The sequence below is a fragment of the Castor canadensis genome, chromosome 5 (assembly GCF_047511655.1).
Source record: "Castor canadensis chromosome 5, mCasCan1.hap1v2, whole genome shotgun sequence".
Taxonomy (NCBI): Eukaryota; Metazoa; Chordata; class Mammalia; order Rodentia; family Castoridae; genus Castor; species Castor canadensis.
The window spans coordinates 148,823,808-148,895,896 of NC_133390.1; the positions used below are offsets into that span (position 1 = coordinate 148,823,808).

At 36.8% G+C, this 72,089-nt stretch overlaps 1 protein-coding gene across 1 annotated transcript; it reads left to right on the forward strand.

Moving 5' to 3' along the window:
• Window positions 1–19,004: 19,004 nt before the first annotated feature.
• On the forward strand, window positions 19,005–51,820 carry Tmx4 (thioredoxin related transmembrane protein 4). Its single transcript, XM_020184550.2, has 8 exons — window positions 19,005–19,373; window positions 28,494–28,609; window positions 34,169–34,214; window positions 35,789–35,917; window positions 38,654–38,699; window positions 45,863–45,964; window positions 49,322–49,385; window positions 50,539–51,820. The coding sequence occupies exons 1-8, from the start codon at window positions 19,195–19,197 to the stop codon at window positions 50,904–50,906; spliced, it is 1,050 nt and encodes a 349-aa protein (XP_020040139.2). The 5' UTR covers window positions 19,005–19,194; the 3' UTR covers window positions 50,907–51,820.
• Window positions 51,821–72,089: the final 20,269 nt, after the last annotated feature.

Here is a 72,089-nt window from a genome sequence, read left to right on the forward strand (position 1 = left end):
TCCTGTATCTTAAAGACCCAAAAAATTCTACCCAAAAACTCCTATACACCATAAACCGCACCAACAACGAACAAACTGAGAAAGAATATATGGAAACAATTCCATTTACAATAGCCTCAAAAAAAATCAAATACCTAGGAGTAAAGTTAACAAAGAATGTGAACGACCTCTACAAGGAGAACTACAAACCTCTGAAGAAAGAGCTTGAGGAAGACTACAGAAGAGGGAAAGATCTCCTGTGCTCATGGAGTGATAGAATCAACATAGTAAAAATGGCTAGACTACCAAAAGTAATCTACATGTTTAATGCAATTTCTATCAAAATCCCAATGATATTCATCACAGAGATTGAAAAATCTACCCTAAAGTTCATTTGGAAACACAAGAGACCACAAATAGCCAAGGCAATATTCAGCAAAAAGAGCAATGCTGGAGGTATCACAATACTCAAATTCTAACTATATTACAAAGCAACAGCAATAAAAACAGCATGGTACTGGCACAAAAACAGATATGAAGACCAGTGGAACAGAATAGAGGACCCAGATATGAATCCACACAGCTATGCCCACCTTATTTTTGACAAAGGTGCCAAAAACATATGATGGAGAAAAGACAGCCTCTTCAACAAATGTTGTTGGGAAAGTGGTTATCTGCCTGCAGAAAACTGAAACTAGATCCATGTTTATCATCCTGTACTAGTATCAACTCAAAATGAATCAAGGACCTTAATATCAGACCAGAAACTCTGAAGCTAGTACAGAAAAGAGCAGGGAATACTCTGGAAGCAATAGGTATAAGCAAAGACTTCCTTAATAGAACCCCAGCAGCTCAGCAACTAAGAGAAAGGATGGACAAATGGGACTACATAAAATTTAAAATCTTCTGCACAACAAAAGAAATGGTCTCTAAACTGAAGAGACCACTCATAGAATGGGAGAAAATATTTGCCAGCCATACATCAGACAAAGGGCTGATAACTAGAATATACAGGGAGCTCAAAAAACTAAACTCCCCCAAAATCAATGAACCAATAAAGAAATGGACAACTAAACTAAACAGAACTTTTCCAAAAGAAGAAATTCAAACGGCAAAAAAAAAAAACACAGGAAAAAATGCTCACCATCTCTGGCCATAAAGGAAATGCAAATCAAAACCACACTAAGATTCCACCTCACACCTGTTAGAACAGCTATCATCAAAACCACCACCAAGAACAAATGTTGGCAAGGATGTGGGGAGAAAGGAACCCTCATACACTGCTGGTGGGAATGTAAACTAGTACAACCACTCTGGCATATGGAGGCTTTTTAGAAAAACTAAACATAGATCTGCCATATGATCCAGCAATCTCCCTCCTAGGAATATATGCAAAGGAATGCCACACAGGTTACTCCAAAGGCACCTGCACACTCATGCTTATTGCAGTGCTATTCACAATAGCCAAGTTATGGAAACAGCAAGATGCCCCACCACTGATGAATGGATTAACAAAATGTGGTATTTATACACAATGTAATTTTACTCAGCCATGAAAAAGAAAGAAATCTTATCATTTGCAAGTAAATGGATAGAACTGGAGAACATCATCTTAAGTGAAGTTAGCCCGGCTCAGAAAGCAAAAAATCACACGTTCTCCCTCATATGCAGACTTTAGATCTTAAAACAAATGCAGTAATATTAATAGACATGGGTCACATGCTAAAAGGAGGACATATACAGGAGGAATAGGGGAAGGTAAGAAACTCAAAACTTGAAAGTGTTTGATGTACCCACTGCAGAGGAGCTAATACAGTAACCTTAAAATGACAGAGGTCAATATGGAAGGTGATCAGGAACTAGTGAAAAGGTCAGGTAGAGATGAATCAATTCGGGTTGTTATACACTTTTGCATGGAAGCGATGCTAGGAATCTCTGTATAGCCGTCTTATCTCAACTAACAAAAATGCTTTGTCTTTCTTATTACTACTTATGTCTACTCTTCAACAAAATTGCAGAAGAGGGCAGAACAGGTTCTGTCTGGAAGTAAGGGGGATGGGGGGAAAGAAAGGGGGACGGGGTACACGGGGAAGAAATGGCCCAAACAATGTATGCACCTATGAATAAATGAATGCAGAGGAAAAATCTTTTAAAAACATACACATTTACTCCTGTATGGTTCTGTGGGCTGAGAACCACAGCCCACATGCTCATGCTCAGTTGACCCCAAGGTCCTCCACTGGAGTTCAGGGCACTTTTCCAAGCTTATTCAAGTTGTTGAACAAGTTGTTGAACAAGACTGTTATGGTTGAAGGTTGGAGGCACTCAGCTGCTAGAACTCCCTCCTCTCCATAGGCCATTGAAGGTGTGCCTTTTTGCTTCCTGAGGGCTAGCATGAGAATATGAGAATGTCTGTTCTTCAGGAAGAGCCAAGTTCTTCCTTAGTTTTTAAATGATTAGATCAGGCCCACCTGCTGTAATATATATATGTATGTATAGGTCTATATATATGTTTATATATATATGTGTGTGTTTACATATGTGTGTATATAAGAATTGAACTCAAAGTCTTGCACATACTAGGATGGCATCTACCATTGAGTTACACCCCCAGCCCATATGCTCCATTTTGATTAACTTGAAATCAACTAATTGGAGACCTTAATTATATGTACAAAATCCCCTCACCTTTGCCATGTAGTTTTACCTAATAATGGTGTGCTATGGCACCATATTCACAGGCCCTTATACTCAAGAGGTATAGAATAGGATAGAAAGTACAGGGGCCATCTTATAACTCAACCTACCACAGAAGTTCAGGCAATATTTTTTTTTTCCGTACTGGGGATCAAACACAGGGCCTCATGCATGATAGACGGACACTTAAACACTGAGCTCTACCTCACTTCCAATATTTTTTAATTAATAAGAGTTTAGCCAGCTAGATATGTACAAAATTTACATGTCTTTATTTGTATTTTTAAGTACTAGAAACAGAATTAGAAAAAATTAGAAGAGACTATAATATCATTTTAATGTTATTATATGGAATAATCAGTAATAGATATGACAAAAATATGATTTTATGAAGAAAATTATTAAAAAGTTAATGAAAGACATTAATTGAAGTATCTTTAAAGGAATGATATATATTGTTGATAGATTGGAAGACGGCACTATATTGTTAAAATGTCAGTTTTTGTAAATTGATTTAGATACACAGTGTAATCCTGAAAGATGTTTCAGCAGTTTTTGTTTTCTGAAGTTTTAAAAATTATGTGTTTGCTTTTTGATTTGTGTGGTACTGGAGTTTGAACTCAAGGTTGTATACTTACTAGACAGGTGCTTTACTCCTTGTGCCATGCGTCTGGCCCTGATTTGTTTTAGGATTAGCTAAAATAAAAGAATGTTAAATTTTATGTAAAAAAACAATATCCAAGAAATTCAAGAAAAAGATATAATATTCTCTATTTGATATCAAGATATGTCATAAAATACACTAATTAAAATAAGATGGTTTTAATACAGGGAAGAAAAATACTTCAATGAAACAAGCTAACAGAAATCAAATTACATGTACAAATACTCTATGAGGACAGGATAGTACAACACATCATTGTGGAAAATTAAGACAGTACATTAAACATTTCTGGAACAACTGGGAACCTGTTAAGAAAAAATTAAAGTTAATTGCTACTTCACACCATATAAAGCTTTTTGAGGCATGTAAAGACCTAAAATTTAAAGAAATCATATAGGAGAAATTCCTTTGTGACCTTACATTAGGAAACAAATTTCTAATAGAATGTTAATGACACTAACAAAACCAAAAATATAGGCAAATATATTAAAAACTTAAAAAAATTTACTAATAATGTAACCTGAAATTAGTAAAAAACAATCTACATGTAAATGGCAAAGTTCTGATTTTAAGAATATACAAAGAACTCTTACAAATCAAAAAGAAAATATTAGATAATCCGGTAGAAAAGATGAGCAAAAGATCTGTATTGGTTCTTTATTGAAGAGGAAAAATGGGCAAATAAACATTTTCAAAGGTTCTCCACTGACCACTCATTAGCAATCAGATAATCACATTAAAATGCTTATAAGATATCATTATAGATTCATGATGCTGATATATTTAAAGGTTTTACAAGAACAAATGTTATAACAAGGATTATCATACACTACTTACTGATGGGCGTATAAACTGGTACAACTATATTGGTGAGGTTGAAAATATACATATCCTGGGATATAGTCTTTCAGTCCTTTATATAGAGAATGTAGAGCACAAGGTATATATGTGCCCTGTGGTTCATGTACATGTCACAGCAGCACTGTTTCCAACAAGAAACCCTCTAAAACATCAATCTGTATTAAACTGGATACATAAATCATGCTTTTTACATACAGTCAATAGTATACAACAATTTAAATTCAGAGATCACAGCTATACTCACTGAAATACATAAACCATAAAGACATAATCCTGGATAAGAGAAGTAAAATGCTAAAGAGTATCTGAAAAAAGTATAACATTAATCTAAAAATTATATTCATATAAATTTCAAGACAGAAAGAACTCTTTTCCAATATCTAGTGACATATGACACAGTTCATAAACTATGAAGATAGGCAAGGAAACAGCTTCCACTTAAGTTGAGACAGATCACCTGGAGGAGGAATGCAGAACCTTGTGGCTGAGGAGGACCAGTTGAGGGGTTTCAATGGTGCTGGTGATGTTCCATTTCTTCACCCTTTATCCTGTGAGAGTTTTAATGGTCACTGGCTTATATAAGAGGAACTATTAATTGCCTTGAATTATTTCATAAAAACAATCTGCATGTGATTTATATGTATGGAAATGTTTGTGTATAGTACGAGGTTTCTTTTGACATTTTGGCTTTGTATTATAGGTTGTTATTCTGTCACTGTAGTTATTTAGTGGAATCATTGGCCTCCACCCACCACAAACCAGTAATGTACCACAACCCCAAGTTTTGACAACCACAAAGTCTCCAGAGTGGCAAATGTCCTATGAGGAGCAAGGCCCCACCCTCCATTGAAAAATCATTGATCCAGTAGTTTTGTAGTGAAAACCTCTACTAATACAAGAATGGGTGGTACCCTTGCACAATTACTAACAGAATTTTTACTTGAACTTGTCATCTTTGGACATAAGTAAAAAATAGTGGGACATTTGCATACCATCTCCCAGGAGTGTTTTCAATGTTGGCCATCTAAGTCCTGAGTTTGAGGCTACTTCTACTCCCTGGTCCTGTAGCCAGCAAGAATTTTAGAGGCTACTAGTTTAAGAAGAGGAATTTTAATTACCTTCAATGATTTGGTGAAAGGTTTCTATTTTGCATGGCATAAAATAATATTAATAGAGAAAGTGCTTCTATTTTCAAAATAACATCTTAAAACTAATATTTCTGGTACTTTAGTATGGGAAAAAAGTACGTTTTTAAGAATTAGCTAGAATTTTCATTTTTATTGCTTTCAAAAAAGACAAGCTGAAAACTTGACAATGCAGTGCAATTTTTTTTTTACATTACAGATGTTTTCAAGCACATGTTGCTTTTTATGTAAGAGCATTTGAAGAAAAAAATAATGTTGTTTCATTAGGATGCAGGCAGTGCTGTAAATCTGCTATACAACATAGGATAAAAACGTCGTTCAGTAGTGTAGGAAAGAGAATCATTACCACAGGCCAACCATCTGTACTAAATTGAGTAATTTAAAAACTCAGTGTGTGTGTGTGTGTGTGTGTGTGTGTGTGTGTGTGTGTGAAGCAACAGACAAATAGAAACTCAATACTGGTTACATTCATATACAAGAATTCCCTTAACAACTTATATGTTCCTTGGTTATATTTAAAATAATATGTTAAAAGAGAGAAATTTGGGCTGGGGATCGTAGCTCAGTGGCATCCACAGTGCTGCCCCACCTCCCAAAAAAAGTAGTGAAAAGTCTATGCCTGAAGATGCCCAGTCTTTTTAAAAGAAACAAATTTACTAAGTGCCTAAAAGCAAAGAATTGAATCAAGTGTGGCATTTTAAGTTCATGAATATGAAACATGCACACATATATTCATATATTTTATACAAGTGTTTTAGAGTTTTGAATCCATGCCATTAGTGCTTAGAATAACTACAGGGTAAGCATTCTGTTCAGTGGCAGAACACAATAGTATTCAGTTTGCAGTGTTTTTTCTGGAGGAAACTTGTACCAAACTGGAAGAAGCAATTGCTGAATTTTAGAAATTTTAGTCGCTAGTGTGTATTAAGTTGGTAGCTTGACATCAGACATGGTGAGAGTATTACATCATAGAAGTTGGCAAACTCAACAAATCAAGATTCCTCGGTTGCAGGGATGTAGGTTTTTAAATGTTTATCAGCACAAAATAGATGCTTAGGCTAAGAGGAGTTACATAAACTCTGTCCTACTATATTTGAAATTTTAAAGTATTGTGCATATGCTTTAGTAATTAGTTGTACAATTGACTTACGTGAAATGTGGACGTTTATTTTAGTAACATTTTCATTGTGTTTTTGTTTTCTCTTACAGAATTTATCTTAACTGTTTTCTCAGCTTCTACCAGGTGCATATAAATCAATGCCTAACAACTGTCCCCAAGTATTTTATTAGGTAAGGTGAAAGATTTAAAATTCTTGGCCTACATTGTCTCATACTTAATACTTATCTGTAGCTAATCTTAGATTTTAAAATTTTGTATGACGATGAAGAGAGAAAAGCTTGAAATAGGGACGATTATAAATTAAAACATAAAATTAAGTTCATTACATGGTAAACAGTTTTCTACTTTCATCAAAATGTAAACAAAATAAAGTTATAAAAATACACGATTTAAGGATGTTTGGTAAGATATGACTCAAATATGAAGAAGTATTTCCAAAAGTGAGATCTGTAAAGTAAAGTGAATTCTTGGTAGACACAGAACTGATAGTTTAGTTAAGGTATTTTATTGCCCAAGAGCAAGCAATAAACTCAATGAATGTCTTTGCTTCTTTCTAGTTTCTTCTCTTCAATAAAAATAAATCTTGACTAAACCTGTTAAGTGGACAAATACAGATTTTGCTTTCCCAACCTTCAAATGCCAAGAAGCAAGAACAGAGATTTGTTCAAAATAAACACGGTTGGGATTTTTTGTTTGATTTTGTTTTTAGGTTGAGAGTTAAACTTGAGGTTCTTAACATTTTCTTCTTACATTTTCTCACATGAAATTTTTTCTGCCTCTTCTTCGTCTATCATTTTTCTATACATCAAAGTAATTCTGAAAGTTCAATGTCTTCCATGGTGTATTCTCAGCCTTCCCATTCTGAAATGTTCTAGATCATTGAACACTTCAATCTGTGAACACCTTCATCTGGCCATTTCTCAGTAAACATATAGCATATCATGGGCTACGATTTTCCAAACATTGTTAACTATTATGATGTAATGTGCTAGCAATCAATGCCTTGTCTCATTAAGAACAGAGATTCGTACCATTGCTATCACACAGAACTTGGCACAGGTGTATGCATAATTCATGCTCTGTGAAATTTGTTGAATGAAGTGAAGATACCAGGCCAATATCAACGGCTTGGTGCTTATTGGATAGCACCAGACATTATAGGTAATTTTTACACATTAAAGGTGTTCTTTTTTTTACATACAGTTTTCTCTGTTCAAAGTATGCAACTGCTATTCAATAATATTTATGCCTCCATTTTTTCCAATTTTCACACATGCCAGACTCCTCAGCAGAATGTAATCAGAGAGTGCAATCTTAAAGTGAATGGAGGCAGGTAGTGGCAAGAGGGATATTGCTGTGAGGATTTCACAATACTGGGGTGTCTAGCCCTAATAACAAGTTGGTTAAACCCTAAAGGAAATCACGGGGAACCATCAAATACACTACTAGTAATTATAAAATGTACTTTCCTGATCAACAGTATGCATTAGTAGCCTTTCGTGTTCATTTTGTATTTCTTCTTCTGCAGGTGTTTATAATCCTCCTTATTTTTCTATTGAAAAATGTATTTATTTGTAGAACTGAAAAAAATTTTTCTGATAGTACCAGTGTTTGAACTCAGGACATTGGGCTTGCTAGACAAATGCTGTAGCATTTGAGTTACATGCCCAGTCCTTTTCTCCTTTAGTTTTTTTTGGATAGAGTCTTGATTTTGCCCAGGACCAGTTTCAAAACATGATCCTCCTGATGTCTGCCTTCCAAGCAGGTGGGATTACAGTGTGAGTCACAATACCTTGCTATAGAATTTCTTGAACTTCAGAGCTAAACTTTTGTATATTGAGTATACTTCACACCATTTCACACAGTTTTGTTTTGCTTAATTTTTTTCATTATGTGGCAGGTTTCCAGAGTCCTTTCTTTGCTTCAGTGTTTCATGTGTTACTGAGAAAAGCTTCTCTCATTATATACATATGAAGTTATTCTCCAAAAACTTTCCAAGAGCACTTTACTTTTGTCATTAGTGGTGGATTTAGAATTTTCAGAAGCAATAGTTTCTGGAAAAATTTTAATTAGCATGTCTGGATATTTTGTGGTATAGCATATATACATATTTTTCCTTGATGAAGAAAAAATTGTCTTATTACTACCATAATTACTGTTATTACTAATATAATTCCCCTACCCATTTGAAATATCATTTGTGGACATTATTCCATTCATTAGTAGTCAGTTCCCATGGAAGACCACTCATTTCTTCAGTTACCCAAATTCTTATGATTTATTCTGGCTAAAGGACTATCAGCTGAACTGGTATGTGTTACTTCTGAATCACGGAAGTAAAAAGCTTCTGGCAAACTTTTACATTTCTGTTTCCCTCCTATGATCATGGAAAAGGCCATATGTTGAAAGAGCAGAGTCACAAGATTAAAGCAGCGTGTGTTATATAGACCTCACCTGATGTACAGCTTCCCTATAATCTTTTGGATCCATGTTGGATTTTGCATTACAGAGGAATGAGCTTTCTGAGGTAAGCCTCTGAGATTTAACTGTTGTTTGCTATTGCAGCCTAAGTCCTCTTATCCAAACTAACACATTACCTTTAACATATATAAAACACACAAATGTTTGGGGGTCATTTATCTATTTTCTGTTTCTTGTGCGAATATCTCCTTGTTTTCCTATAACTTTATAATTGCTCTGGAATATTGAGAAACACTGGAACAATGCAAACATGGCTACCTTCCACAAAAAAGCCAGAGGAAAAACAACATCTATGGCTGGCTGCCCAGCCCCAATGACCTTCCCGCTAATGTTCAGCACCTTCCCTCATTCCCCCTTTGCAGTCCTTTTTCCTAATGCTCATCCCCCTCCAACTTTATAGGGGGCTTAAAAAACCCAGCCTGTAAGAAAGGCGTGCCCTTGCCCTTCTCAGAGTGTTGACTCTGATGGCCAAGGGTCTCTCTCAGGTCTCCTCTCCCTAATAAAGACCTGTGCATATAAAGGTTGCAGATTCTTTCTGGGTCTCTCTCTCTCTCTCTCCTGCTTCTACATTTTCCTTTCAATAATAGATTTTAATACCTATGAGTACAAGACCTACATCATTGCTCCTTTTCAAAATCTTATTGGCTAGTCTTAAGAATTTAGCTTTAAGATAAGTTTTTAGAACTCTATTAAAAAGACTTTGGTTGGATTGCATTAGCTTTATAAATTAACTTGGGAGAACTGACATCTGTGGCAAATAAAGTCCTCCAGTTTTTCTCTTATGTCTTGCATGTAACTAAAGTCTAAAAAAGAGTCTTTGTTTCTATTTGATGGAATCTTTATCTATATTACATCTTTAAATTAATTCCTTCTCAGCAATTGGGAGATGGAGGCAGAAGGATTGCAAGCTCAAGGCCCATTTGGGCTACATAGGGATATTTTGTCTCATCCTCCCCCCTTCCCCAAAATTTCTACTAGTTTATAGGAAGAGAATTGATTTATGCAACTGCTCTTTTACTTAGCTCACTTATTAGTTATAAAAAAATGGGTTGATTTTCTTTCATTAAGGCATGGCCCTGGGGTTATTTCTCAGAGACTTATCAAGTCTCCTTCTGGATTTGTTTCCAGTCACTCGTCTAGGTATATTTCATCTTATTTCCATACTTCATGGCTTCTTCTGCCATCTGTTCTAGGACGTAGTACTGTGTCCTGTTTAAATTGTCCCTTCTACCTCTTGTTCCTGTAAGGCATTTACCAAATCTGTTTGTGTTATTAAATTCCTGTACTATTATTACCTTATAGACTAATTTTACAGCATTGCCTAGCTTATTTAATATTCCCATACAAGTTTCACCATCCTCAAAAGGAAGACCAATGTATATTATTTTTACACCCTATCATTACAGTTTTTGATCATCTGAATTCAATCTCCTTATCATTCATTGATTACCTTCTTTAATATTAAATCCCAAGTTGCCAATTCATTAGTCTTTAACTGGTAACTATGTATTAAAAGTCTCCACCATTAGAATATAAGATTTTATCTGTCTTGAAAGTTGTTTTTCTTATATCTATTATTAGAGAGTTAAAAAGGGTTCAGAATACAAAAGATAGTTATCTGATCCTTGTGGATTTATTTATATTAGTCTATAAAATCTTTTGAGTCTTTTTTGAATAAATTTAACAAAAATTCTGTGAAGCCCTATGAGTGCTTAATTACCATATTGTAGAACCACTTGATTGCCCAGGGGCTTAAAAATCCTTCTCTCTAATGCCTTTTGCACAAACATTCATAGGACCTACTCATAAAAGGTGAAAGGGAAGAGGTAGTTGCCATTCTGTTCTTTGGAAATATCACCTGCTTTACCCCCAAATACTGACACTACTACTGAATAAGTCATCAAAAGAAGACAGTAGGTCAGTCAAAATCAACTAGATTATGCTTCAGTGAAAATTTTAAATTTTTTTAAATGATGGCCAAAAATTATTCTCCTTCTTCTTGTTAAGGGGTAAAGTCTAATTCCTCTCCCCTTTAATCTAGACTGCCATTTAGTACCTTGTTTGAGCACTAAAATGTGGTAGAGGTCACATTCTCAGACTTCTGAATTGAGGTTTTAAGAAACAGTGCAGCTTCTGCCTGTGTTGCTGTGAACTCCCACTGTAGAGAAAGTATGTGGGACAGCCTTGAATGTCCAAGCTAGTCACATGGAGAGACTGCGGGGTAAATGAAATGTCTGATCAGTGCACCAGCTATACTGCCGTCCTGAATCAGGGGCCAGACCAATTAACTCTAGCCTCAGCCTCCAAGCATCTGCCAACATATGATGGCACACAAGTAAAAAATATTTCTGAGCCCATCAACCCCAGAAGCATGAGACATGAGTTTTGGAGTTGGTTAGTTATGCAGCAGTAACTAACTTGAATAGGTTGTCATAATGAAAATTTATACCTTACCTATATGAAACCCATTGAGAATCCAGGGAGCCATCCAGGGATATTCTCCCTGAGGCAGCCTAGCAATTCAAACTACTCTGGTCTTAAAGACTCCCAGATCATGAGTTCCCTCTAAAATTTCCACAATACAAGGAACACCAGAACTTCTTACACCACTGATATAATGCTTCAACTCAGAAGTGATGCGTACATACTCCTGCTTGTAGTTTGTTAGCCAGAACTATTCATGCTGGTATGTCTAACTTCATAGGGCTGTAGGAGCCTATTCCTCCATTGGCTGGTAAAGACAGGAACCTGGATATACATCTACCACATTCTTTCTTTCTCTCTTGCTATGAGGTCACAGCCATAAAATCTAAGAAATTCCTTTTCCTACTAGGAAGCATTTATTTTTGTGTAACGATAGCTGCATAGTTCCATCTTTATAAACTACTGTGGATACTAAGGCTCTTCTAGTACTAGGTATGAATCTCTTTAAAACTGTAAATCTATGTTTTAAACATGAAAATGACATGTTTAATAAATTACCCCCAAATCTTGGGGCCCTAAAACAAATAACATTAATAGGCTCACAGTTTCTATAGAGGACACAGCTAAGCTTTACCCTTTGGCTCTGGATCCCTTATCAGTCTTAGTCATCTCAAGAACATTGGGGAAGGATCCACTTCTAGGTCACTCATATGGTTTTTCCTGAGGTTCAGTTCTTGGTAGGCTGATGGACTAAGGCCTACCATCCTTGCAAGATGCTGGCCCAAGGCTTTCCTTAGTTCCTTGTCACTTGGAGTTCTCTGACCAGAGTCTCAGAATAAGCAAGCAAGAGGGAGAGTTCCAGCAAGATGTACATCCCAGGTTTTTGTGATTTTCTATGGAAGAGGTAGCCCATGATCTTAGTTATATCCTATTAGTTAGAAGTGAGTTACTGGGCTCAGTCCACATTCCAGTGGAGAGAATCACACAAGTGCCTGAACACTAGGATCTTTAGGGCCATATCAGAAAGTACCTACTCTAAGTATTTCTATAAAAAAACAAAGACATATATAGTCTTTAACATGAAGAGTTCCTAGTAGGAGTTAGAGAATTGAGAAGAGATGGGGATAACTAACTGAAATTGTGTTAATGATGAAAATTGTGTGGAAGAGTTATACAGGGCTATTAGAGCTGAGAAGATTTTTCGATCTCTTTAATGAATGTCATTGGAATTTTGATGGAATTGCATTAAACATGTAGATTATTTTTGGGAGTATCGACATTTTTACTATGTTGATTCTACCAATCCATGAACATGGGAGATCTCTCCACTTTCTATAGTCTTCCTCAATCTCTTTCTTCAGAAGTGTATAGTTTTCCTTGTAGAGGTCTTTCACATCTTTTGTTAGGTTTACAACTAGGTATTTGATTTTTTTTGAGGCTATTGTAAATGGCATTGTTTTCATGTATTCTTTTTCAGTTTGTTCATTATTAGTGTATAGAAATGCTAATGATTTTTCTATGTTGATTTTATATCCTGCTACCTTGCTATAGCTATTGATGATGTCTAGAAGCTTCTGAGTAGAGTTTTTTGGGTCTTTAAGGTATAGGATCATGTCATCTGCAAATAGGGATATTTTGACAGTTTGTTTCCCTATTTGTATTCCTTTTATTCCTTCTTCTTGCCTAATTGCTCTGGCTAGGAATTCCAGTACTATGTTGAATAGGAGTGGAGATAGTGGGCATCCTTGTCTGGTTCCTGATTTTAGAGGGAATGGTTTCAGTTTTTCTCCATTAAGTATAATGCTGGCTGTAGGTTTGTCATATATAGCTTTTATAATGTTGAGGTACTTTTCTTCTATTCCTACTTTTCTAAGAGCTTTTATCATGAAATGGTGTTGGATCTTATCAAAGGCTTTTTCTGCATCTATTGAGATGATCAAGTGGTTTTTGTCTTTGCTTCTGTTTAATGTGGTTTATTACGTTTATTGATTTTCGTATGTTGAACCACCCCTGCATCCCTGGGATGAAGCCTACTTGGTCGTGGTGAATAATCTTTTTGATGTGTTGTTGAATTCGGTTTGCCATTATTTTGTTGAGGATTTTTACGTCAGTGTTCATTAAGGAGATTGGCCTATAGTTCTCCTTTTTGGAGGTGTCTTTGCCTGGTTTTGGGATAACTGTAATACTGGCTTCATAAAATGTGTTTGGCAGTTTTCCTTCCCTTTCTATTTCGTGGAACAGTTTAAGGAGGGTTGGTATCAGTTCTTCTTTAAAGGTCTGATAGAATTCAGCAGAGAATCCATCAGGTCCTGAACTTTTCTTTTTGGGGAGACTCTTGATTGCTGCTTCAATTTCATTTTGTGTTATAGGTCTATTCAGGTGATTAGTTTCCTCTTGGTTCAGTTTTGGATGATCATATGTATCTAGAAATCTGTCCATTTCATTAAAATTTTCAAATTTATTTGAATAAAGGTTCTCAAAGTAGTCTCTGATGATTTCCTGGACTTCCATGGTGTTTGTTGTTATCTCCCCTTTTGCATTCCTGATTCTATTAATTTGGGTTTTTTCTCTCCTTATTTTAGTCAGGTTTGCCAGGGGTCTATTGAACTTGTTTATTTTTTCAAAGAACCAACTTTTTGTTTCATTAATTCTTTGTATGGGTTTTTTGGTTTCTATTTCATTGATTTCAGCTCTTATTTTTATTATTTATCTCCTTCTATTTGTTTTGGGATTTGCTTGTTCTTGTTTTTCTAGGAGTTTGAAATGTATCATTAGGTCATTGATTTGAGATCTTTCAGTCTTTTTAACATATGCACTCATGGCTATAAACTTTCCTCTCAGGACTGCCTTAGCTGTGTCCCATAGGTTCTGGTAGGTTGTGTTTTCATTTTCATTGACTTCCAGGAACTTTTTAATTTCCTCTTTTATTGCATCAATGATGCATTGTTCATTAAGTAATGAGTTATTTAGTTTCCAGCTGTTTGCATGTTTTTTGTCTTTACTTTTATTGTTGAGTTCTGCTTTTACTGCATTGTGATCAGATGGTATGCATGGTATAATTTCTATTTTCTTATATTTGCTGAGACTTGCTTTGTGCCCTAGGATATGATCTATTTTGGAGAAGGTTCCATGGGCTGCTGAGAAGAATGTATATTGTGTAGAAGTTGGATGAAATGTTCTGTAGACATCTACTAGGTCCATTTGATCTATTGCATATTTTAGATCTTGGATTTCTTTATTGATTTTTTGTCTAGATGACGTATCTATTGATGATAATGGGGTGTTAAAGTCTCCCACAACCACTGTGTTGGCGTTTATATATGCTTTTAGGTCTTTCAGGGTATGTTTGATGAAATTGGGTGCATTGACATTAGGTGCATACAGGTTGATGATTATTATTTCCTTTTGGTCTATTTCCCCTTTTATTAGTATGGAATGTCCTTCTTTATCTCATTTGATCAATGTAGGTTTGAAGTCTACTTTGTCAGAGATAAGTATTGCTACTCCTGCCTGTTTTCGGGGGCCATTGGCTTGGAAAAATCTACCGTGACATTTATATGGAAACACAAGAGGCCACAAATAGCCAAGGTAATACTCAGTCAAAAGAACAATGCTGGAGGTATCACAATACCTGACTTCAAACTATATTACAAAGCAATAACAATAAAAACAGCATGGTACTGGCATAAAAACAGACATGAAGACCAGTGGAACAGAATAGAGGACCCAGATATGAAGCCACACAACTATAAGCAACTTATCTTTGACAAAGGAGCTAAAAATATACGATGGAGAAATAGCAGCCTCTTCAACAAAAACTGCTGGGAAAACTGGTTAGCAGTCTGCAAAAAACTGAAACTAGATCCATGTATATCACCCTATACCAAGATTAACTCAAAATGGATCAAGGATCTTAATATCAGACCCCAAACTCTAAAGTTGATACAGGAAAGAGTAGGAAATACTCTGGAGTTAGTAGGTATAGGTAAGAACTTTCTCAATGAAACCCCAGCAGCAGAGCAACTAAGAGACAGCATAGATAAATGGGACTTCATAAAGCTAAAAAGCTTCTGTTCATCAAAAGAAATGGTCTCTAAACTGAAGAGAACACCCACAGAGTAGGAGAAAATATTTGCCAGCTATACATCAGACAAAGGACTGATAACCAGAATATATTGGGAACTTAAAAAACTAAATTCTCCCAAAACTAATGAACCAATAAAGAAATGGGCAAGTGAACTAAACAGAACTTTCTCAAAAGAAGAAATTCAAATGGCCAAAAAACACATGAAAAAATGCTCACCATCTCTAGCCATAAATGAAATGCAAATTAAAGCCACACTAAGATTCCACCTCACCCTTGTTAGAATAGCCATCCTTAGCAATACCACGAACAACAGGTGTTAGAGAGGATGCGGGGAAAAAGGAACCCTCTTACACTGTTGGTGGGAATGTAAACTAGTACAACCACTGTGGAAAAAAATTTGGAGGCTACTTAAAAATCTAGACATTGATCTACCATTTGATCCAGCAATACCACTCTTGGGGATATACCCAAAAGACTGTGACACAGGTTACTCCAGAGGCACCTGCACACCCATGTTTATTGCAGCACTATTCACAATAGCCAAGTTATGGAAACAGCTAAGATGCCCCACCACTGATGAATGGATTAAGAAAATGTGGTATCTATACACAATCGAATTTTATGCAGCTATGAAGAAGAACGAAATGTTATCATTCGCTGGTAAATGGATGGAATTGGAGAACATCATTCTGAGTGAGGTTAGCCTGGCCCAAAAGACCAAAAATCGTATGTTCTCCCTCATATGTGGACATTAGATCAAGGGCAAACACAACAATGGGATTGGACTTTGAGCACATGATAAAAGCGAGAGCACACAAGGGAGGGGTGAGGATAGGTAAGACACCTAAAAAATTAGCTAGCATTTGTTGCCCTTAATGCAGAGAAACTAAAGCAGATACCTTAAAAGCAACAGAGGCCAATAGGAAAAGAGGACCAGGAACTAGAGAAAAGGTGAGATCAAAAAGAATTAACCTAGAAGTTAACACACATGCACAGGAAATCAATGTGAGTCAACTCCCTGTATAGCTATCCTTATCTCAACCAGCAAAAACCCTTGTTCCTTCCTATTATTGTTTATACTCTCTCTACAACAAAATTAGAAATAAGGGCAAAATAGTTTCTGCTGGGTATTGAGGGGGTGGGGGGAGGGGGAGGGAGCAGAGTGGGTGGTAAGGGAGGGGGTGGGGGCAGGGGGGAAAAATAACCCAAGCCTTGTATGCACATATAATAAAAAAAAAAGATCTGAGAAGAGAAAGCAGTTTATTCTGCATGGGATCAAAGATGCAATGTAATCTATGTGATAGAAGCTGAAAAATGAGAGCATTCTAAGCTGAATGCAGGGTAAGGAAGCTTAAAAGCACACAGAGTTTTTGGGGAAATGGGGATCAGCTTTGTGTTAATGGAGCACTGGGGCTTGTGGAAATGGTGAAATGTAAGGGGGATAAAAATGAAGCTGGATTGGGAAGGACATTGTGTATCATGTTAACTAAATTTGACTTCAGGGAAAATAGAAAGCCTTAGAAGCATTATAAAATATTGTTGCCTCTAAATAACAGTATCTTTTTCTGAGTCATACCATGAACTCAGGATTATAGTTCTATCATCTGCATAACCACCATTTGGAGCAGGTACTATTCTTACCTGTATTTAAGCAGAAGCTTGGTGTACAGTAGCTTTATCCCCAAATCACATCTTGGTCTGACAGCATCTATCTGGTCTTCTGGACTGAGCCTACTGGTGGCAAAACCCCTCCCACACATTATTTTTTTCTTTTCTTTTTTGGCAGTACTGGTGTGTGAATTCAGGGCCTCGTGCTTTCTAGGCAGGCGCTTTACCACTTGAGCCACTCCACAAGCCCTGGTTTTGTGTGTGTGTGTTGGGTAGTTTCAAGATAGGGTCTCCCCAGTTATTTGCCCCAGGGCTGGTTTTGAACTGTGATGTTCCTCATCTCTGCCTTCTGAGTAGCTAGGATTACAGGCCTGAGCCACCAGTGCCCAAGCTCCTCCCACACATTCTTGCTGAATTGCTTCTTACCAACTCTCCCTTGTTCTTCATACCAAAGACAAGAAAAGCAATCCTTGAACACATAATTTGAGTTAGAGAGTGTAAGAGCTTCAGCAATGATTTTCTTTTGTGCCTCAGGTTCATTCTCACTTTTTTCTCATTTTAAAATTTCCAACAAACACAAAAGTATTTAATAGCAAAATGAATTTGGCTTTAATACTTAATGCCCTGTATCACTCTTGTTTTGAGGATTTTCCTGCCACTTCCCACATTTTACTTCTGGAGTGCTTTAATAAAACCAAATTCTAAACATCGCATTACATCACCACATATTTTACTATCTAAAAACAACTTTAAAATATAGTTATAACATCTTTATTGCACTCAGCAGATTAACAAAAATTAATATTTCAATCTGCTTTACATTTTTAACAATCACATATCCTATTCAAAAAAGCTAAACTTTTTGAAAAGAATGATAGATTTCCTATTTATGCATCCCTTCTTTTTGTAAGTACAGAAAGATATTTTCAATTGTGCTAATGCACACACATTAACAGGGAATCTTAGTAATATTCATTACAGACACTTTCCTAATTCACAATGATTTATAAACTCTTGAGTGTTATATTTTTTATGAGCTGGGCCCACAAGGTTTTATCTACATTAATACCTAATTCAGGCAAGATCTTCTTGGTGTACAAAATTAATCTTTCCTGTAGCACTGAGTGAAGATTGGTGAGCTACTGAGTTGTACAGCTTGCTTTATTCCAAGCCCAAGACAAAATCCACTTTTCGAGGATACATTAACCACTCTACTGGGTTTCACAATTAGCTCACCTGGTAAATGCTTATGAAGCACATGTTGAAAAAGCTCATCCACCAACCGCGGTCAGTTTTACACTGAGGGTGAGGTGCACTCAAGATGCAGATTTATCTAATGTCTATCTGTCAAGAGATTTGGAAATCACTTGAGGCTATTCTCATTTTACATCTGACAAAACTGTAGCTGAGAAAAACGTGAAAGCCACGGTATTGCAACTGGTGATATTGAGGGACTCACTTTATCTGAGCACCTACGTTTTCAGTTTCTATGAGATTGAAAATATTTTTGTAAAAGTGCAGGTGCACAGTTTAGTTTCATTATCCACAATTAGGTAGTGATGCTTCAGTGAACACACCCAGGGAGCACTTAAATTTTCTTGCAGCGAGAAGCTCAGCGTTCTCCCTCTGTTTTTCATTTAACCCTCAATTCACACTGCAGCCCACTGCCATTGTTATTACCATCATGGAGGAGAGCATGGTTTTTTAAAGTTGCTGGCCATGTTTCTCTTTGGAGAACTCCCACGCGCCAATCCTCCTTTTCAGGGACCTGAATGCCAGCGGTACAGGCTCTCACTTAGACAACCTTAGGTCATCTGTTTATTTTCAGCATCCCGGTCAGGAAGAAAGGGCGGCCGTTGCCATGGTGACTGACACCCGAGGCAACCGCGAGGCGACAAGGGGGCGTGGCCTCGGCGGGCAAAAGCGGATAAGAGGCGGTGCCGGCCGCCGGCGTCGCGAGCTAGGCGCGGGAGCGCGGCCGCTGAGGCGGAGGCGGGGCAGCTCGCCATCTCTTCCGACCACCTGCCTCCAAAAGTCCTGTCACCCAGGCAGACAAGCCAGGCCGTGCTGCGGCCTCGCCGCGCCTCTATCCCCACCCTCTCGCGAGGAATCCAGCTTGGCGTCTAACATGGCGGGTGGGCCTTGCTGCGGCCCGCTGCTGACGGCACTCCTGGCCGCCTGGCTCATGGCGGCGGCGGCGACCGAGGGCCAGGAACAGGCCGCGCTGCCGGCGGAGCAGAGCCGGGTGCAGCCCATGACCGCCTCCAACTGGACGCTGGTGATGGAGGGCGAGTGGATGCTGAAATTGTGAGTGTGCCCGCCCCGCACGCCACAGCGCCCGCGAAAGCGCCACCTCCCGAGCCCAAGCGGGCCACTTTCGGCCCTGTTCCGCCTCGCTTGGGCTAGAAAAGGCCCCGGAGCCGACCTGAGGCGCCGAGCTGGATCCTCGGACTGCGCGTGCGCGGACGCTTTTTTTTTTTCTTTTCTCCTCCCCCTCCCCCCTTCAATCCCCCCCACCCCCACCCGCCAGCGGTAACAACAGTGGGAAGGAAGCAACTTTCGCTTAGCTCACCCCTGGCTATAGAGGAAAGTGTTTTAAGGATGGAGTCGGGATATTACGAAGGGAAGGAGGAGGGAGGAAAAATCGTCAAGAAGTCCATGTGCTCCTAGACTTAGGCAAGTACAGGAGAAAGCAGTCATTCCGTTACATGTACACTATGAATAGGAAGCTTATTAGGAGGTAAGGCAGGGTTAGTGTTGAAGAATCATTGCAGAACAGCAAAGCGGGACGAGTTTCTACAAAATAGCTTTCTTCCTATGAAGAAAGACTTTGGGATGGCATTGTGAAAATAAAGCATAAGCATGGAGCCTACGTTTTAAAACAAGTTTGCAAATAAATGCTGATAGTTATCATTTTTAGTTAGGGCTTTGAGGGCGATAGTATAATGACGTAAAGAAAAGGTCGTTAACAAATCGCCCCTTTTGAACAATAGAAGTTAGGTAAGTGGTGGAGAGTGCCTTTGCTTGAAGATGGGAAACTTTTGAGATGAGAGGTAGGGATTTGTTGCTTATAGCTTATAATTTACTTAATTGTAATGAAGCAGTCATTCGAAAGAAGTCTTCAAGTTGACTGGGGACGGTTGTCTGAATAGGCTTGAGAGCCCATATCCTGGACTTGTAGGGAAAATGATAGTGTCTGGAGAAATCAATGAGATTGTATCTCTGAAACCTGTGGTTTCAGGCAATAGAGATAAATTATCACTACTATTTGATAATTAGTTTTACATAAAGGAAATAGATCAAATTTTGAGTCTTTCAATTTAGATTCCATGCCTGTGGCATGAAAACCTCAGTGTGAGATCAGGACCAAAAAAAAGAAAAAAGTTATGTCACCAAATTTCATTGCTCAAAGAGCAGAATGCACTTTATTCCTGAAATACGGACATACTTTGTTTTAAAAAGAAGGGGATATTTAGACCTCAAAATAAAATGCTCTGTCATAATAAATAGTGAAGCTATTAAAGAAAGCTACAGACATGAACAACTCATTAAAATAAGCAACTTAGCTACTTTGGATGGACGTGAGGAGGTTATATTTCACATAAGAAAGAAACTTTTAAAGTAAGTGGATCTTTATGTTATGACTGCTGTGTTTGTAATAATTGTAAGAACTTTAGAGAAACTACATTTTGTTAGCTAATACTACAAGAAGTTCTTTTTTTCAGTAGGTCCTTACATAGCAGTTTTTCTAGAGGTCAGTTTTTTTAGAAAGAACTGAGTTCATGCATGTATGTGATGATAGTCAAAGCAGAAGGGCCTTTTTATATTTAATGACATTAATCCTTTATAGTTCCTTCTGGAATTTTTTTTAAGTAAAAGAACTATAAACACTAAAGCTGTGATAAATATAAGCCCTAGTAAACTTCTAAATTAGTGACTGCCAACAATCCTTATGTTTGGCTGTGTCAGTGGTTAAATTTTACCTTTTTATAAGTGTTCTACCCTAGATGATTATAGTTAAGTGCTATGAATTTGCTCTGTGTCTAGTTTTACAACCTATACTTGGGCTGTGATGCACGAAGAGTCATAACCTGGAAGTAGGCTGTGTGAACACTTGAGATCATTTTAGTTGTTCTTCTTCTAGTACCCTTCTGAATACATGAGTAGGAAATAAGACTGGAAAAGAAAGGACTTAAGCCATTATATCCAACTTCCTTCTGGATACCAGAATTTAACTCAGAAGTGCTCCATATGAAGAAATATTACCATTATTTTTAATCTATTTCTGTATTATTAGATCATATTCCCTCTTGTCCCTTTAAAAAATACAAGTCATTATATTCTTAGTACCACAGTAGGCCTATTATAAATTTCTAAGAATTTATTCAGACACCAGATTTTTTTTTCCTGATGTATGTACCAGAGAAACCAAAAATGTGTTTATATTACCTCCCATGTCAATACTTTGTTCGGATGAACTGTTCTTACAATTGAGATTATTAGGAGTTTGCAGATGATGTATTTCACTTCTCTAAAGATATAAGGTAGGACACTTCTGATAGCATTAAAAAATCAGCATCAGTTTGAATAACAGTCCTTTATTTGATCATCTGCTTATGTACTTGCTGACTTTCTTCTGGGAGTCTGTTCTTTTATATATCATGTCATACAAAGCCATGTAGTGCAATTCATGGCTATATTGGAATTGATAATTTATTATTAAGGGCCTAGCAGTGTTTGGCTGCTCTGAGGCATGTAAAGCTCCTGTTACATAATTTAATTTGTTATATATTCTTTGTCTTTCAAGTACTGAATTTTTGAGGTCCTGGCAAGTGAATTTCCAGTTTACCATTTCGGGTTATAATACATATATATATGGAAATATCACAATGGAACTCCCTGTATTGACAACTTAAGCAAAACTGCCTTTTTTTTTTTAAATGGAGAACAGGAAGCTAAAACAGATCCTATCTGGGGGTTGGTACCAGTGGGAGGGAGATGATATAAGGAAAGGGAGTGGGGGGGGGCGAATGTAGTAGAAATATTATGTACTCAAGTATGAAAATGGAAAAATGAGATCTGTTGAAACTATTCCAGGAATGGGGGGAGGATAAAGAATGATGGAAGGGGTGAATTCAACTATGATACAGTGTAAGAACTTTTGTGTCACAATGTACCCCCAGGACAGCAATAATATGATAATAAGAAAATAAATAAATAAATAAATTGCCTTAGGAAAAAAAGCATTTTGTTTAGGTCAGCCCAGGCAAAAAAGTTAGTAAGACCCCATCTCAACCAGGCATAAGTAGGCATAGGTAGGAGGATCGAGGTCCTAATTCTGTCCAGGCAAAAACAGAAAGGGCTAGGGATATGGCTTAAGTGATACAGTGCCTGCCTAGCGAGCAAGAATCCTTGAGTTCAAACCCCAGTAGTGCAAAAAAAAAAAAAAAAGTTTGTGTTAAAGAGAAATATCAGTTAAAATACATTTTAGTAGTTTACTATTTCTATTCTGAAACCTTTTACAAATCTGGAATATTACATTGCTGCTTAGATTTTCTTAAATACTAAGGGTTTATGCTCAGTTTTTCTCTTGTATACTTTCATATATTGTTTTATAGTGTTTACCTCTATCACTCACTGTAGTTGTCTCTGTAATTGTCTTTCTGTGCTTTTAAAAAATATCTGGGCTTGGTAAATGGATGGAACTGGAGAACATCATCCTGAGCGAGGTTAGCCAGGTCCAGAAGACCAAAAATCGTATGTTCTCCCTCATATGCAGACTTTAGGTCAAGGGCAAACACAACAAGGGGATTGGACTTTGATCACATGATGAAGCGGGAGCACACAAGGAAGGTGTGAGGGTAGGCAAAAAAACAAGATAGTATTTGATGTCCTTAATGCAAAGGAACTAATGCAGAAACTTTAAAGTGACAGAGGCCAATAGGAGAAGGGGACCAGGAACTAGAGAAAAGGTTAGTTCGAGAAGAATTAAGTTAGAATGTAACACAGATGTACAGGAAAGCAATGCGAGTAAACTCCCTGTATAGCTATCCTTATCTCAACTAGCAAAAATGCTTGGTCCTTCCTATTATTGCTTATACTCTGTCTTCAACAAAATTAAAGAAAGGGCAAAAATAGTTCTGCCTGGTAGCGAGGGGGTGGGGGCAAGAGGGAGGGTGCGGGGGAACGCGGGAGAAATGACCCAAACATTGTATGCACATATGAATAAAAGAAATAAAAAAAATTAAAGTATAGCACATAAAAATATATATATCTGCTAATGCTTCCTTTTCTCTTTCCATTGTTTTATACTGTCCTTCATTCGTTGCTTTGCAACCTTTAGCTACTTTAAATACTTGCTTGGTTCCTAGTATATCAGTCCTTTAGAAAGTGACTTTTGTTCTTTTGAAACACAAGAGTATGCAGTGTACTTTATTCTGTGTGCTGTGCTGGTGACATTTTTTACTCCAAAAGAAATAAGTAGATACCCAAGTAGCTTATTTTGAACAGCTTACCTTTAAACTCATATCTAGAGAAAAAAAGTATAGCAGACGGGTTTTTATAAAGCATCACTTTTTCTGACTTTGAGACTACACAAAGTAGTAGTAAAAAAAGCCCCTATTCATTTATTTATGCATTCGTTTGTTTATTTTTGGTAGTACTGGGGTTTTGAACTTAGGGCCTTGCTCTTATTGGACAGGAGCTCTTGACACTTGCCTTACCCCTAACCCTTTTTTCTTTAGTTATGTTTTAGATAGTGTCTTGTACATTTTGCCTGAGGCCAGCCTCAGACTGTGATCATCCTGCCTATGCCTCCTGCAAACCTGTAATTATAAGTGTGTACCACGTACCAGCTTGTTCTTTGAGGTGAGGTTTCACTAACTTTTTGCCTTGGGTGGTTTAGAACCACTATCTTCCTGTCTCCACCTCTCACATATGTGGGATTACAGGAACCACTGTGATAATAGCCTCACAAAGCCTTATTTATTTCCACAGGACCTCTGCATTTTGGTATTATTTTCCCAATATCTGGCTTATGACTGATGTGGAACATCATTGCCTTAACTCCCCCATGTCAGATAGTCATGATTTCCTGCTATTTTGCTTTACTGATTGGATGTTTAAGCGATAGTAAATGCTTGTTATGTGTCAGGTTCAGGGTTGGAGATTTGGGAAAATGAAAATAAATGAGCTACAACCTTGATTTCAAGGAATTGGCAGCCTTACCAATTGCTTCCTCTCTGTTAAACATTCATCAGTAGTTCTCTGTAAGGCACTCTTGGCATGTTGGGTTGGACAGTTCTTTGGTGTTTGGGGATAGCTCACATGTTGCAGAACTTTGTTATCCCTGTTCCCTGCTCATGACAGTCTAATAGTGTTCTCAGTCATCAAAATAATCACAACTCCCATCTCCTGTGCACACTTCCAGAGCCTCTTAAGTATAAAAACCACTGCCTTCGGTATTGCTATGAGTACTTAAAAGCATACAAAAGGGGAGCTCATATGCTAACTTAGTATTTGGTTTCAGATGATTTCCACAAAGGGTAAAGCCTTATTAACACTTACCATCCTCATCATCACCTCCATCTTTTGCTTCCTCTCTTACAATCATCGTAAACAACTACATTGCTTGCATCACATACTCCAAATGATGTCTTATTTGATCATCCCAGTAATCTTGTCCAGTATTATTATTCTCATTGCTAATAACTTCACAAGATGAAAACTTGAGAAGTTTAAAACCTTGGCCAAGCCCGATCTTTAGTAAATGGTGGGCAAGATCAGAATTAGAATATAGGCCTTAATAGTGCAAGCATTATAGGGTAGTCTGGTTAACCTAGGGGACTGGACAGAGCCCGGTTGACTCTTGCTTAGGTTTCTTCTGGCTAGCACCCTGACCACCTGTTTACCATCTCTCTAATTGCTGCAGAGTAAGAGCATTATTGCCATATGCTCATCCCTGATACTCCTCACCACTTAAATGGGTTAACTGCCTTCTCTACATTCCCAGTCCCTCAGGAAATTCCCTTCTTACCATGCCTTTTTGTATCTAGCTTCATTCTTACCACAACTAGTAAGTATATATTTATTTATATGTCTTTGTACTAGGTTTTTGTTTTAGTCCTCCATTAGACTGTAAACTTTTAAATAAAGAACAAAATTTTTCTTCCTTCCTATTTAGCTCCAGAGCCTTTGTAACTATCAAGTATTAGGTGTTCAGTAAATGCTTTTGGGATAGTTAATGAATAGTTAATACACCTTAACTTTTTCTTTTATCAAGAGCTTCTTAAAGTATATCACTCACTGAAGGAAAGCATATGCTATTTTCCTTAAGTATAAAGCATATGCTATTTTTCTTAAGTATAAAGCATATGCTATTTTTCTTAAGTATTACAGATTATTACTGCCATGTCCTGTTTGTTTATTGATGTAATAAATATTTCTTATGGCATAGGAGCTGCCAGGCTCTGGTCTAGGTACAAGTAATGTGACAGTCACTGTCTTCTTGGAATGTTTGTTTTAGGGAAAGTAGTGAACACTATTCTCTAGCAGATGTTAGGATTTTCATACAGCCGACAATTTTTACTTTTCCTCTATTTTGTGGTAATATTTTAGAAATGACTTTTGAAAGGAATAAATTTGAGCATAGACTTTCAATTCTTGGATCATGTAAAAGTATTTCCAGATTTTTCAGAACGAAGAATAATGCTTAAGGTAGCTAAATTATCATTTATTAACATTTTAATTTAATTTCATGTATTGAGTCATAGAAAAATGAACTCAGTATACTTTTTTCCTCTTCGTTGTCACAGATTCTTCTGAGTATTTTGATAAAAGTAAATTCTAAGTGAAATTTGCTTTTATCTGTCATTGTCATCTAGTTTCTGCAAAGATAAGAAAAAGTAAAAAAAGAGAATGTACTGAGAAACACTGGTGAGATTAGAGCCAAAACAGAAGAAAGACTATCAATTACTGGTGAATAAAAGTGATTTTCAATATTTTTTTTCTAGAAAATATATTTCAACTAAATCTTTCCTCTGAAAAATTTAGTACGTCTAATAAAATTTCACATTAAATTCAGTGAATTCACGCAGTGGAAGAATCAAGATCCTTAATCCAGGAGCACTTCAGTGCACTTCACACACGAGTAACAATACAGACAACAGAAGCATGGTATTGAATTTGGTTCTCCAGAAATAGTTGAAAACACAGGATTCATATCCAAGGTGGTATAATTTAGCAGAACATTCTGATTATCTGAAATGCATTTCAAATGTCTTTATGAAGCTTTCTAATTTTAAGGAATAAAGTAAACCCCTACTAGCCATCATCAAGGTACAATAGTTACTAATATATTTCTAGTATTATTTTATCTATACTTCCTGCTCTCTACCCCTTGGTGTTACAATTTATGTACTGTAACATTCACTCATTGTAGAACAATTTAGTGGTACTGAATCTTTTTTTAGTGTGTATTTCATTTATTGCCTCAATATTTTGACTTTAAACTTTTTAAATAAAAGTTTAATTTAAGCAGATTTTTAAAAATATGGCTAGCTGTTGGTGGCATCCTGAAATATTATTCAAACTGATAATCTTTCCTGGAGTAATTTTGCAAGAATGATTATTTTACTTACTGCTTTTATCTTCTGGATACTGTTAAGCAAAACCAAATGTTTTTCCACTTATGTCAATATATTTTTGTGACATTACTCTGAAAATGTTAATTTTCCTTTTAATTGTGTTGCATTGTTATTTTGAAATGGATTTCCAGCATATGGCATTGTTTACTCACAGTATTTTATATTAAACAAAGCTGTACCAGCTCTTTAAGTCTCTGCAAGATTTATTTAATCCAATTCCTTCTAATTTCAAGTTGTATCTTCCTTTCTATAGCTTCTATGGGCTGCTGTAATAAATTACAGGGCTTCCATGGGCTTTAAATATCAGAAATTTATTCTCTGACAGCACTAGAGATCTAAATTCCAAGGTCAAGGTGTAGCAGACTTGCCCTCTGGAGTCTCTGTGGCAGTGTCTGTTTTGTGCATCTGCTGGTTTCTAATAGCTGCTGACATCTCTTTGTGTTCCTTGACTTGTAGCTACAAAGCCCCATCTTCATGTAGCCTTCCCCCTACTTCTCTGTGTCATAGCTCCCTCTTCTTCCTCTTGAAAAAACTCTTACTGGATTGAGACCTATCTTAAATCAGGATGATCTCTTCCTGAGATAAGTATAAAGATCTCTACTCCAAATTATGCCACATTTACTGGTACCTTAATATTATTCAATCTGCTACCTTCCCAAGCAGCACATTTCTCTGAATTCTCATTTTCACCTGCAGATTAAACCCCAAGAAAAGTTCAGAGCTTTATAATCTGGGCTTTTAATGATTTCTAGGATGTAGGAGGGCAAGTAAAGCTACTGACATAGTGCCAAGATGACTGTCTATCCTTCCAGTTTTTGTCTTGATTCCATCTTGCTTTTCCCAGATTCATTACAACTTTTAGGCTTTTTCCAAAATGTAAATCTGGTCAGAATTATCTTACCACTTTAGGGCTTACCACAGAGCTTTGAATAAAGTCTTAATTTTTTATATAACTTTCAAAGGCTGTGGATGATGTCTTCATCCTCCCTTCTCTGTAGTCTGAATTGTCACATATACTGTTGTCTTTGCTTAGATTTGAACATTCCTTGACTATTCCCTGGCTGTTACTTCTACTTCGGATCTCAGCACAGCTCTTTCTTTCTCCATGAGCCCTTCTGAGGTGTATGTTTCTAGCATAGTGCTTAATGTTTATTGAATGAAAAAGAAATGTAAAAACTAGAGTTGTGGCTTGAAGGCCCAAGTATCTTTAACTCTTCTATTTTTAAAAGTCTTTGTAGAGCTGATTTATCCCGTAGCTTCTCCTTTTCTTCATGGAATAGTTCAGAACTGCCACAGATACTCAGATTTTAGAAATATGCTTGAGAAACCTCTAGCAACAGATCTTCTGGTCTCTGCCTGTCAGATCTATCTATAGCTTTATTGGGTCCAAAATTTGTTTGGCTAGTTAGTATAGGAGCATCCTTGTAAAAATTGCCTTCCTTTAGTAGGGCATCAAAAGTGTATTTACCCCTAGAGATCAAAAGCTATCTGGAAATTAACAATTTAATTCAGTTGTAAGAATAACATTGAAAAATTATTTCATATATTATAATAATTGCAGAAAATATTCTCAAATTTTGGCTAAGTTTTTCCTGTAGAATAAACATTCATGTATTAAACCCGAAAGGAAGAAATATTCTTCTATTTTGCTTTCTAAATTGACTTTGAAAAAGCTTGATTATATACTTTCCTTTAGTTAAGAATTTATTTTTTAATTTGAATACTTTATTTCTCTACAGATTTTTCCATATATTGTATTGATTAGCTATTATTCTCTTAACAGTTATGCCCCATGGTGTCCATCTTGCCAGCAGACTGATTCTGAATGGGAAACTTTTGCAAAGAATGGTGAAACACTTCAAATTAGTGTGGGGAAGATAGATGTCATTCAAGAACCAGGTACTGTAAATGTTGAACATAAAATGCAAAAATATAATGACTTCTTTATTTTGAATTTTTCAGACATACAGAAGAATTGAAAGACTAGGATGTTGATTACCCATGAACTAAGTGCCTTCAATTAAAAGATTACATTTTGACATATTTGAATCTACGCGTGTGTGTGTTTATACATATGTGCATATATGTATTTATTATTATTATTTTGTTGAGACATTGGCAGGAAGTTGCAAGCATCATTACATTTCACCCTCCAACTCTCTTCAGCATGTTAAAATTTTCCTGATTATTCCCCCTGGGTCTTTGTAAAGTTTTTTTGAACTAGGATTCAATCAAGGTTTACAACTTTGGTGGCTTATGATTTTGGTCTTTCTCAATCTAGCATTATCATTACCCCATTTTTTCACGACATTGATGTTCCAAAGAGACTAGGACAAGGTTTTACTAGATATTTCCTAATGGTAACATTTAACTTTTTCTCATATTTTCTGTAAACTGCAAGTTGAATCTAGAGGTATTGTTCAATTCAGATTAAACATTTATGGCAAGAGTACTTCATAAGTAGGCTAAGGGGTGGTGGTTCCAACTGGTAATCCCAGTATTTGAGAGACAGAGACAGGAGTGTTATAGTTCAAGACCAACCTAGTTACAGTTAGCAAGAGACTATCTGGAAAATAAACTAAAAAAGCAAAAAGGATTAAGGGTGTGTCTCAAATAGTAGAGCTCTTGCCCTGAGTTCAATCCCCAGTAATGAAAAAGAAAAAAGAGTTCTTTATAAGTGATCATATGTGGTGCTGTGACTGTCTTCTCATCACATAATACATATTGGCACCATTAGTGAAGTTAAGTTTGAGCACTTTGTTAAAGTGGTGACACCAAATATCTCAATTACTAAGAAACAACCCTACTTTGTCATTAGCAAGTCATCTGTCAGATGATACTTTGGGGTTTTAAGATCTATAGTGTTTTTGCCTCAAGAAGATACTTCATTGTGAGTTCCTGAATGGTGAATTTATAATTCTGTCATTCCATCTATCCTTATTAGCTGTGAATGCTATAATTTATCAAGAGGAAGAATAACTTTTGCTCCCAAAAGTGACAAGATATACACAATAAATTTGTATTTATAGTTTTAAAATAACTGTGTATTACATGTAAGTTAGGAATAAAAGTTGGACTTTTGTGATCTAAGTCTTTAAAATGTGGCTATTTTTAGTTTATCAGCCATCTTTTCCTATTGAAATTCAATTTCTAGCTACTTTATTTCTATTTGAAAGAAAAAAAGAAAGTAGGCATGGAAGAGTAGCTATTTACCTCCCTGTAATAATAGTGAGTTCATAAAACACAAAGTGATGAAGTACCAATTACTTTAACAGCAAAGCAAATGTTGTATGTCTATATGTGAACAAACCCAGAGAGAGATTTCTATTAAAAGCCTTGTCTCCAGGAACTGCTACCTTTTAATCATCGAGAAAAGCTATTAGTTCATGATTTTAACTGTTAAAACAAGTTATTCTGTTCGGAGATCAAATCATTGCAATTACATTTTTGTTGAACAGTTTTCATCTTTTAATAGTTTGAGTCCAGTGAAAACTGGCATAAAACTTGTTAATTAAAGGGCACCAGAAACATATTAGGATTGGTTTCTTAAAAATGCAGCCACCCCATTCATATTTCAGTCATCTGGTATTCTGCTATGAACTCACAGCATGATTTGAATTAAATTAGTTAAACAGTTTACCTTGTGATGGTTCATAAATTTAATATTTAATTGAATGTAGTCTTTCCATTTAAAAATATAGACTTACAGTTATTTTTTCCATTGTGAAAGGATCAAGAACAAAATAAGAGAGAAATTGGTTATGATGAAATATTTTTAAAACGTTTGTTGAGTCATTTATATAAATATAAACTAAATATATTTGGAGCACTCATCAAAGTAGGAGGAAAAATAACTTCTGTTTGCTATTCTATAGGAATAGAGAAGAAGCAAAGTCCAATAAAATAAAGGTGATTGTTTTGTGTACTAGTTTTCTCAGTCAAAGGCTTTAAAATTATTTCAAATGATAAAAATTTTAAAACTACAATTCACAAAAATTGGGTGACACAGTTCTACATACACAATTGTTTGAAAGACCTAGAGAATATAGTTTCAGCAATATAATCAAGTTTTGGTCAAGGCACTCTGGGTACATATCATAAGATCCTATTACCTAATGTAGATACATCTTAGTTTGTGTAAGTACATTCTATCATATTCATGCAACAGAAAGATTGCCTAAGGATGAATTTCACAGAACCTGTCAATCTTTAAGCAATGCCTGACTATATACTTCTGATATACCATTTTAAATTTATCGTTTTACTTTGAATGATAAATCTAACACTTTTGCTAATCCTTTAATAGGGCTTAGAAATAATTGTTCATTCAACAAGTATCTGAGTTCCTTCAATGCACCAGGTCCGTTTCTAGATATGAAACACATAGAGATGAATAAGGAAGACCAAACCTGGCTCTTCATTGGGCTTACATTCTAGTAAGAGAGATAAATAATAACAAAAATAAAATGCAAAATAATGTCAGAGGGCATAGGGGCTATGAAGAAAAGTAAAATAAAGATGTAGAAAATAATGAGAGCCACTTTTTTAGATAGGCTATCCAGGAATGCATTGTTTAATCAGAGGTTTTGATAAATTGAGGTAGTGAAATTCAACAAGCTTTGTAGGGGGAACATTCTAGGCAGAGTAAAACCATGTGCAGGTGGGAGTATACATGGCTTATTTGAGAAACATACTTGGTACTTGAGTACCAAGTATGGGGATGGAAAAGTAGCTAGGGGCCAGACTGCATAGGGTATTGGCCATGGCATGGAGTTTAGATTTTATATGAAGTATGATAGGAAGAAAGCTACTGGAAGGTTTGAGCAGGAGAATGACAGTATGTTTTAAAAGAAATCTTTTAGCTGCTTTGTGAAGAAATTGACTGTAGAGAATCAGAAATGAAAGAAGGGAGAGCAGTTGGGAGGTTAGTATACTAGTCCAGAACTGGGAAGATGGTTGCTTATTTTAGTAGCCATAATGGTTAAATGGTTAGATTGAGACTAGGATTTTCTGATGGAATGTATGGATGTGGTGGGAAGAGAGGAGATGGAGAGGACTGTGGAGGAGTAGGCTTGGGACAAGGGTTACCTTTAGAATGTTAAATAGATATCCAAATAGAGATGAGCAGGAGAGAGAAACTTAAGATTATCAATGCAGATGTTTGAAGCTAGGGTAAGAATAAGTAATTCCTGATATTACTCAGGAATGTGTGCTAGGGAAGTGAGAACTAGGGCATGCCTACATTTGAAACAAAGAAATTGCAGCAGAGGGAAAGAAATAACTGATGGGGTAGGAGAGAGGAAGAAGTAGAAGTGACTTATACTTCCCTCAGTACTGTGTTTCCTTTTAAGTACCTTGGGGATGTTTAAATTCACTTAGTCTGATATGAGAAACAAAAGAGAATTTCTTCTTTCAGAAGACTAATCATTAGTCAATAAGTTATCATGCTGAATATAGATTCAATTTATAAAATGGGAAAAGCAAATTTCCCATGTTACCAAAATTAAAACTTCAGTATTTCAAATTTCAAGTCACTACACAGGTGTAAAATTTGAACTTGGTTTGAATAGATACTTGATTTTACCCATATTGTTCTTTAATGAGAAAGGTTAAAATGATGAGAAATGTTAAAATGATTTATCTGTCATTTTTCCACATTGAATTCTCTCACTTTCTTTTTTACTCATTCTTGGGACCCTCATAAATATAATTTATTTGTAAATATTATTTATTTATAAAATTTAAAGGCCAGGGAGATGTTCTCTACTTCTAGTCTCATTCAAGTTTTTGTGCATACGCCTTTTCTTGGTATTGTCTGTCTTGGTTTATATTCATGATTGTTATTATTTGACAAAATTCATTCCCTCACTACACTGTAAGTTCTGTGAGTTCTTTGAAAACAGACTGTACCTGTTTTTATATATCAAAGTATCTTGAGTGACTATCACAGTTCCTGAAACAAAGAAGTTTCTTAGTATCAATAGATTCTGAGTAACTAAGGGTTTTATTCTATTTACCGTTATATACATATAGCATTTGATATGCCCTCAGTGTTCAGTACGGATTTGCTGTAACAGCCGAGTGCTGGAGGTTCACACATGTAATCCCAGCTACTTGGGAGGCTGAGATTGGAAAGATCTTGGTTAGAGGCTAACCCAGGCATAAAGTTAGCAAGACTCCATCTCAATCAATTGCTGAATGTGGTGGCACATGCCTGTCATCCCAACTATGTGAGAGGCTAAGATTGGGAGGATTGTGATACCAGGCCAGCTTGGACAAAAGTTTGAGAGACTCCAACTCATTGGGAAAAAGTTGGGCATGTTGGCATACACCTGTCATGCCAACTACAGTGGAAAGTATAAAATGAGAATCATGGGGTCCAGCCAGCCTGGGCAAAAAGTGAGGCCCTGTCTCAAAAATAACCCGAGCAGAAAAGGCTAGCCGTGTGGCTCAAGGGATAGGGCACCTGCTTAGCAAGTGTGAAGTCATGAGTTCAAACTATAGTACCATTGAAGAGGGAAAGAAAAGATTTCTTAAGGTAAATTTGAAAAACATGGTTAATATACATATATTCTCCTTCTAATATTGTAAATTTTATAAATGTAATTATATGTGAACTTATTTTATACTCTTTTCCTTTAAATTGATAACTGATATAACTAATACCTATAACTTGAGTCCTTCAGTATATGCCAGGCACAATGCTAAGCTCATGACATCTTTTTAAAAATTATTTATTTATTTATCTATCTTTTATTTATTCGCTTAACCACACTTCATCAAAATCGTGTATAATAAATCAGGAAATAAGGAGGTGATTTCTTTTGGAAAGTTATACAGTTAGACATTATCTTTCACACTCATGACATAATAGCAAATAAGTAGAGCGGTCAGATTTTTGCTTTTGAAGATATGGGATCAAAATTTCCTTCTCCCACTGACAAATCATATGCTTCTAATCCAAATAGAACTCAAGAAAGTTCTATTTCTTTGCCTATAGAAGATAAATAAAAATATTTTAATGTTATTTCATGCCTTCTTGATCTAATCTAACTTCAGAATAATTTGTTTAGGACTTAACATATTCATTTTACACATGAGGTGACTGAGATGCAGAAAGGTTAAGTACTTTGTCAAAAGCCATGAAGCTAGTAGGGGCAGTTATTATTAGCTCAGATTTTACAACTCTATAACTTACTGTCTCACTAGGATCCCAAGTAATGCATATGCCAGAAAATTCCAGGTAGCATGTGGAAGTCAGTGGCTGAAAAGTATTAGGTAAATAAAAATGGGTAGAAATAAAACCTCTGTAATTAAAAATTTTTAAAAAGTGATAAATGTGATTCAGTACTTGTAGCAGTTTTAATAATGTGATTATGAAAATGCTTTTCTTCCGAACTTAAGTGTTTGGGGTATTCTGAATTTGACTTGTAACTTTTTTGCTTATGTTTCTTGTAGGTTTGAGTGGCCGTTTCTTTGTCACCACTCTCCCAGCATTTTTTCAGTAAGTTTAAATAATTTTCTGATCTTGCAAAGATTAGAAATTAGTAAATGTATACCAGGATATCAGAGATGTTTTCCATGACTACCACTCATTTAGTGCAATATTTAAGGGATGATTGCTGTTAGAAGACAAGTATACCTAGGTTGATGTGGAGAAAGAGGACATAATTTCAGGTAAGAAAAGATGGGACCATCAGTTTCTGATGATAAAAAAGGTTAGATGATTCTTAATATGTAAGCAGGAATGGATTAAGCCAACAAAGTAGAGAAGTTCTTTTCAGACATAGTAGATAGTATATATAAGCTAAGGAGAAAATGAAATACTTTCTGAGAACTATAGCCATTTCTTTAGAGCTGTCCCACAGATGCAGTTGGATCATGCTGAGTGATAAGATTAAAGAGACTCAGGTAGTAGCAGGGGAAAGTGAAAGGAAGGTAAAGATTTCAGAGATACTTAGGAAGTAATGATATTCAGATTTGGTGGCTGATTATCCATGGGAGAGAAGAGTCTATGATGACTACCCACAAGCCATTTATAACTAGTAAATGCTGTTGCTGACTTGCTAGATAAGAAGCCCTTAGAATAAGATGAGATTGGAGAGACAGGAGCCAGAATGGAGAAGATAGTGTGAAGTGCTTGTGTTGATTCCAACTGGAGAAGTTTAGGTGACCATTTGGTGTCAGGATCTAGAACTCAGAAGAAAGGTCTAAACTGGAAATACTTATTAAGATTCCTAAGCATTGAGGTAGATGACAACTGAAATGTAGCTAGAGAGAACAATTACATGGGAGGAAAAGCAGATGCAGGAGAGAATCTGGCTGACCAACATTAATTAGGACATCTGCCAAGGGGTGGTCAGAAAAGTCTGAAGAAATCTAGAGAGCTCATGTCATAAAAGTCAAACCAAATGGACTGTATATCCATCTACAGTACGAATGAAAGGGTGGTAGTGAACAGTGCTAATGACAGGTGAAGGAAAAGTAACAGAAAAGTGCTCCATGGATATGGCACTTAGGGGTCATTGGAGACCCTCAGTCTGAGTAGTTCAATGGAATTGTGAGAACAGAACCCCCAAACTCCCTGTGTAATGAAGCAAAGAAAATGGAAAATGAGACGCTTGCCATGGAAGCTTGACAGGTGAGAGGAAGAGAGGTATGAAAGGCTGAAGGTAGATGGTAAATTAAACTGTTTTTTAGTGATTTTGAAGGGAGGGACATAAATTTGGAAGTATGGATATAAATTTTTTAACTTGACAGTAATCCTGTTTTGTTGTTGTAAGAGAAAAATCAAAGTAATTGGTAGCAGCAATAATAAACAGTAACTTGGCAGGTTAAACACTGCTAATAATTTGCTTACATTTGCAAATTATACAGTGATAAAATAGAATATTTAATGCTTTCAGACTTGGAATTTCTCTTTTGTAATAGATTATGCCTAACTATATTTTTTCTTCATTTGAGCCAATTTAAAGTTCTAGCAGAATTCACATGTATGACTGATAGTTATTTTGATTTTTACTCTTAACACCTGTTATTTTGATTTACTTATTTTCTACTTATTTTTACAATCTGTAGTGCAAAAGATGGGATATTCCGCCGTTACCGTGGCCCAGGAATCTTTGAAGACCTACAGAATTACATCTTAGAGAAGAAATGGCAATCTGTTGAGCCTCTGACTGGCTGGAAATCCCCAGCTTCTCTAACGTAACTTGTTAATATTTTCATGATAAAGTGATAAATAAAATAACAGGTATCAAATTAGCCTGTGTACCATAAAAACCTACATTTTTCTTTATATTCCCTTCTGGTTATGCAGATTACACATGCCCATGATGGACCCATGTGTAGTGTATCTGGTGTTGAGACCACCTGTGTTTCAGTTGACTTTAATCTACTGGAAGTTGAGTAGCCATATCTGTGTGGATCACAGAAAGCCTGTCCTTTAGCTTTTTCATTAAGCCATGCCAACTATTTTCTTTTTATAAACACCAGTTGCCATTCTTTCTTCCTTTTAAATTATTGTTAAAATGGAGGATCAACTCTTTAATTATAGTTTATGAAGGAACTGCTATTGTATCTTTTGTGGAAAATAAAACCTATTGTGTGTTTGGTTGGTTACCTGACAAAATACTGCTGGGGGTAACTTTGTGGCCATGATGGTATACTGTGTAATAACTCAATGAAGTAAATAAGACTGAACTATAATAACTGTTTCCATAGTTAGCTTTAATTTTGATTGGTCATATTTGTAATTAATTTTTAGTGTCTACAGGTATAAGAAATATCCTTACTAACATGGGAGCAAATAGTACGAGATTTCAGAAATAAATCATGTAGTGACATTTATATTAACACTCAGGAGATATAGAGCAAACTTGTCTCTGGCATTTCAATGTATAAGTAACTGAGCACTGATTTTATGCCAGCTATTGTTCTAGGTGCTAGGTATTCAGTGACAAGACAGACATGGTTTTTCTACTACCCTCAGGTAACTTAAAGTCAGACAGCTAGAAATAAATGGGGATATGAAAAATCCTACTCTGGATAGGCTGTTAACAAAAACAGCACGTCTAAGACAGAAAAACTGTGCGGTCTTGGCAACTTTTAGATGGAGTTAGAAGAGGTTTCCTTGAGAGGATGACTAGAAGGAATTAGCCCAGATAAAGAATAGAGGGAAAAATATTCCCGGGAATGAGTATAGCATGCACACAAGCCCCAATTTGGGAAAGAGTGTGGTTCATATCAGGGCATCTTGGTGGTCAGACTGGAGCACTGTGAAAAGGAGGGACAGTAGTGTAAGCTGAGTAAAAGAAGCAGGATGAAGCCAGATCATGCAGGGTCTGTGGCCACAGCAAGGAACTTGGAGATTGTCAGTACATGCAAAAAAAATTGAGTCTTAGGAGAAGACAGTGGAGAGGTCAAAAATGGATGAGGAGAGACCATTTAAAAGGGTTTCATGTGTCCAGCCTTGAGTTGGTAGCTTGTAGCAGGTTGGCAGCAGTGGAAATGGAGAGAGTGAGTAGATTTAAAATATGTAAAGAGAAGGAGAATTTTGTAAGTAAAAATTCCTAGGTTTCATGTTTTGAGTACTTGGTGGATCTTGGTATGTGTTTCTGATTAGAACAAGAGAAAAAACAAGGATTCTGTATCGGACTTATTAAGTTTGAAGTACAGACTTTGTGAAGCTGTTAAGTTGGATGCATGGAGATGGGTCTCTGTATAGTATGCAGCAACACAAGCGAAAGACACTTAGATGGTGTTTAAATCATTGGAAGGGAGGGGAGTATCTAGAATAAAAGAAAAAGGAGTGCTCTGGATTGATCCATGAGCCATTCTCAAATTAAGAAGTTAGGTAGAGAATGAGCCAGTAAAAGAAAACTGAAAATGAGTGCCAGCAGGGCAGGAGGACTACCAGGGGTATGCCATTTTCCAGAAACCAAGTAATAAAAGGTGCTCAAGAAGTAAGTCAGAGTGCTTATGTTCCATGTTACTAAGAAGTAAAGGAAGATCAAATTCAAGTCTGTGACAGGGACATAGAATCAAACAAAAATAAGATCATCACAGGCTTTGAAAGTATTGGTGCTACAGTGGTGAGAATAGAGCCACATTTGAATGAGTTAAAGATAAGGTGCAGAAGAAGAAAGAACAAGTGAGGACTACTCTTTGGAGAAATGGGTGCATGAAGCTGGAGGGCCATGTGAGGTGTGTAGGTTTGCCATTTTTAGAAGATGGATGTGTTTGCATGCAGAGGGTCCAGCAGAGACTAAGACATTGCTAGTGCAGGAAGAAAGGGCAACAGAACCAAATTATTAACAGGACAAAAGGGATAGGAGCCAAGGCACAAGTGGGAATTGGACCATACTAGGGCAGGTAAACTTTCCTGTGGACACGAAAAGTTGAATGCAAGTTTCTATCAGGACCAGATTTGGTGGTGAAAGGATAACAGAGATCAGATAATGGCTTCTGATTTCACAGTGACATATGAGGAGTGTTAACTGAGAGTGCTTCTAGAGGGGAGGAAGTATAACATTTAAAGTGAGGATTAAGGAAATGAGCTGTTACCAAAGTTAGAGCCTTAAAACTGTAGGAGAACTGGGCAGTATTGAGCATTCACTTAGGTTTGGAGGTCAACTAGGCTTGTGGTCTTTTCTAGGATCTATTTAGCTGTTCAGAGTTAAGGTTTTTGCCAGTTATGTGGGAGATACGAAGGGAGAAAGGGCCAAGGAATTAGAATACATTTGCAGCAAAGTGATTCAGGTGATGGTCATGGTATCGAAACTCTGTAAGAGAAATGAATCCAGAAGTGAGAACAATGTATAGCAAAAAGTAGAGGGATCAGTGGAGGGGCAGTCCCCCAGATCTTAATTTTGTCTTTTTTTTTTTTTTCATAGTATGCATGAGCAATGATTCTTTTTTCTTTCCTTTTTTTTTTTTTAATAGGATGTCTGGAATGGCTGGTCTTTTTAGCATCTCTGGCAAGATTTGGGTGAGTAATCTTAAATAACTATTATAGTTGCAGAGAGTTTTTAAGAATAAAAATCTAAGCCAGGCTCATGCCTATAATCTTAACTACTCAGGAGGCAGGGATCAGGAGGATCGCAGTTCAAAGCCAGCTCGGGCAAATAGTTCGTGAGACCCTATCAAAAAACCCACAAGATAAAAGCGAGAGCACAGGAGTCTTTGCTCCCATTTCCTGCATGGGGAACAGGAAATGCTGCTCTCTCTTTTCTCCACACTGTTCCTCTCCTAATAAACTTTACTGTTACTTTAAAAAAAAAAAAAAAAGCGAGAGCACACAAGGGAGATATGAGGATAGGTAAGACACCTAAAAAATTAGCTAGCATTTGTTGCCCTCAACACAGAGAAATTAAAGCAGATACCTTAAAGCAACTGAGGCCAATAGGAGAAGGGGACCAGGAACTAGAGAAAAGGTTAGATCAAAAAGAATTAACCTAGAAGGTAATACACATGCATAGGAAATTAATGTGAGTCAGCTCCCTGTATAGCTATCCTTATCTCAACTAGCAAAAGCCCTTGTTCCTTCGTATTATTGCTTATACTCTCTCTTCAACAAAATTAGAGATAAGGGCAAAATAGTTTCTGCTGGGTATCGAGGGGGTCGGGGGGAGAGGGAGGGGGCAGTGTGGGTGGTAAGGGAGGGAGTGGGGGCAGGGGGGAGAAATGACCCAAGCATTGTATGCACATATGAATAATAAACAAAAAGAAAAGAAAAAAAAAGCAAAAAAGAAAAACCCTTCACACAAAAAAGGAAGGGCTGGTGGAGTGGCTCAAGGTGTAGGTCCTGAGTTCAAACCCCAGTACCGCAAAAAAAAAAAAAAGTAGCTTTTGATATAATAGGTAAATACACATTTATAATTATGTTTATAATTTCATTTTTCTTCTTAAGCTACACAGCATGAAGGAAGGTTTGCACATCAGTGGTCAACAAGCAGCAGCCTGTGGGTCTGCCATCTATTTTTATAAGCAAAGCTTTATTTTAACACAGCCATGTTCATTCAATATCTAGTTTCTGCGACTTCTTTTGTACTGCAGTGGTAGACTGAATGGTTGTTACAGACAGAGTTGTGACCTACTAGCAGGAAAGTAGAGTGACTAATGCCATTGAGACAGGAAAAAACATGCAGATATCTGCTGTATGTGGTTGTATACTTCCACTTAGTCATTTCAGTATAATAGAACTATTATTCAGGTTGAAGTAATGAACTATTATACAATCTTGACTATGTCTCTTGATCTTTAGTTCTGTAGAGAGGACTAAATCCAACAGATTTAACAAAATTATCCTGAAATTAAATGTAATTCAAAATATTTTTAAAAAAATCTTTAGAATTGAGTTCTCGTATGTCTTTTCTAAGCTATGATTGTGTCATGTTTGGAACCTAATATTCTAGGAGCTCATGAAGATTTTCTGTATCTCATGTACACCAATAAATGTTGAGGGAAATTTCAGAATCTTTTGTAACTCAGTTTCTTATTCTGCCTTGTGAGATAGATACATACTTCAGACTTCTTGTTTGTTTTTTTACAACAGAGGCTAAAGGGAAACTTGAATTCGGTTCTTTTTGGTTAAAATTTAACTGGTTTAATTTTTTGACATTTGTTTATCATATTAAACAATAATCTCTGTATCCAGACAGTTTAGGTTTCGAGAGGTTTCCTGTGCTGTTTTGTTAACATTGGTGAGAAATTTGATCGAGGGCTAAGGATTATGAATCACAAGCTGGGAGCTGAAAGTAGGGAATTCTGCCTTCTGCAGTGTGTTGATATTAAAGAATTGCCAAAGTTATAGACTACTTGTCTGAGCCCTGAAGCATTATAATGTCTCATTCAACAGAATAATTATAATAGGTGGATGCCAGACAGCATTGACAGCAAGACCTTAGCACAGAACCTATGATAAATGTAAATGAAGACATGAATTTGCTTTGTAGGTTAAGAGCTTAGATGGCAGTTGCCTTCACAGATTGATCAATGGCAGGGAAGATACATAATTTATACATTCTAGAATCTTACCCTTCTCTTCTTATTCACAAATTGTATGATCTCTGGCCTGGTAGGACCCATTGCTTGATTTCCCACCAGGTCTCTGGTTCTCACTTCAACCTCTAGATACACACTGGCTTTATTGCCTTACAAGGCCTCTTACTCAGCCAGTCCTAGATGAATACCCTGCCTGCTCATTAAGCTTATTTAGCCATTGCTTCCTTTTGCCCAGGAGCCTCACATCAAGGTTGAATGTATAATTGCAGGAAGCATAATCTGCTTTAAACTCATGCCTGAACTGCAGTGCAACCATATTAATAGTGAACAGAACAAATACTGCACATGGTGAAAGAGGGAGAGACAAAGAGACCCTGGAGGGCATTAGAACCCAAAGAGGGTAGTCTCAGAGAAAGAAGATAAAAACATGGAAACAGGAAAGAAGTAGAGTAGCTAATGCCAATGAGGCAAGATTGTTGAGTATCCACAATCTTTTTTACCTTACTGAGATTTGGGGTACCCATAAATATTGAGTCAGTCTTTCCTCAGCAGTAGTCTCCCCTGTATGGGTAGCTGGTGATAATGGAAATACTTCCAATGAGAAAGGTGCAAGTTATTAATGGGGAGGAAGATAGCAAAACAACATCTATTGTGTATATGAAAAAAAGCTTAAATGATTTTGAAAAACTTTTTCTGTAATTCTTAATTTTTCTGTTAATGAAAAGAAAAATGCAAACAATAGCAAAATCTAGATGCTAAGAGTCTACTAAAGGAGTTACTGGCTTCCATGCTCTGCTACACTTCTCTAGCTGTAGCCTTTCCTTTCTCTCTAATAAATCCCACTTTTTATATACTGAAAAAAAAAAGTCTACTGAAATAGTGATTCCTTAAAGTCTTTAAGTTTCTGTTTTAGGAGTGAAGCTGATTTACTCATTAAAAGCTTGCCCTAAGGATCCTAGGATTGCCTGGTGTTGAGATACCCACATTACCAAATTCCTACAAATTTAGAGGTTTTGTTTGGTTTGCATTTGGCCTTCATAATGTTATACCAATCTGCTTATACTTGAGTAAGAAGTCCCTTGAATAACCTTACAATTCAATTCCTGTGAGCTTCCTGCTCTTACCTGAGTCCTAGGAATTGTTGATAGGTAATTTGTACCACAGTGTAGATAAGAGTAGATCATCTCCAGGGTTCTTTCCATCACCAAATTCAGATTGTCTTTTCAATCTAGTTGTGATGGGATCTACATATATACCTTAATCTTGGTGTGAGCTCATAGGTGCATTTGCCATGTCAGCTATAGCACCTGTCCTTGTAGATACTTTTGACCTTCCATTCATTTCACAGGTATCACTGAAGTCTGTGAGGTGTATAGTTTAAGGAGTTTCTTGGGGAAGAGACTTCTTCAAAGTACAGAATTGATTCTGATTTTGTAATGTAGTAATAATAGAAAATGTCTTTAAATTGCTATATAACCTTAAGGGTATGGTGGTTCACACCTGTAATCCCAGCATTTGGGAAGCTAAGTCAGGAGGATAGCTAGTTTGAGGCCAGCCTGAATTACATAGTGAGGACTTGTCTTGAAACAAATAAACAAAAACACCTTTAAGGGCTGCTGGAGTGGCTCAAGTGGTAGAATTCCTGGTTAGCAAGCATGAGGCTCTGAGTTGAAACCCCAGTGCTACCAAAAAAAGAAAGAAAGAAAGAAAAACACCCTCAAAAAAGCAACTTTAAAAAATTTACTTAATATAATGAAAAATGCTAAAATTCTAAAGGATTGGTACAGGATAAGGTGAATGTCATGAAAGCAGTGTGCAGAAGACTGAATTTCAGGAAACATTGGTGTAGGTATGGTGTCATAGTCAGGATTGGGAATCCTTGGACTGAGATTTTGTCTGATGGTCCATATGTGGTCTGTTTTCTCATTTCTCTTCACAATTGGCTACAATGCTGGAGAGAGGCACTATCCTTCTTTCTTGGGGAAACACAAGCCATTGTTTCCCACCTTATTTTCTTGTGGGACCCATAGATGCTGCGAGGTTGTGTCTTCTGCAGGTGTTGAGAGGTAGAATACAGAAGAAGACATGTATCCTTGGCCACCACTGAGGAGTCCTTTCTAGCTTCTCATGCAGGGAAGATATGTTGGGGATTTTGATCTGTGGATGAAAAGGATCAATGGTTTGTCTCTGAATTCCTCAGAGAAATATCCTGTGATACAGGTCAGCTCTAACTCCTTTGACCCAGTTCAACTTTGAGTAAGACTACAAAATGAGTGAGTTTTTGCCTGTGACTATGGAGGACTTAGCCTGGTTCTGTTCCTTATATCAGTCTGACCACTGATTAGAACATTCTCTTCATTTTTTCTAATATAATGATGTTCCCTTTTAGTCTCCTCACTCAAGTCTATATGTACACAAACATTAGCTCTAACTTAGTTATCTAGTACAATATATAATAGCTGAGGGTATCATTCTTATTGGTGACATTTTAGTGCGTTTTTAGTAAACAGTATAGGATACTTCCTGGTCATGAGAACATGTAATATTGAATAAGTATCAGTATTTTGCACAAATGGAAACTGTTACTTAAAGAAACGTGTTTAAAAAAACAGAAACAGAAGTCTAAAATTGAATTTGATCAGTTATAATCAGTTATTACTTTGGAAATACATATGTTACAAAACTTCAAGCACATAATACTACAGATCCACTCATAAAGGGATCTAAAGCCATTGTGAACTAAGAGTAAATAGGTGAAGATTTATGTATACAGTTGTGAAAGCATAACTTGATTAGTGAAGTTTAATAATAATTACCTAAAAGACCACAAGATGGCAGAATTTCTTTTAAAAGCCCAAATCACTTAAAGAGTAGCTTGATATGAGAAAATTAAAGTGGAAGTTTTTAAAATACAAGAAAACTGAAGTAGGGCTTATTAAAGTAAGAGGATGTCTTAAAATGCAATTCTTTTAGAACCAGAATGCAGTGATTTAAAGCAAATAGTTTACTGGAATCTAAAAATTAGCTTAGAATGTTTCTAGAGGGTTACTTTAATCATTTATTCTATACAAATGGCATAAAACCCTGTCCAGAAGGATTTAAAACTGCACATTATTCATCTCAAGAGTTCTAACCGCATGAGTAAGGTCATGTTACGATATTCATAAAGCAAGTTCCAGTAATACATCCCTGAGTCAGCCCAGAGGTAGATTGGCTTTGACTGCCTTCTCATTCTTTGGCTCATTTCAGGTTGATGAGCTTGATGATGGCACTGAGTCATCAAGAAAAGCATAAATTGTTCAATACACAATATTACCTAAAGTAAGGAACTGTACAATACTTTTTACAACTTACATCAAAAAGACTTGGGAACTGCCTTTTGATGTCTTAAATAGTACCTCTTTTGCCTGCTGGGTTGCAGAGTGCTCTGCTACTTAGTACAAAATTGTTCTGACTAAACACAGACTAAAGACCAATACCATCAACAGAGGAAAGATGATGACTTTACAAATCAAAATTTGGTTTATACTTCATGTGAATAGTTCAAGTATTTGATACATCTTTTCTGTATTCAGCAAATATTGATAGAATTCTTTGATTATATGTGGCAGTGTTTAAAATATTTGCTGAATCTTCACATCTATCAATCAGATTATGCTATAGATCACTTAACACACATTTGTTTTCTTGTCTATCATTCAGAATTAAGTTAGAATAAAATGTTACTTAATTGCTTGATATAAACTAAGCAACTAATGGAAGTGACTTAGATTTTGAAAAAGATGAAATTAACATTTTCACCAGTTCTTGGAAAATCATTATCTCTGCTTGCTGTAGATATTTAACTTAGAACCATTTCATCCTGTGTCCAGTAATAACTTAGACTGTAGTTAATGGCAGTTTTGAAGCTGTAAAGGTCTAAATCAGATGATTATATCATCATGGAGAATCATGGTGCCTGCAAGGGCACATCTAAGTGGGGTTTAACATTAAATGAAAGGTTCATAGTTATAATTCATATATTATTTGCCTTGGTTTTGCTAAATTTTAGCTAGGATTGTGTCACTCATTTTTTAAAGTGTTTGTCATCATATAGAGTGTCAGAGAACAGTAAGCATGAAAGGTGTATACTCTTCTCAAAACACTGATGAAATCTCATTTGTGCATGATAAATTACCAAAGAAAGCTGTATCTTCTGTCCAATATTACTTGTATGTTTTATGGCAATTTAGTAAACTTGGCTTGGATGGATAGTGGTAGAGCAATAATAATCTGGTTAGAAAATGTATGGGGACTTTTTGTTCTTTTTTTTGTTGTTGTTAACATTAATAGTACAAGAGAATTTCATTGTGATAATTCCATACATGAGTGCTATATACATCGAACAAATTTACCACCTCTGTTATATTCCTTTAACCCCCCTCCCTCCTTTCCTTTTTTAAACAGTGTTAGGTAAGTTTCATTATTTTGTATAAATATATATATATATTTGAATAGTACATTATGTGTATATATATATATACACATAATATATATATATATAATATACCTTAATAATATATATATAATATACCTCAGTCCTTTTATTTTACCTTCTCCTTTCCCCTTCCCCTTCTTGCTCATCCCTTTTATAGTCATGTCCCATTAAAATCATTCATCATCATTATCATTTTGGGTCTAGATTTCACATATGAGTGAAAATGTGATATATTGCTTTTTGAGCTTGACTTATTTTGACTTATCTTGCCTGACATACTGATCTAAGTATGAAGACATTTTATGTGGTTTGTGTTAGCTTTACCCAAAATTGATAAAGGCCGCAAGCTGTTCCTTTTTTTAATGGATGCCATATTCTGATTAAATATTGAGGTGTATATAATTATTTAGTAAGGAAGACCAAAAAAATCTATTATGATGGAAGAAAGGACTAACAAAACAATATTACCATAGTTCTGTCTAGATTGTGGACTGTAAGGAAACAACTCTTATTAGATATGACCTTGATACTATGCTATAAAATTTGACTTGTTCATTAAGAATCATTTGAATACATATATGGAGGAACAATCTGTAGGCAGACAATGTGAAAGAAATTCTAGTATTTTTGGTCCTTATTATGAGTAAATATTTAATTTTTTTTTATTTCAGCATCTTCACAACTATTTCACAGTGACCCTCGGAATTCCTGCTTGGTGTTCTTATGTCTTTTTTGTCATTGCCACTTTGGTTTTTGGCCTCTTCATGGGTCTGGTAAGAGATAGTATCAATCTTTTTTCTTGTCTTTAAAGCAAAGTAGGTTTTGTGTAAAATTAAAAAGCACCCAAAAAAGAAAAAGTCCATAAATATTCTCTATGTGTATAATCCAAGAGTTAAATAGCATTTGCTTCTTGAAACTGCTTTTGATTATAATGTGAGCTATAATGAAAAAAATCACTGTGTTATTAACTCCTCATCCTATCCCTTATTCTGAAGATGTGTGCTGCCCAGAATGTAGTAGTAGTGAAAAGAGAAATAGACATCTTACTATAAATGATAATCAGTTTACAAAACAACCAAGTCAGCTGTGATTTCACATGTTGCCTCCTTGATTAGAATATTGAGGTGAAAAGGCAAAGTTGTGACTCTACCCAAAGGGTTAAATGAAAGATTTTTTTTTTCTTGTTTATATCCTCCAATTGAACCTCTAATCTTTGTTCAAAATGCCTTTGCCACAATTGTATATGGAATTTGCCTTCAGTCATCTTCAATTTCATCTGTACTTTCTAACTTACTTTTTGTGAATTATATAATTTGAAACAGCAGCGTTCTTATTTCATTTTAAATCACTATTTCCAAATGGTGTGTTTGTTAACTTCTAGTATTACAGTGAAAGTGTTGGCTAGAATGATACTTGCACAGCGCACTAGGGGAAGGGGATGCTGCTACTAGACAAAGCTGTTTGAGGCTGGCTTTAACTGGCCCTGGGGAACCACTGCTCCATGTCCTACAGAGACTCCCTGAGGATGATACATCTGTTGGGAAGCTAATATCTAAAGAGTCTCACCAACTGAGTCAAAACTAAATGAGCAGTTCAAATAGAATAAATCTGAGATGAAATTGCTGCGTGTGAGATTTTTCAAAATAGAAGAGTAAGAATTGGCCTAGTGCTCAAAGGAAGAGAGTCTTTAGGATGCTCTATTTGATTCCTTCCAGAAGCCTGAAACCAAAAGGTTTTATGACTTGCTTGCCTTTCTGCTTCACAGAATCAGGATTAGAGGTGAGATCTTCAGGTGTGGGGTTCAGCATCTTCTGTGTAACATCTTTGCCATTAACTGGGGCTGGAAGCTAATCCAGGCTTGCGGTCATGTGAAGCTCTATCCCAATGACCTTTCTCCTTCCTCCTGTCATTTTCATGGAATTAAACTTACATAGTGACCAAGAAGGCAGGATATTTTCCATAAGCACTATTCTTGATTAAGTTATTGCTTCACATTGACTATTACATTTATTATTGTTTTCCAAATTTTAAAAGGTGGGAAACAAAAGCAAGTCTATTAGTTTGAATTATGTGTGTTTTCTTGGTTGAGCCTAGTGATGGTTGAAATATTTTGCTAAATGTCATTTTTCATGTGTAAACAAAGGGCTTGGTTTTACAATTGGGAGGAATCCTTAGTGCATAGTCTGTATATCATATTATTCTCACAGCATCACTTTCTGTTGTCGGTGTGCTATGAAGGTTGGAAGGCAGCATAGTTCTAAACAAGCAAAAGAGCTATGGATAACAGCCAGCCATCATGTGACTTGGTAGTAAAGTTGATTCAGCTCAAATGGTTCAGTAACAAAAAAGTGACAGACAGGGTTGATTTTGCTTCTTTTGCCTGGTCTTTATTCCTATTAATATATATAGGCACTGTTCAAATTTTGGTGCTTAAGTAAATTATTTTTCTATGCTGCTGATCAGTGCCGGACCTAATGACCTTATACAGAAAAGGGTCTCTGGTATTAGAGGCATGATGCTATTCTTTGTGAAAAAATACATCCTCCTTGACTGGGGGCATGACTATCTGTACCATCTGGATACAGCTGAAACTGGAAAGGGTCATTGTAGAAAATGAAGAGGAAGGCTCCATTTCCCTATAGAAATGTTTATAAATAGTACCATTTTTTTAGTGGCTTAGAAAGTGCACCATTTCCAGTTTACTGTTCAAATCAATTTAATGATTTGGAGCTTACTGTTCTCCAACCCATAAGTCCTTCCTACAACCCATTGCCTCATTTTGTGGTTCTCCTTAACTTGGCATTCGGGACTTTGTCTGGATTTACGAGCTCAGAATCTCAATTGGTGCAGCTGAGAGCAGCCAAGCAGCAGGTGTTGCCCCACCCGCTCCTGACTATGCTGAGGGTCTTAGTGCTTCCTCCTTCAAATGAGAATTCTTCCACCCCCATTATTTGATGTGACCTCGTTATATCTTATGTACCCAAAAGCTTTATTCGTTGTATGAGACTCAAGTTCCATTTTGCTTTATACTTCAAGGTTTTTCCCTTTTCAGCATTTCCCCCTTGGATGTTAACATGGTACCTTGACCTAATGAGTCAAATATTAAGTAAAGTAATAAATGAACATATGCATTGTAATAATCATAACACAAAGTAGGGTACTCGTGATGTTTATAAAATTGAATCAAAAGGAATATGACTTATTTAAATTTCAGAGCTCCTATTGAACACTAGTATATGTAGTATTATTTCTATTTTTAAGACTGGGCAATTATTCAAAGAGAAGTCATAGTCTAAGTGTTAACTACTTACCAGAAGAAATATACAGGCTTCCAATCAGGCAGCTTCATCTAGTGCTGGATGTCTTTGTGTTGTGTGGTGCGATAGGGGAAAGGAAAAGTCATAGTTAGAAAGCTTAGCTTCAGCTAATTCTGGCTCCAGCTGACTCAGCCCTGTTGGACACAAGCCATCAGTTTCATCAGTATGGCCCATGCTGGTCCTTGTACATAGAACATGGACTGATGTGATCTGTCCCTTAAGGAACTTCTAGTTCTTCAAGGAAAAGACGTGTTTATTATAGTGAAAGTGCCTTATGCATCAGTCAGTGTCAGAGGTGAAGCCATTCAATTAAATCGAGTGCCTAAATTAAGGGGTTTTGTTTACAGCATTGAGGAGTTTTCTCACAGTTCGTCTCCGAAGATATTTCTTAGGGTATTTTTAAGAATTTCAGACTTTCAGATGTTCTTCCACTCAGTAAAAGATTACTGGTTAGTGTGGGACAGTTCAAATACAAAGTAGTTTTTTCAAACTAGTGCTTTCTAAGAGACTATTTCAGACTTGGCTGACAGTGTCTCTGTTCCTGTGTCTGCTTGATTTGTCTATTTATAGTGGCCTTTCTGTGAACATTTGACTGTGTGGTCCACATTAAATACAGTATTTTCCTGTATTCTGTAACATTTTGAAAGTAGAAAATTCTTACTTATAACCTTGTCTTTTTGAAGACTTTCAATGAGCTATTAATTATTAGTCTAAGAATATCAGGTTATAGAAGCACAGCCTAATTTTGAGGCCCTTTTGTAATAAATGTCCTGTCTACTCACTGTAAAAAACCTTTTCCTTCCCTCCCTCCAGATCTTGGTGATAATATCAGAATGTTTCTGTGTGCCACTTCCAAGAAATTTATCTGAACATTCTGGTAAGTATGAAAAGTTCATGTGGTAGAATTTTTTTGGATTTTTGTGATGTTCTATGGCTTAGAATTCCCTTTTGTGCTCTTACAAGATAAGATAGTGGATTTTTCCCTTTAGTTTGCTGGCCATCCAAACTCATCATTATCACATTCCTTAAAATATGTTCTCCAGGTATATTTGAAAAAAATTACTTTTTGCTCTTTTAAATTAGAGAATATTTCACATTGGTGATTGCATTTTCCCTTTGGTTTAATGAAGGCCATTAATTAGTGGACACCTTTTTCTGTTTTGAATTGTAACAAGAAGGGAGGTAATAGAACTCACATTAACTGAGTTGCTATCGTGTGAAAAGCAATCTCCACAGCTCTTTCACTTCATCACAGTACTTCTGGGACTCAGAAGCCCTGAATTTGAATGTCTTTATTCCTGACTGGTTTTGAGACTTTGCATAAACATTTGTAATTGTTGGATTTTATTGAGAGTTTAAATAAATTCATATTTCTTTTTATTTCTTGAAATTTTTGAGAGTTTAAGACTAACATAGATAGTTGAACAATATGTATGATCCTTAGAATTCTTGAGTGTGACAGAAGCCCAATATAAAGCATCTTAGGGAAACAAATGAAAACTTACTACTTCACATAACTGAAAACTAGGGGTACCCTAGCTTTAAGCTCAGGTCAAGTGATGTTAGATTTCTGCTTCCATGGGGCTTGATATTCAGTGGCTGTCAGTAGTCCCAACTCACATTTTAAGAGTTTAACAAACTGCAGATAAAGGAAAACTTTTCTTCTTGACTTTGGCCCCAAACTCCTGGGGAAGACTGGCTCAGATTAGATCACATTTCTGAATCAATGACTATGGCCAGTTGGTCACTGAGCCTTCTACAAGGTACAAAATGTGGAGCACAAAGGAACCTTTGTCCTCCATGTCCACATTCTCTGTGAAAGTTAACACAATTAGTGAAATCCCCAGAGAGTAATGGAGAAGCCCTGGATAGAGCTAGGATGCCAAGCAGAGAATCTGTCCTGTGTGATATCAGAGCTTTCAGATGCAGAAAACTGTTAGCACTCCCCCTACTTTTTCACTTCACAGTTACATTCTTAATTGATTACTGAATGGTCATTTATTTGGAGGGCGTTTTTCTTCTCTTCATAGAGCAGGATCAGAGGCCAAAGGAGACTCATGGGACTGAACAGCTGCAGGAAGCAGAGGAGGAAAAAGATGACTCTAATGAAGAAGAAAATAAGGACAGCCTTGTGGATGACGAAGAAGAGAAAGAAGACTTTGGAGATGAGGACGAAGCAGAGGAGGAAGAGGAAGAGGACAGCCCAGTAGGTGGTGTGGATGAGGAGAGGAGTAATGCCAGTGACCAGGGGCTCCTGAAGGGAGACAATGTACCCAAGGAGGAAGCTGAACCTGAAGAACCTGGAGATGTCCTTGAGAAGCCCCATTCTGATGACACAGGGGTGGCAGAAGACTCATTGAGGCAGCGCAAGAGTCAGCATGCCAATAAGGGATCATAGGTTTAATAACACTGTTTCCAGCCATATAGACCAAAAGAATATGTCAGCTTCCCTCTGGTCTGTAGTTTAAAGCAAATACTTAATTTTCCCTGAATGAACAAGTTTCTCTCTGAGGAGGTGATCTCCAGTCATATAGTTGCATGGCAGCTAGCCAGCATATCCTAAGTATTTTCAAGTGTGACAATCAGGAAACAGAAGAACAACATGGTGTTAGGATCTATTTGGAGGCTTAGGTTGGGAACAAGTTTACTTACTTCATTTACTTGGGGCTTGAGAGTCAGTCAGAGAAGGCTACCCTCAGCCCTCATTAGCACCTTATAGAGATGAGGCTGCAGGTCTCATAAAATGAAAGCAAAATCACCTATACTCTTGAGTATCTTCAAAGTGCAGCAAAAGTTGTGCTTCCTTTTCATGTGTTACGTATTTATTTTGTCAAACTATTAAGAAACATCAGGTACCACAGTGCACAAACATTTTTAAGAGACAGAATTTGAGAGGACCCTGGATATAATTTTAGAAACCAGTTTGGAAGTCAGATCAGCCTTCTAGCTCTCCTTTGTTATGTTTTACTTCTTACCTTTAATTTCCCCTGCTTTTCAAGCCTGCAGACTCTTCACAATTCTTTCTTAGTGAGAATACTCAGACAAGAGCAAGGTCTGTCTCCACCACATTTATATTTACTTAAAAATTTAGATAATCAGTAACTGTAACCCATGAAACCATGACTGCCAAGTTTCTTGAATAAAATGTTGTAAACTTTGGAGATTCAAAAGGAAGTAGGGATTTTACAGAACAGATTTAAAAAAAAAAATTTTTTTTTTTTTTTGGCCAACATGTAGTAGTTTCTTCTTCTTTTTTTTTTTTTTTTCAAAAAGTTCCTTTAGCAATTAAAAAAAAAAAAAAAGTTTTTTTTTTAAGCCAGAAGTGCACTAAGTCTTGCCAGTACATGGTAGTCTTGTGAAGAAAACTTGAATGCTGTATTATTTTGTTTCCATCTCAAGGGGTTCTTTGGCTCTTGAACCACTCTAATAATAACTGAAAAAACATTTTTGATTTTCTTTCAGTGATGTGCTTTGGGGGAAGAAATTAATGAAAGTATCAGGAAATGAAAGATTTGATTTTGTTTTCATCTTCTTTAATCTTCTAGAGGATTGTATCTTTGTAAGTCTCTCACTATTCAATCTACTTTCAGTACCCAGGGAGTCCAATTTCTTTTTTAAAAAACCCATCCAGCTTCTCTTTTACCTGATTTATGTCTTAGAGTAAATTCATAAAATTACATTCCAGGCATATGAAAGATGCCTAAAGTCAATCTTATGCCTCTTGGGGCCAGACAGAATAATGAGTATAGGTTTATGAAATTCAAAAAGTTTCTATCATCTTTGAAAAGGAATATGTAGTAAAATTTCTATAGGGCTGTTTAGATAACCTTTTCCTTATATTAACTAAACCTGGGGCTAACTGGAGCATTTTGAAATTCTCTGCCCTCTTAACAGTTGCATGAGGCTGCTGTATGTCTTATACTAACTCAGTTTGATAGTCCATTTTTAGAGGTGGTTATTTTTTCATCTTTCCAACTCAGTTAACTCTCAGTCTCTTCTCTGAGTACAGTGAAGTTTGTTAAGAATTGCCAGTAATTGAGCTCCTCAGACAGCAGTGTGACCTCAAGTTTGAAGCCACCACAGATGTGATGGACAGAGCCTTAATATGTGCCCTTTTCTGCCCCTTCTTCCATGTTTTTACCTTACCCAGAGTGCCATGGTTCTGAAGATAGCTTTCCACTCCCTGATACCAGGAAATTGTACTGGCTCAAGCTGAGCTGTGCCTGCCCTCATGCCTCTGGATTTCTTGCTCGAAACAAAATTTTTAAAGAACAGTAAGTTTAAGTTCAGAGTTAAGGAGTAAGAAAAGTTGAAAGTTTGGCTTTTCTGAATAATGTCCCTCCCTGAAATTAAAATATTCGTTTTCTAGTAGAATATTTGACTGGAGAGGAAGGCATGGAGAAATAAAATCTGCTTGGCTTTTATAAATGGGAAGCCAATTCCCAGTTGAACCTCAATAATATCTAATTTTACAACAAGAAAATGTATTTTCTTTCTCAACAATACTTAAAAAAACTTCTAATGTGGGGAGAAAAGCATCATAAGAAGATCCAGTAAAAGGTTTCAGTATCTGTCTATGGAAAACAATTTTTCCCTTTTTTAAACATCCTGTCAAAAGATGGGTTTTCTATTAGTAAATAGTTTGATAAATACACATCTAATTGCAATTCTTCCCACTTGAAGACTTTAAGTTTCTTTTCAAAACTTAGTTAACAAAAAAGTATTTGGGTGCTGGTGGCTATAATCCTAGCTACTCGGGAGGCAGAGATCAGGAGGATTGTGATTCAAAGCCAGCCCAGGCAAATAGTTCACAAGACCCATCTCAAAAAAACCCATCACAAAAAAGGGGCTGGTGGAGTGACTCCAGGTGAAGGCCCTGAGTTCAAAACCCAGTACCACAAGAAAAAGGAGGAAAAAAAGCCTAAAATAATTGAAGCTGAAAATTAGGTCAGCATTTCAGTAGGACATGATTTTGAAAATAAATAATTCCCTCTGTTTCAGTATTGGCTATTTAACTATAGAGTGCTATTTTAAATAAAATTAGGTGAATTAAATAACAGAGATTGTGGAATGTAGGTGCCAGAAGGTGCTTTGTCGTTGATGAAATGGAGTATCTCAAAATTCTACTTACCTTTTTATTGATTTACTTTATGCATTTCTTGTAAGATCTGCGAAACCAAGCCAGCTCTCCTAGTGATCTCATTGAAGCAACACAGGAAATTCCACTTCTTTCCCTCTGAAGTATAATCACTGAATGGGTGAGAAACGGCCTATTCAATTCACAGGCTGCTGCATGCCTGGTACTTCTTACAGCCTCATCTTGTATACAAGATCCCTGCCTGTTAGCTAAAAACAACCACTGCAGTAAAAATTAGTAAGCTTTAGGTGCACTGGCTTTTGACAGTTGAGAAGGCCATATTTTAACTTTTTATGGCTAAAAACCTTTGCAGATAGCCGTGGCATTAGTATATGATTCAAGTGTATGCAAGTCTGCATAACTGTCCTGTAACACCTTTGGGATAGGTGATAGAAATGCTATTTAAGGGGGTAGTTACCATGTGATTTTTTATTAGTTCTTTGGGAATTTGATTTTTTGCTTTACTGGATGGGAAACATTAGAGTACAAAGGAAAACAAAAAGATTGAAAAAAAGATAAACCTGAGATTTCAGCATAAAGCCTTTGTGGTGTAGTGAGAGAAAGATGGTGACTTCAGTAGGATTTCTATGTAGAGGTTTTCATCTCAGTGTTGCATTGTTCTTTCTGCCAGTATTATATATGTATGGTTGGCCCATCCTGTCAAACATGCCAATAGTTTGGAAAGTATTTGTGTAAATCTTGTGTTAACAGGAAAATTCCTTTTTAAGTAGTATCTCTTTGCCTCAGTCTTATGTCTTGATACTCTTGAGAAGATTATAGGTTGTCTTGTAGAAGCCAAGTACAGAGTTGTCAGATCTAATGACGCTTATTGGGGGCAATTCTGTGAATAGCCTTCCAGGAGGTGCAGTTGAAAGGCCTTTCGTGGCTTCAGCCCAGGATGTGGCTTTCAGCTGGCTTGTTCTCCATAAAGTTTTATGTAGACTGTGACACTGTGGATATGTGACTAACTTTGACATGTTCCCTGTGTAGTTAAATCATACTTGCTACTAGACAGCTGCATGGAAAAGCAATTTTTATACTGAAGACACTGCTTGTTTGTACTGTGACATATTATGACTTTGTCATTTATATTCTTTGTAATAGTCTTGATTACTTAGTCTAGGGTATTTATTTTTCTCTTTATTCATGTGTTCTTTGCTTCCTCAAATAGACCTGCAGTAACTGATAAGAGAAATCAATATCGCTTCAGGCAGTACATTGTCTGAATTATAAATCACCTGGTCACAGAATTGTATATAATCCTGGAACCTATGTAATTTCATTTCATTATAAATCTCCATTTTCTTAAAAACCCAATGATAGTGATGACTAAGTAAAAACAAAATGGTGTATTGTTTTTCATATAAGTATTTTCACAAAAATCATTTGCTTAGGCAGTTAAAATATTACTTTGTAAAAAAAAAAATTTCCTCTGTGTTTATTCTCCATCCATTTGTTCATCCCCCACCTCTCCTGCCTGCGCCTTTGTGAAACCCAAACTATGTGCCCTTTAGCTGCTGAAGGACAAGTCAAAGATTCAAGGTCTCCTCTCCACACCTCATGAGATTGTCTGTAAGAGACTCACTGTGCTTACTTCCTAGGTCTTGCTCTATCCTGGCCAGGCTGGAGCAGATGGTAAATAATGCTGCTATTCTTCCAAAACAGTGTGGACTGTCCTGTCCTGTAGGGCTTTTAGAGAATTCCATTCTAACCTTAGCCTCCCCACCACCATAGTGGAAAAGCCCAAAGCATGTAAGGAGATTTCTTTAAACACCCTTGGACATTGAGACAATGGAGATTTGCTTTTTACCTTTCAGAAAATGTTAGTGTGGTAAGAAAAAAGTAATTAACATACCACTAAGTCCCTTCACCAAAATAAAGCTCAGAATTCTTTTCCTATATAGAGAAATATATTAGCTGTGTCTCCATTTTGGTGGAAGTTCTTTGCTAAGCCAGCATGGCAGATTTTGGCCCTCATTTTCTTTTTTTATGAGGGAGTGGTAAATGTAAAATTTCTTATTGATCTTTGCATGAGCTTTCTCTCCCATTTCAATATCTGATATCCAATCAGTAATTTATGGACTTCATAAATAATCTAAATGGAATTTTGGTTTGTAGACATCTGATGAAGCATGTTACTTTAAGCATTATTCTTTGGAAAGTCTTATGCTATCAGAAATCATTGTTTTATTGTCACTGGTAAAGTCTTTTCCTAAATTTACAATACTTGATAAAGACCATAGAATAGGCCAAGAGAATATTTGTGTCACAACGCAGTTTGTGAACAAAACTTGTGAACAAACTGCTGTGTTCATGAAGTCACAGAACTATTACTCTTATTAATGCCCTTCAAACTCTAGCTCTCTGGGGAAACTAAGGATGAGTCTCAATAAATAGTATTAAAAATTAGGTTACAGTTTGAACATTAGTTATTATTTTGACTAATAACACTGTACAATGTACTCTAGTACAGCATAGATGGGAACCAGCTGTGGGCAAAGCCATATGACGATAATAAGGCACCAAGTCAACTGACTGTCCTTTTAACCTTTATTCTACTGATGCTGGAAAAGTAGGAATTCCCTTCTAACAGAGTTGATTGACTTTTTGAGTACTATAGATTAGACTGATTAAAAGACATAGGCTTTTTGATGTATATGAATGATATTTTATTCTTTTAAAATTGCAGGTCTGCTCTTGTGTTATAGCAGAAAGATAAGTCCCTTATCCTGTGATTCAAGCACAGTCCTTGTGGCAGGTTCAAGAAATAACCACAAGAAACCTGCCCACAATTATTCTTTGACTGGGACAACTGTTTCATTCACACAATGCAAACAAAGTGGTAATTTAAGGCCCCAGCCAGGTCAAAAGAGATATTTGTGTATATATTGTTTTATTTTGGAGACAGAGTCTAGCTAGTAGCCCAGGATGACTTGGGAACTTCCTTGGTGGCCCAGGCTGGCCTCAAACTCAATCCTCCTACCTCAGCCTCTGGAGTAATGGGGATTTCAGGTATGTGTAGTACTCCAAGCCCCATATTATGTCAAATTCTTTCGGGGTGAGAATTTTTATTAGCATAAATTTTCACACATGCTTATAATGAACCTTGATCAAATTCAATCTCTTACTACCTCTTTTATGAAAAATTTTAAGTGGAGGCTTTTAATAGGCTAATAATGTGAGGTCCCTAAGGAGAAATTTAGTCTCTAGCATTTTCAAAATTTACTTGACAAACAATATAGTGGAACAAAATTTTAAAACCCTTCCTCTACAAAAATTAGAAAACTTTGCTAAAATATAATTGATAATGCTTTTAAAGGCAGAGCTGAGCTCAAAAGAATGTAAGCAAAATTCACAGAGGTTAAAAACCATGAGATAAACATGAGCTGGTACTAGGACTGTCCTAGTAGTGGTGGTAGTGATCATGGTCCAAAGCTGCTTCTGTCAGCTTTGTCTATTTGATATAGATAGGAGGCCCTGGCTATCACAAGGTAGAAAAAAGGCTGAAATAAAACTCCCATGTACATCCTTGGTGAAGAAAAAATCTGCTTACTAACATATGAAGACTACAAGGGAGCTTAACCTAGCTTATCTATTAAAAAATAATAGACTTTTCTAGACATCATAATTATGAGTCTGGCCTTATAAAACTTGGTGTTTGAATTTATACTAGCTTCATAGTCTCAAAATCAAAAAATTATGCCAAAAGTTTCTCATCAAAAGGCTGATGAGGGTGGTGGATGAGGATGTACTAACAGAAGTAAGCACAAAACTGTTCTTGATAAAACATCCCAACCAGGCTTAAAGATTCCCATAGATTAAAACCCCACTTAAGATGAATCACAATTCAAAATCTCAAATCACACAAGGAAGCTATTCATCAGACAGCCAGGTTAGACTTGCCTAAATCATTGAGATAACAAAATCATTAAATAGAAGCTTTAAAATGTTAAAGGAGTAAAGTACTTTTAATATATTTGAGGCTTATCCATCCTACATGTATTAGATTAATCATTTTGATTCATGTGTAGTATTTCATAATACACATACATCACATGTTACCCATTCTATTGTCAGGCACATAGACTATTTCTACTTAGCTGGTCCCTTGAACATTTTGATTATGAGACATTCCCTGTGCTAGTTTATTATAATCTTAGGAGAATACAAAAATATTAGAAATATATTCTTCAGAGCTTTCCAAGGTTTGTTTTTGAAGCACCGGAAAGCAACATGTATTATTGTAGCAAGGAGGAGATGCTTGGGAACACAAACACTGGAGCAGGTCCTTCTGGGGTTGGCTCCCAGTTCTGCTTGTGAGTTTAATAAGCAAGTTACCTAAGTTCTATGTGTCTCATCTTTACATTGGGAATAATTGGAGGCTTCCACATCTGGTAATAAAGATGGAGATAATTTAACCCTTTCAATGAGGACAACTGGAAAAGCTGCTTTAAAAATAGCATGAATGTAACATTTTGTGGCATCAAGAGTTTATAAGTTATTGGGCCAAGAACTTGGGGTGTGACCCTGATGTTTGGCGCTCTGTTTCTCCTTAGGGCATTTGCTATTTCTAAGAGAAGGAATGAGGGTATGAGTATTGAGAAACTGAGTGAGGCCTTTGAGAGCCTTATCTGGTATAGGGGTCAGTGACTGGCTAAGGATAGAAAGGCTTGTGAAATCCCATTGTTTGAAAGTGAATCTCTGAAACAACTCATATTAGGAATGAGGATGAAGGAAGCAGACCTTTATCAAAGCAACCTTTAGGTATCCAACTCCCAAAATCAAAATTCTATAAGCAAGTGTAAATGCTGGGAGAAAGTTAATTGGCAATGATTGTGTTCTTAGGTTAGATGGTAGTATTTCTTTTTTTGCTCTGAGATAAGATGTCATGGTTTAATTAAATCCTGAAGCTCATTTAGCTATGTCTTTATGGATTATTGCATTCAAATAACCATAATCTAGCAATCAAAAATTTTGCCAGGTGCCAGTGGCTCATGCCTGTAATCCTAGCTACTCAGGAGGCAGAGATCAGAAGGATCACAGTTCAAAGCCATCCTGGGCAAATAGTTCTGCAAGACCCTATCTTGAAAAACCTTTCACAAAAATAGAGCTGGTGGAGTGGCCCAAAAGGCCCTGAGTTCAAGTCCCAGTACTGCAAAATAAAATAAAATAAAAATTTCAGTATGCACCTTTCATTCTCTCGTGATACTGAGGTATGAACTTAGAACCTCATGCAGGCATATTCTACCACTTATACCATATCCCTACACAGCCCTTTTTGCTTTAATTATTTTTTGGATAACAGTTCACATTTTTATCTGGGTTCAGGTATCAGACTACAATCTTCCTGCTTATGCCTCCCGTGTAACATGTTACCGTGCCCAGCTCATTGGTTGAGATGTGATCTTGCTAATGTTGTGCCCCTGTTAGCTTCAGACTGTAGAACCATTCAGATCTTTACCTTCTGGGTAGCTAAGATTACAAGTATGCACCACCATCCCCAGACCATTCTCTTTCTCTTTTACTCCCCAAAGCTATCATTTCCTCAAACCATTGTATACCATTTTTTTATTCTCCCTGATAATTCTCTATGGTGTTCCTGAAGTATGAACACTAATTGTTCTTTCTCCCCAATCACTTTGCTCTTATCTACTATCTCTTCATCTTTACTTTTTATGGAGAAAAATTATTTCTGACATAGGTACACTGTCTCTACTTACAAGGCTCTCAATGCAAAACAAAGCCATAGAGCTTCAGGAAAATAGTAAATATCAAAAAGCCTGGCCAGAATTCTCCTTGAAGGAGTAGATGGATTAGAGGCCATAAATATCCAAATGCCCAAAGGAATTGTACCTGTGTGCCTATTTCACTTTCCAACTGCCATCCTCAGCTTCTAGTTTATGCCAGGTCAGAATTCCCTTCAGGTACCTATCACAGAAGGAACTCAGGCTGTATCAAAATTCATCATTGTATTTCTTCTCCACAAACATTGGAGGCAGAGAGTGGGAAAAACTCCCAGAAGGCTATATCAGATTTAGGATTTAATCACACTCTCCCACCCCTCTTCCCCATCTGGAGAGTCTACATTTTTCTCTTCCAGTCCCCATTTCTCATGTAAGCTGCTAAACAATGTTGTGGTGGAAGCTACCTCTAGAAGCTCTTTCCATCTAACAAGCAAATATTGGCCACCCCCAGCCTTCAAATTTGGCTAGGCATGCTGGGGTGATCTTCTTATGGACTTACCCTCATTTGGGACTTACCCAAATCCTTCATCACAGGAATTCTGTCTGGACTAGAACTAAATTGGTACCCCTTTTCCAAGCAAAGCTATCTCAGTAGGTTCCCCGATAGGATTTATACCTGAATTATGCTTGTCTAAGAAGACTTCAAAAAGATGGAATATCCTTGCTATCACTGGCAGCTCCCTAAATCTGCTCAAGCCTTCTCATATGAGCCTCATTAGATGTTCCTCAAGGCCATCCTTACTCCTCAGGTTGGTCAGCTTCATTAGTACAGTACTGCAGTCACGTGGCTCTTGCTCTGGAAACAAAATGCAGCAACTCATAGCTCACCTATCTGCTCCAACTAGGCTATTTGCCAAGCTTCATTCCATTACTCCTGGCTGATACTCCACTGTGGAATTCTTCCAACCACTTACGGGCCTGTCCTTTCCAAATCATCCATAACATTAATGGCAGCTTTTCTAGTTTTAACTTCAAAAGTCACTGCTGGTATAGATGGTTAGGGCTGCACTATTTTGCTTTTGTGTCCATGCATCTTTGTATCACCTTGGTGGAATGCTCAAATTACACCTCAATGTTTTCTGTTTTGGCCCTTTGTTGACATGGTATTTTCCACAAATTTCTGTAGTTTCTGGGAGCTATTAGCCTGTTGTGACTGTTCCAAGTCTGCTTGGAGTTGATTTCCATGGCTGCAGCCAGTTCCCTTTGGAATAAATCTGCTCACCACCAGTAGAACAGGGCAGCAGCATTTGACTGCTCTAAATAAGACTGAAGTAGCCTCCCTTTCTCTGTGAAGAACTGAATACCATTTCTTAAGAAATCAGATGATATGGGATGGCAGGGAGAGATTAAGATGGCAGACTGTTGACATTCCTAGTGGTGACCAATTACCCCAAAAAAGGAAGGTCAGAGGACCCCAGAAGGCCCTCCCTGGATCCCATAACCAGCAAGAAGCAAAATCCTCTCCGAATCTGCAGAGAAACAACTAACCACAGGAAGAATGGGAGGAACTACCCAACATTTCTTTTTTTTTTTTTTTTTTCATTTTTCTTTTATTATTCATATGTGCATACAAGGCTTGGTTCATTTCTCCCCTCTGCCCCCACCCCCTCCCTTACCACCCACTCCGCCCCCTCCCGCTCCCCCCCCCAATACCCAACAGAAACTATTTTGCCCTTATCTCTAATTTTGTTGTAGAGAGAGTATAAGCAATAATAGGAAGGAACGAGGGGTTTTGCTGGTTGAGATAAGGATAGCTATACAGGGCATTGACTCATATTGATTTCCTGTGCGTGGGTGTTACCTTCTAGGTTAATTCTTTTTGATCTAACCTTTTCTCTAGTACCTGTTCCCCTTTTCCTATTGGCCTCAGTTGCTTTAAGGTATCTGCTTTAGTTTCTCTGCGTTAAGGGCAACAAATGCTACCTAGTTTTTTAGGTGTCTTACCTATCCTCACCCCTCCCTTGTGTGCTCTCGCTTTTATCATGTGCTCATAGTCCAATCCCCTTGTTGTGTTTGCCCTTGATCTAATGTCCACATATGAGGGAGAACATACGATTTTTGGTCTTTTGAGCCAGGCTAACCTCACTCAGAATGATGTTCTCCAATTCCATCCATTTACCAGCTAATGATAACATTTCGTTCTTCTTCATGGCTGCATAAAATTCCATTGTGTATAGATACCACATTTTCTTAATCCATTCGTCAGTGCTGGGGCATCTTGGCTGTTTCCATAACTTGGCTATTGTGAATAGTGCCGCAATAAACATGGATGTGCAGGTGCCTCTGGAGTAACAGTCTTTTGGGTATATCCCCAAGAGTGGTATTGCTTACCCAACACTTCTGATACCCTATCCCTGAAATCCCTGCCCCTGAAATCCCTGCTGTGGCTCCAGGCTCCACTACTCCAGGGTGGGTGTAAGTTCCGCTGCCCAATACACACACACACACACACACACACACACACACACACAAACTTGGGGCTCTCCCCTAATTCATGGCCTCCTATCTTCACCCTGAAACACCAGGGAAACCAATGCCTCTGTGTAAGCAGGTCCCACCACTCCCATTGCTCCACGAGTAACAAGGCACAAGCCAGTAGGCTCAGCTCCTGCAACAGCGCCACAGACCTGAACTTGGCGGGTAACTCCCTGCTGCATGCAGGCTTTGTTCTCCTAAGCCTGTTGCAGTACCACAGGACTGTGCTTCCAGAAGCCCAAGAAGGAGATCGGGCCCCAAAACTCCTGCCTGCTGGTTCGGTTCTCCTGAGTGGGCAGCAGTCCCACAGAACTACAGCCCTGAGGTCCATGTGGGAAATCAGGCCCTGGAACACATGCGGCCTGCAGCCTCTGTTCTCCTGCTGCCTTGGCTCCTGGAAGCTGCACCCCAACAAAAGTAGACCCCAGGTCCACTGCAGACTGCTGGGCACCAAATGACTCAAGGCCACCAGCCTTGCTGCCCCAGGGGTATCCTCAACTTGCTACACAGTGCCAGGAGCCTGCCACCACATACCCATGTGAACCCCCCCTGACAGCAAGAGAGCTCTTGTTCTCCCATCAAAGAGCAAGAAAGCCAAATTCTCCACTGAGAGGAGGAAAGCTAAAACCCTGCTACTCTACAGGTGGCACCAGAAGCCCTGTTCCCCCAAGGCACACCGAAGCCCAGTGCTTCACACTGTACCTCCCTGCAGGAGAGTCATGTCTCTCCTGCCCAAGAGGTGGAATCCCTGCTCCTCTACCAAGTGGCAATCCACTATCCTGCGGGTGCTAGGAGGCCTGCCCCCGACAGTGCACAGAGACCCTGTGCTCCCCACTGTGACTGCAGGAGACTTCCTGTGCTCCCATCAAACAGCAGGAACTCCAGTGCCCTCACGGAGGGGAGAAAAGAGCCAAAATGGCACCTTATTCAGCATACCCCTCTCTGAGGAGCACTGCTGGAGCTCCAGAAGGAAAAACAACAGCAACAAAACCTCAAAACAACTACAGGGGCACAAGAGACTAAAACCATAACCAATAACAACTACAGATACATAAATCTCAACATAGAATGAAACAGCAAGACAATTACTCTCCATCAAAAGCCAATTCTACCACTAAGGATCCAAACACCTGTGTAAAGGAAGAGCTATCAAATAATGAATTCCAAAAAACAGTAGTAAAAGTGATTAATGACCTCAAAGAAGAAACACAAAAGTTAGTATTTGACCTCAAAGAGAACATAAACAAGCAATTAAATAGCTCAAAGAAAATACAGATGAATGAAATTAAGCAGACTACGCAGGATACGAAAAAGGAAATCAATAATGATACAGAAACTGTGAAAAACAATCAATCTGAAATAACTCAATATCCCAAATAAATATCATAATCAAAAGCTCAGCAGAGTGGAGCAAGCTGAAAATAGAGCATCAGGAACTGAAGACAGACTAGAAAACTTAGACCAAATAATAAAAGATCATGAAAAAAAAATGCTAAGAAAATATGAATAGAACATGCAAGATATCTGGGACACCATGAAAAGATCAAACCTATGAATCATGGGTGTAGAAGAAGGAAAAGAGATACAGACTGAAGACACTGACAACCTATTCAATTGAAAAATAGCAGAAAACTTCCCTAACCTTGAGAAAGAGAGAGTCATCCAGGTGCAGGAAGCTTACAGAACACCAAACCATCAGAACCAAAAAAGGAACACCCCAGACACATTATAATCAAAACGCTCAGCACACAGAACAAAGAAATCATTCTGAAAGCTGCAAAAGAGAAGACAGGTCACATATAAAGGCAAACCCATTAGAATAACAGCAGATCTCTCAACTCAAACTAAACACAAGAAGGTCATGCAAAGACTTATATCTAGGCCCTGAAAGAGAACAAGTGTCAACTGAGACTATTCTACCCACAAAACTATCCTTCCTAATTGAAGGAGAAACTAAAACCTTCCATAACAAGGAAAAACTAAAGGAATTTGCAACCACCAAGCCAGTACTACAGAAAATACTTAAAGGACTTTAACATATAGAAGAAACTAGAGACAGGCGGACTCAAGAAAGAATAAACCCTTTTGAGCAAGCAGACCAATAAACAAGGAATATGTAAAACCAAACAACAGGAAAACAAAAATGACTGGAAACAACAGGTACTTCTCAATACTAACACTGAATGTAAATGACCTCAATGCCCCAGTCAAGAGACATAGAATAGCAAATTGGATTAAAAAACAAGACCCAACCATATAGTGCATACAAGAGATTCATCTAACTGAAAAAAATAAACACTGGTGCAGAGTCAAGAGGTGAAAAAAAGTTTTCCAAGCAAATGGATCCCATAAACAAGCAGGAGTAGCTATACCCCTATCTGACAAAGTAGACTTCAAATTAAAATTATTCAGAAGAGACAAGGTCAATTCATATTAATTCATCAAGAGGAAATATCAATCTGTAGCATATATGCACCAAATGCAGAGGCACCAATCTACATTAAAAAAAAACTTTAAGAGCACAGGGAGACACTAACACAGTGATAGTGGGAGACCTGAACACCCCACTGTCGCCAATAGATAGATCATCCAGACAAAAGATAAAGAAACTTCAGAACTACTACACACATTAGGCCAAATAGAGATGGTTGACATCTACAGAGTATTTTACCCAACAACTAAGCAATACACATTTCTTCTTCAGCTTATGGGACTTTCTCCAAAATAGATCATATTTTAGGACACAAAGGAAGTCTCAACAAATTCAAGCAAATCAAAATAATCCCCTGCATCATATCAGATCACAATGGAATGAAACTAGACCTCAACAACAAAAGAATCCCCAGAAAATACTCAAACACATGGAAACTGAACAACACATTGCTAAAAAACCAATGGGTGACCAAAGTCATAAGGGAAGAATTAAAAAATTCCTAGAATCTAGTGAAAATGAAAATACAACATAACAGAATCTGTTGGACATAACAAAGGCTGTGCTAAGGGGAAAAGTTTATAGCTATAAGTGCCTACATTAAAAAAAAGCAGAGACCTCTCCAGTAAACAATCTAATTATGTACCTAGAAAAACAAGAACAAACCAAACCCACAACCAGCAGACAGAGAAAAATAACAAAGATCAGGGCTGAGATTAATGATCGAAACCAAACAAACTATACAAAGAATCAATGAAACAAATAGTTGGCTCTTTGAAAAGATTAACAAGATCAACAGACTCTTAACCAATATGACAAAATGGAGGAAAGAAGAAGACCCAAATTAATAAAATCAGAAATGAAAAGAGGAATAGAACCACAAATACCAATGAAATCCAGAAAATAATTAGTAAGTACTTTTAACACTGATATTCAAGTAAACTGGAAAATCTAGATAAAATGGATAAATTCTTAGGTGCATGCAACCAATCAAAATTGAACCAAGACGATATTACACACCTAAATAGTACTATTACATGTAATGAAATTAAAACAGTAATAAAGAGTCTCCCTACAAAGAAGACCCCACGACCTGATGGGTTCATGGCTGAATTTTACCAAATCTTTAATGAAGAACTAACATCAGTACTCCTCAAACTTTTCCAGGAAATGGAAAGGGAAGGAACACTACCAAACTCATTCTATAAAGCCAACATTACACTGATTCTGAAACCCAATAAAGATGTAACCAGAAAAGAGAATTATAGACCAATATCTTTAATGATGCAAAGATTCTCAACAAAGTACTGGCAAACAGAATTCAACAACACATCAAAAACATCATACACTATGACCAAATTGGTTTCATTCCAGGGATGCGAGCAAGGCTGGTTCAATGTATAAATCCATAAACATAATACAGTACATAAACAGATGCAAGGAAAAAAACCACATGATCCTCTCCACAGATGCAGAAAAAGCCTTTGACAAAACCCAACACTCTTTCATGATAAAAGATGCCTGTTTTAATTTAAAATACAGAAATCAGTAGCTTTTCTATATACCAAGAACACACAGACTGAAGAAATCAGGGAAACAATCCCATTTATAATAGCCTCAAAAACAATAAAGAACCTCAGAATAAGTTTAACAAAAGAAACCAAATACTGCTTTAATGAAAACTATAAACCACTGAAGGGAGAAATCAAAGAGACTTCAGAAGATGGAAAGCCCTTCCGTGCTCATGGATTTGTAGAATCAACATTGTGAAAACGGCCATACTACCAAAAGCACTCCACATGTTCAATGCAATGCCTATCAAAATTCCAATGACATCCTGCATTAGAAAAAGTAATCGTGAAGTACATATGGAAACAAAAGACCTTAAATAGCCAAAGCAATTCTGAGCAAAAAGTCCAATACTGGAGGCATCACAATACCTGACCTCAAACTATACTTCAGAACCATAACAATAAAAACATCATGGTATTGGCACAAAACAGACAGGAAGACCAGTAGGTCGGAATATAAAATCCAGACATAAGCCCATGCATTTATAGCCAGCTGATCTTTGACAAAGGAGCCCAAAACACATGATGGAGAAAAGATAGCCTCTTCAACAAATGCTGCTGGGAAAACTAGATATCTACTTGCAAAAAACTGAAACTAGATCCCTGCCTTTCAACCTGTATCAAAATCAAAGTGGATCAAAGACCTTAATATAAGGCCTGAAACTTTGAAACAATTCAAAGAAGCAGTGGGAAATACACTAGAACAGATGGATATAGGGAATGACTTCCTAAACAGAACTCCAAAGACTCGGCATCTAAGAAAAACAATGAACAAATGGGACTGCATCAAACTAAAGAGCTTCTGCACAGCAAAAGAAATAGTCATCAGACTCAAGAGACAGCCCACATTATGGGAGAAAATATTTGCCAGCTATTCATCAGACAAGGGTCTAATATCCATAGTCTTTAGGGAACTAAAAAAATACTCAGCCCCCAAAGAATCAGTGATACCACTCCTGGGCATCTACCCAAAAGAATATAGAACAGGATACAGTAGAGACACCTGTACACCATTGTTCATCACAGCACTATTCACAATAGCTAAGCCTGGAAACAACCCAGATGTCCTACAACTGATGAATGAATCATGAAATTTTGTTACATATGCACAATGGAGTGTTACTTAGCCAAAAGGAATAATGACGTGGGTTTGAAAGTAAATGGATGCAATTGAAGGACATCATGTTAAGTGACGTTAGCCAGGATCAGAAATACAAAAGATGCATGTTTTCTCTCATACATGGCAGAAAATTGAGATTGTCTAAAAGTAAAACTTCCATAGTGAAATTGCAAACTGGACATTATCTTTGAGACTGCTTCAATGGTAATCTGATTTCATATATACATATATATATATATATATGTATATATATAATATATTAGGATATATTCATGGTATGGGGGAGTTCATAGATTTGCTCCCTAAGACTGATTTTCAAAGTAGAACCATGCATCTACCTTCTTCTATCCTGCTACAAAGTTAGTTTTCATATTATTAAAGCTTCAACCACCTGACTCAGACTTTCTGAAGCTTTTTTGAGAAACCACTCTTCAGCTCCTACCTCTTTATTCAATTACTCTAAGAGTCTAGCTTTTGTATGAAATAGTATTGACACAGGTAATAATTTAATCCAAGGTGTAGTAAGGTATCAGATCACAAATCTGAAGACATATGACTAGAACCCATCTAAATTCAGTGCCTCTACATGGTGAGGTCTTTACAGACAATATACATAATTTTATCTCTGGAAATAATACTTCATAAAGCACAATTATTTATCCATATTAGCATTTCTTAAAATATCCACACATTTCTTTTGTTCTCTTACTCTCCTCTTCACAGGTATAGGGGGCTAACCTTCAATTCTACCCCATCTCTCATTCTTCATTTCTTCCCCCACAAATTTTCCTTTGCATTCTTTCCACATAAGCCATTCTCTTTTTCTCCTTTTCCCCCTTTCCTTGGTTGTTCCAACTTTTCTCCTTTTCACATCCTAATCTTTTCTGTTAGGCATTTTTTTTTAACCTTTCATTTTCATACATTTTCTCTCCCCACCTGACTGCTCTGGATTTGAATGATAAGATCTAAGGAAAGAGGGAAGGACAAAGAAAGAAATGGGACCAAGCTCTATTGATCCTTACTAGAAAGGATAATCACGAAATACTCATAAATTAATATATTGTCCCTGTCATGTTACAATGAAATAACAAATTATTATTGTATGATTTGTTGCCTGTATGCACTGTATTTTTACTTGTCATCTCTTCCCTCTCCCCACTTTTTTCTTTCTTTGAGTTAGTTTTCAACCTAAAACCAGAAATTATTCTTCCTTATTTTCCTCACATTTATAGAAAGTTTTACATTTGAGTGAAAGATGTAATAGTTAGTTCCCAAGTTAGTCATGCTAATTCCTTTAAGTTATTCCTGTCTACTCAGGAATGAGTTAGTCTCCAGTGTGTAGACCAAGAAAATTTCACATTTATTCTTCCTGCCTGGGAAAAATTGTCCTTCTACCTCTCTATTTCCATCCATGTCACCATCACATGTTACCAAAAGAGAATATGCAATGGTTAATGTATTTTGTTCAGTATGAAATTTAATATGTAAAATTCTTCTTAGGAGTTACTTTCTTCTGAGCATCACACCCTTGTCTGCTCAAGGAAACAGTTTCCTAATCAAGAAATGATTATTAACTAGTTTTCTTTTTAAAATAATTTCTAAAGACAATGGGAAATTAGGGAGAACAGTCACTTTGTAAAGTTTGCCACAATTTGGCCTGAGTTTTAGAACTATAACTTTTCTAGTTTAGTTAAAATTCAACAACTACTCCTTGATGTAACTCAGTGGACACAGAAAAGTGGAGATTTATTGTAAAAATTTCTAAAGCACACAGTGCCACATCAGCATTTTATACTTTCTTTAGCTGTAAGGTTAAGGAACACAGGGATAGTACTTTACTTTGAACTATAAAACACAAGAAATTACAGCTAGCATTTATTGAGTGATCATATAAAATGCTTTACACATACTACTTTATTAGTCTAGGACATGATATTGAATCAAAAAAAATCTTAGTATATAACCTGTGCACCAAATTATTATCACAGTGCCTCTGTTAAGGAATTGATTCATTAAGTAAATATCTACTGAATGCACCTGTATGTGTTTGGTATTGCTAGCGTAACAGATGATCGCAAACAGTGGTTCAACACAAAACAAACTTCTTACAGTTCTATAGGTCAGAGTTATGAGTTAAAGTAAAGATGTGTGCCTTCTGGAGGCTTCAGGGGAAGAATTTTTTCCTTGCCTCTTCCCCAGCTTCTAGAGACTACCAGCAATTTGGGGATCCTGCATTCTACTCATCTCAGCTTTCATCATTAGATCACCATCTATTGCGCCACTGACATCATTACCTCCTTCTTATAAAGATTCTTGTAGTTACTGTGTATGACACACTCAGATAATCAAGAAAATCTCCCCATTTTGGGGTTCTTAATTTAAACTCATCTGCAAAATCCATTTGCCACTTAACAATTCACAGGTTCAAGGGATTAAGATGTGAACATATGATCTCAGAGGGAGTAGGAGTCAGCCTGTCATGGCATCCTATATGCTACACTCAGTTCTGGACGCTGGATGATCAATGTGCAAAAGAATGTGTGATTTCACGGAGTTTATATTTCAGTGGTGGGGGGGCATTGACAACAGTAGACACATAAATGGATAAATAATATAACTTGAGAGTTTCATAAGTGGTATGAAGAAAACAAAGCAAGAGATAGGGAGGACTCTGGAAGAACATGATTTTGAATAGGGTGGTCAAAGAAGGTTTCTCAGAAAAGGTGCTATTTCAACAATTTATTTTGAGACAGGGTCTCTCTATGGAGCCCAGGCTGGCCTTGAACTTATCATCTTCTTGCCTCAACCTCCTGAGTGCTGGAATTACAGGTATAAACTACATCTAGCGTCAATCTGTTTCTTGAAGATGCAAGAGCAATGTAAAATCTTTGAAACTAGAATAAGTTCAGTATCTTCAAACAAAAACAAGAATAGTAGGGAGATGAATATAGTGTATGTGTGTGTGATGCATGTGTGATGAGAGGGGATATACTATTAACACCTTAAGGGTCGCATGGTGTGAAACAATTGCTTGTGTTCTAAGTGTGATGAAAAACCACTGGAGGGTTGAAAGCAGGGGGAAAACATGATTTGCCTCAAGTTTTTAAGTTATTATCTGGTTGTCAGTTCAAGTTAGGAAGGGTGGTGACTTGAACAGGATGATTGAAATACATGTGGTGTTTAATGGTGGAAATTGGGATATAATTTAATGTTAAAGCCAATAGGACTTGTAATTAGATAAGCTATGGACAGTAAAAGGGAAAGAAGAATTGGGGATGGTTCCTACATTTGTGAGTGATCATGAAAGATGAAATTTTTGCATTAACTACTGTTATTGACTGAATGTTTATGTTATTTTGAATTTCCATCTGATATCTACAACTTATAAGTTGTAAAATTTCTCAAAGACAATGATAGACTATAATCAGGTATCTTGAATGTAGTGGTTGAAATACTCATAGTTTTCATTGAAGCACATGTTATACTTTTTCCTACATATAGTTATTTCTGGAAAGGATAATTTACTAGTGATCCTTGCAGCTCAGTTGGGGAAACTTCTCTACAAGTTGCTACATAATCTGCAAGTGTGCAAATCAAGGAAAATGGAAAAAGCTAACACAAAGATTATAAGTCTTACTCATTACACTTGAATTCCAGGTAGTGCTCATTTTATATGTATTCAAACATTTTCGAGAACCTGTATTTCTTCTATGGACAGGAGTTATTTATTATGGTTATTGTTATCTTTTTGCACTAGAAAGTACTGACACCAGACTAGACAAATCATAAAAATACATTTTATTTCTGCTTAGATATATGGGTTAAAATAAATAACCTGCCCATATGACTATAATTTCTAAGTCTATCATTTTCTATATCCTGTGCTTTTGGAACCTGACTATCTATTGAGAAATTGCTTCCTGTACATTGAAAATGATACCATCTTCTTTCTGGAAAATGTTGACATCTATCAATACTGAAATCACATTAACAGATACTTTCCTGTTACTGAGAGCTGGAAGAGCAGAGTAATTTGTATGATCTGTATCCACATGATTTCTGGAAAATCCTATTAAGATAAAAGTGCTGAGTTGTGAGCTGGCCTGTTTCCCAATGTTGTCTAACTGCTGTTCATTGAACAGATGGATGTGGAGACTGGGAGGGGAGAAGAAGTTAGAAGTAGTTGTGTTGAGGACTTGGGAGGAAACAACAGAGGCAATGCACTACTAATGTTTTCAGAAATAATGTAAGAGCTCAGAGGGGACAATTGCCTTAGAAAATAATTTGAAAACCACTCGATACAGAAATGTTAAGGTGGATGTTTTTTCTAATTGACTTTGCATAACAAATCACTATATTCTTTCCAACCCTCCAACTGGTCTTTAATTTTGTGTGAGTTTTGTTTTTCTTTTTTTCTGGTACTGAGGTTTGAACTCAGGGCCTACACCTTGAGCCACTCCACCAACCCCTTGTTTTGTTTTGTTTTTTTTTAATGGGTTTTTTTGGGGGGATATAGTCTCATGAACTATTTGCCTGGGCTGGCTTCAAACAGTGATCCTCCTGATGTCTACCTCCTGAGTAGGTAAGATTACAGGTGTGAGCCACTGGCACCTGGCAAGTTTTGTTTTTATAGCTTGTCTTTAATGTAAGGTAAGCTAAAATTTCATGTAGAGCAGAGCAGTAGTCCCAGAAGGGCACCAATAAAGAAAGAGATTTTCTTCATTGCTTATTTCCATCACCCCTCATGCCATTTGGACCCAATGTCTCTAAAGAAGTGTCTGCCACAGAAATTGCTTTTCATAAGTAATATTAATGTTTTCTAATTTTACATTTAACCTAAGATCTGTATAATGAATTTTCATATTCACTTCATGCATTATAATATAATGCATGTAATATAATAATATTATATTATGTTTAGTATTGATATTACGTATCAATATGATACTATATGGAGTGGATATATTTATAAGGAAAGGAAAGAAGCTATATTATTGTATGTTGGGTAAAAGCACAAGTTCTGTTAAGAGTTTTTTTTTTTTAAAAACTAAATCAATTTTCACATAACTAACCTATGTTTGTCTGAAGTCTCACTGAATCATT

Coding starts and splice junctions, on each gene's coding strand:
- Tmx4 (XM_020184550.2), top strand. CDS start 19,195: ATGGCGGGTGGGCCTTGCTGCGGCCCGCTGCTGACGGCACTCCTGGCC. Junction 19,374..28,493: donor GGCGAGTGGATGCTGAAATT/GTGAGTGTGCCC, acceptor TTCTCTTAACAG/TTATGCCCCATGGTGTCCAT. Junction 34,215..35,788: donor ACTCTCCCAGCATTTTTTCA/GTAAGTTTAAAT, acceptor TACAATCTGTAG/TGCAAAAGATGGGATATTCC.